Below are 72089 nucleotides of genomic sequence, written 5' to 3'. Positions count from 1 at the left end.
CCCTTTTCCATTTGTACCTCCTCGGATTGACTCGGCACGGTTCACCACAGTTTTCAGGATTTTCCATCAGGTCGTAGTACCTGGTACTTTTTTTAGTACCTGCTCGGCTGGGGTTTCAAGTGACTAAAACAGGTACTAAAATGTGACGTCGGCAGACTGCATGGCATTGATTGGGTGGTTAGTAGTGTCCCTGATTAGTCATGAGTGTCTCAGCTCAAGAACATTATAACCGCCATTTTTAAAACTCAGCAACAAAGGGAATGGCTACAAAAAAACAACAACGCCGTGACCCCCCGAGTGTGACGAAAAGCTACAGACAGAGCAGCAGGTCACTTCAACATCCACCTTTGTTCTAGTGTTTGTGTAGCATATTAATTACGTTGTGGGATGCGCAGACACGTTGCTATGACGACAAGCACACAAACAAGGTAATATTAATGTATACTTTATTGATCCCTGTGGGGAAATTCCTCTCTGCATTTAATCCATTCACTCAGTGAAGCAGTGGGCAGCCATTGGGCGCCCAAGGAGCAGTGTGTAGGGAACCCCCAACCTTCCGATCATGGGGCCACCACTCTACCTACTGCACTATCCCTGCCCCAAGGTTTGCCCTGCCCCAGCAAACAAGGTACTACTGGGTCGTAATGGCAAACCAGTTGGTCTGAGTCGGGTCCTGTCGACCCAAGTAGGTACTAATAGAAAAAGGGCTACTGTGGCATGTAGGGGCTATACTTTGATCAGATTCAGCCAAAAGCTATAAAACTGCAAATAGATTGTGATGCAACGAATACTACAAAAAGAACCCAAGAGATTCTCCAGGCAACTAAGAGGAACCTGAGTATTTTTCAAAGACCAAGGCTGTCTCAGCTCAAATAGAGAATGCTTTAGTTAGTGAAGACAAAACTGAAGACAGAGACACACACAAACAAACAGCAACTGAAGGTGGCAGCATGGCAGCAGTAAAGTCCTCCAGAGCATCTCAAAGGCGGAAACGCACCATGCCTGCTCTTCTAGTTTCTCAGCAAAATGAACAAGTCAAAGCAATTTGTTTTTCACTTCGATTTACGGAGTGTCTTCGGGTGTCTTCGAATTCAGCCATCTCCAGCTGATTAGTTTTATTTCCATCAAACCACATGGAAGCTTTTCATTCCTAATACATTACCCAGTCCATATCAGTAAAGAGATCCAACATATTTTTACCCATAGAGATCGGATGTTTTTTCAAAGTGTTCCTGTTAGTTTTTTCAACAGTGTATTTCTGATTACTTTTGTGCTTCTGAATATCGAGTCTGTGTAAAAAAAAATGGCTGCAATTCTTAAACAGTTAATGCATTACTTTTGTTAAATCCTTTGAATTTAAGCTCAAGGTTTGGACTTACCACATCTTCATCGTTAGATTTGAAATCCATTATGGTGGTGTAGAGAAGCAAAGCTTAAAAATTTGTCACTGTGTAACTATATATATATAAACAATATATACTGTATTAAGATGGTCCTAAAATGGTGATGGTCTGGAGTGGAGATGACAACGGTAAAGTAGTCTGATCAACCCTTTCTCAGGCCGCGTTCTAGATCATTTAATTTGATATTAAATCATATGTATTTGTAAAGTGGAGTCGGCGAAAGGGGTTCAAAGAGCGCCGAGTCTGCAATGCTACGGCTATTAGTGTAATCCGAACAGCTCGGGTTATTTGGCAACGACCAAAACATCCAACCTGGTGTCGACAGCACCTCTGTCGCTGTGCAACATCTGGTCTACTTCACGTTACACTAGTGAAAATATGGGACTTGGCAGTAAACCAGACACAAGGGTGACTTCTCAGTGCACATACCTGTCGGACTCACCACACTATATTACATGAAGGAGGACATCTGAAAAGCAGCACGGCAGCAAACTAACTCTTTAGCCTGCTGAGTGCATGCGCAAAGCTCGCTAACGTTAGCTTAGCTAAGAACAGCGTTCAGTGTGTCTGGGTAAACGTCTAACCTATAAAACCGTGGCCTGACCATGGCTTCCTGGTGGTTTTATCTCATTGTAGTGCAGGTATATCCTTGAGTTGTCCAGCCGCTAACAAGGATTCCCAGTACAAACACCAGTCCCCTAACTACGGGTATGACTTGTACCCACAGCTAGCTGCTGTGGCTATTAGAGCTACTCAAAATCCTGCAGACAACCGGGCTTCAGCCCCTAGGCCTTAGCATAAAATCTGTCTGTGACGCTCACCTGTATTCATTGTCCACACACAGTGATCCGTCCATGGCGGAGAAGCACAACAAGCTTCAGTATTTACAGTGAGAAAGTGAACTTCGTTTCGTCGGTGCTCAGGTAGCCATCTTGGTTCTGCCGGGGCCTGGAGTCAACCAAATCCGTCACACAGGGGGAGGGTTTACAATCTGAAGGCCCGCGTTATTAATCCAAGAGTTGTTTTCGTAGACTGAAGACCAAATAAAGAGAACCGTTTTCCTGTCAATTCGGGAAATATCGAATGAGTGGACACACTTTTATTTTGAATAACTGAAGCTACAAAGGTTACATCGATTTGTTTTTGTTTCTGGTGTGTAGCACAGTGAAGTCCCTGATGTGACCCGCGAGCAGAAGCAAAACACTAACATAACGAGTTTGTTACAAGAATATTGTCGTTTTACTTACTTACACTAAAACACCTCAGTAACGATTAACTATCTGATAATATACATGCTGAACCCTTTGTTTTGCTGTAATCATCATCACATTATCTAATTTGTTCACCCACAGTTTGATTGAGATTCGATTCAGAATACTTTATGGATCCCCATAGATAGGGTGACCATATTTTGATTTCCAAAAAAGAGGACACTTGGCCCAGTCATGAAGAATTTTAATAATACTGTTTGTTTAAAGAAAATTTTAACATATTTAAAAGATCTGTGCGGTTAATGAATGGTGAAATAAAAAATGTCATATAGGCTTTTGCAAGTCAATAAGTGCAAAAAACAAAACAAAAACAAACTTCCTGATAATTTAGGACATCCTGAGGGCGAGAAAGCATCACTATGTTTTTAGCTTCTTTCGATGAAACTCTCAAGATGGCTGCTAGGGTGCAGACACACAGCTTGGCAGGTCCTGTGCGTTTGCCAAAAAACCCACCTAAAAACCCCTGGATCTTGACATCAACTTGTCTTTTTGTTTTTATACATTTTTATCTTCTGTGGAGTTTGACATGTCCAAGAAAGCTGGATAATTATACCACTTTCCCAGCCAAATGTAGTCAACATCTTTTGTTCACAAGATTCTTGGATTTTGGTCATGCTAGACCACCCCCAGGTAAACATGAACAATCAAATATACCACAACTATCGCTGGAGATTCTGAAACTTGTTCTGATGCTACTTTTGGCTGGTGATATAGAACTAAATCCTGGACCTAATTCAAACATCAGTGATTTGGACTGGCTACAACTAATTAGCCTAGTTAGCCTAGGCCTGCCTGGGCCTCCATCTCAGCTGCCTCGGCCTCCATCTCAGCTGCCTGGGCCTCCATTTCAGCTTCCTGGGCATCCACCTCAGCTGCCTGGGCCTCCATTTCTGCTTCCTGGGCCTCCACCTCGGCTGCCTGGGCCTCCAACTCGGCTGCCTGGGCCTCCATTTCGGCTGCCTGGGCATACACCTCAGCTGCCTGGGCCTCCATTTCAGCTTCCTGGGCATCCACCTCAGCTGCCTGGGCCTCCACCTCGGCTGCCTGGGCCTCCACCTCGGCTGCCTGGGCCTCCACCTCGGCTGCCTGGGCCTCCATTTCGGCTGCCTGGGCCTCCATTTCGGCTGCCTGGGCCTCCATTTCGGCTTCCTGGGCATCCACCTCAGCTGCCTGGGCCTCCATTTCAGCTTCCTGGGCATCCACCTCGGCTGCCTGGGCCTCCATTTCTGCTTCCTGGGCCTCCACCTCGGCTGCCTGGGCCTCCATCTCAGCTGCCTGGGCCTCCACCTCGGCTGCCTGGGCCTCCACCTCGGCTGCCTGGGCTTCCACCTCAGCTGCTCGGACCTCCACCTAGGCTGCCTGGGTCTCCACCTCGGCTGCCTGGGCCCCCAACGCGGCTGCCTGGGCCCCCACCTGCTGTACCCAAACTACAGTCTCCGGTAAAGGGTTTCTCATCATTAAATGCTCATAGCATTGTCAACAAAAGGACAAGAAATCCTGCTATTAAAATTTACAGAGGAACAAAGATCTGCAAGACATTTAATCAGGCTAAAGTAATCTGGGACACTAAAAATAAACCAAAGGGGCTTCTATGTGGACACATTAACATTCGCAGTATGTTACCAAAGCATGAGCAACTGGAACATATTCTAAGCAATTCCAATATTTCTATTTTGGGTATCTCTGAATCTTGGCTCACAAGTTCTTCTCCTGAGTCTGCGGTTGTCTTTCCAGAGTACACAGTATTCAGAAGGGATAGAATTGGAACAAGAGGAGGAGGAATACTTGTGTATGTAAAAAAACACCTGGATTGCTCTTTACTTTGTTCACCAATAGATGTCGAAATAGAACATATTTCTGTTAAAATCACTCTTTCCCCAGAAATGTCATTTACGTTGATCTGTTTATATCGCCTTCCTTCAGCAAAGAATATTTTTTATGAACAACTACAGATATTACTTAAATATCATGCTATAAATAATAAGTCTAATGAAATAATTGTAATGGGAGATTTTAATGTCAACTGGGACTGTGAAAAGGACAAAAAAAAACACTCAAGGACATAATGGAGACTTTGAACTTTACTCAACACATTGAACAACCCACAAGAATAACAAGACACTCTAGAACTAAAATAGATCTGGTTTTCAGTAATAATATTTAATAAGTAATATTAAATCTTATAATTTTATCACTGGTATTTCAGACCACAATTTTATATTATTTTCTAGAAAACTTGTAAAATCACGGGTTAAGAATGACTTTCAAAGTTCATCTAATAGGAGATCCTTTTATGAATTCATACCAAGAAGTCAGCGACAAAATGTAGCAGAAGCATTAGCATCAGTTAACTGGGAGCCTTTATTGTGTAGTGATGATCCACAATTCTGCAGCAGTCACTTCACTGACATTGTCAAGGATGTTATATCAACATACTCCATTAGAGGTTGACAAAAAATAAAGACAACATCTAATTTGCCCTGGTTAAACAAAGAGTGCAAGAATTTAATGAAAACAAGAGATCAGTTACTAAAGCAGTTCCTGAAAACAGGTCTAACTCTAGATAGACAGAGATTTACTTCAATGCGGAACAAAGTAACAAGAAGTTTGAGACAGGCCAAAGCAAAAATTTTTATAAATATAATTGAAAGAGCCAAAGGTAATGGTAAAATTATCTGGCAACACTTAAATAAATTACTTGGCCGTCATTCAAACAAAAGTAAAAACACAATTGAACTTTATGTAAATAACTCTATTGTTAGAGAGCCTCTATCTATTGCCAGTAACTTAACAGATGAAATAAAGAAAGTGTTTAAGGAGATCAGTCAGAGCTTTGACTCAGTCGTATGCTCTGATAATGTGAATGATGCTGGTCAAAATTTGTTCACCATCACTCATATTTCAGACACTGAAGTTGCTAAACTAATTACAGGTTTAAAACAATCAAAAGCACTTGATGTATATGGTATTAACACAAATTTCCTAAAGGAACATATGGATTTGCTTGTACGTCCAACAACTCATGTCATTCGAACACTCCATTGTTCCAACAGATTGGAAAATTGCTGCAGTTACACCAATTTTCAAAGCAGGTGTGAAGACTGACATGGCTAATTATCGCCCCATAAGCATACTCCCGGTCGTATCTAAAATAGCTGAGAAGTGGGTGGTTAAACTCCTCACTGCTCACCTAGAAAACACCCAACCCTCATTACATCCATTGCAGTTTGGCTTTCGGCCACATCACTCCACAGATACTGCCCTGTGTATGTTAGTGGAGAACTTGAAGAGCTTGCTGGACAAGAGTCCCTGTGTTGGAGCTGTATTTTTAGATCTGAAGAAGGCTTTCGACTCTGTAAACCATCAGATATTGTTGTCCAGATTGACTCTGTTTAATATCTCCAGTCAGGCTCTTCAGTGGTTTGCCTCATATCTCTCACACAGGAAACAGTGTGTGGTGTTGGATGGGGTTAAATCTCCATATCTAGACTGTGATACAGGGGTTCCTCAAGGATCTGTTCTTGGGCCCTTATTGTTCTCTCTTTTTATCAATAACTTACCTGAAGTCTGTCCAAATATATTTGCTCAAATGTATGCGGATGATGCAATTATATATACGCAAGCAAATAGTGTCCAGCAGGTGGCAAAAGATCTTACAGCTGCTTTAGCATTAACTTATAGCTGGCTGGAGGACTCATGCCTAATGTTGAACACCTCAGAAACTGTCTGCATGTATTTTTCAAAACGCCCCTTAAACTTGAAGCAGTCAAACATATTCCTGGATGGAGTAGAGCTTGAATTAGCTCCAGAATTTAAATATCTTGGGGTCATTCTAGACCCAACATTATCCTTCAACAGTCACGTAAATAAAGTGTCCCAGGTACTTAAATTTAATAATCAAAATTTTAATCATATACGTAATAATTTAAATATGAATGTTGCAAAAACTTATTTTTACTCAATGATCATCTCTCATATGGACTATTGTTTGACGTCCTGGTCACTTGCTTGTCCAACAACACTTAAAACTATTGAAAACATTTATAAAAGAAGTTTAAAACTACTTGACAAAAAACCGACTTCCCACCACCACTGTCATGTGTTAAAAAAACATAAATTACTGAACTTCAATAACTTAGTGAAACTTAAAAGAGTGAGTTTAATATATAAAGTCTTACACTCCCTTGCTCCACCACCACTAAAGCAGTTCATTAGGCATAAAGAAAGCTCAGACAGGACCACTCGAGCTACAATCCGAGGAGACTTGTTTATACCCCACAGACGGACAGCATTTGGGCAGAACGTCCTCTCTGTTAAAGGTGGCCATCTGTGGAACAGTCTTCCTCAACCCATTAGAGAATGCTCGACATTCAATTTGTTTAAGGCAAAGGTTAAAAACTGGTTATGGACAAATCAAGTGTGTGATCATATATGAGTTGTATAGTTTTAATGTTTTATTTGGGAACAGAATGGTGTGCATGTGTAAGTTTGGTGATGGAGTTTTTATTATGAATGAATGATGAATTTTTATGAATTATTGTGTCTATTTTTTTATGTTTAAGGACAACAGATGGAAATTAGCCTTTGGCTATAATCTGGCATGTTTACATTCATGTAATTTTTTTTTTACATTTATGTTCATTAACATGCACTGTCCTAAATAAATAAATAAAAATAATGAATTCCAGTCATCCAGCCTGGAAGTAATAAATTCATGAACTAGTTTTTCAGCGTCACTCTGAGACAGGATATTTCTAATTTTAGAGATGTTGCACAAATGGAAGAACGCAGTCTTACATATTTGTTTAATATTTGCATTGAAGGACATGTCCTGGTCAAAAATGACTCCAAGGTTCCTCACAGCGTTACTGGAGGCCAAGGTAATGCCATCCAGAGTAAGAATCTGGTTAGATACTATATTTCTAAGATTTTCAGGGCCGAGTACAATAACCTCAGTTTTATCTGAATTAAGAAGCAGAAAGTTAGCAGCAATCCAGGTCTTTATGTCTTTAAGACATTCCTGCAGTTTAACTCATTGGTGTGTGTTATCTGGCTTCATGGACAGATAGAGCTGGGTGTCATCAGCATAGCAGTGAAAATGTATGCTATGTCTTCTAATGATGCTGCCTAAGGGAAGCATGTATAATGTAAACAGAATTGGTCCTAGCACTGAACCCTGTGGAACTCCATAATTAACCTCAGTGTGTGAAGAGGACTCTCCATTTACATGCACAAACTGGAGTCTATTAGATAGATATGATTCAAACCATTGCAGCGCAGTACCTGTAATATCTACAGCATGCTCTTGTCACGGTCTGGGTCATTTTGACCCAGCATTTTCTGTTTCTCATATTTTGGTGTTTTTCTGTATTATGATTTATGCTCTGATTCATTAGTTGTGCTGTTTTTGATTATTATTATTCCTTCATTCTGTCTCTCAAGTCTATCTTTGTAAATTGTTTCTTGTTTCCTATTTACTTTGAAAGTCCATGTCATATGTTAGTGTATTCAGTTTTACTTCCCCTGTCTCGTTAGCCCTAATTTCTCCCAGCTGTGTCTCCCTCCTTTTTCCCATTCCCTGATTACTCCCCTGTGTTTTTAAGCCCTGTGTTTTCCTTTGCTCTCTGTTGTGTTGTACTTTCTACATGCTGTGTGTTTGTCATGTTCTAGTGTTTCTGTTCCAAGTTTTGTTCTGAGGTGGCTGTAGTTCAGGAGGTAGAGCAGGTCGCCTAGTGATGGGCAGATGAAGTTTCATGAAGCACTGAAGCTTTTCATCCAGTTGGTTCACCCCAGCACAAAGCGTCTTGAAGCTTCATTTGCTTTAATAGGACATCTACTGGACATAAAATATTAGTTGGCATGGATTTGAAGAGTGTGGCATTTTGCACACAGCCTGTAAATGTCAACAACAGAAGGAGTGTGTAAAACATGTATATTGTAGTCAGTGTTGGGGAGTAACGGAATACATGTACCGCCGTTACGTATTTAAAATACAAAATATGAGTAACTGTATTCCGTTACAGTTACCGTTTAAAAAGGTGGTATTCAGAATACAGTTACTTTGTTGAAATAAATGGATTACACTGCAGTACTTTCCTGTTTCATATTGTCGCGGGTCAGGACTGTTTGGGTTTTGTTTGACAGCTACGTTCTGTTGTTCCAGGCGGCAGCGTTACAGTTGCCATGGTTACAGGGCGACGCTCTCTCTCTCTCTCTGCGACTGTGTGTTTCCTGGGTGAGAGAGCGCCTTTTCGTTGTTGTTGTTGTTGTTGTGCTAAGCTAACAGGCAGAATGCTACAAGCATAGCTCTAAAGAATGTAGCATCATGGGCAGTGTAGTCCGTGTTGCAGGGAGAATGGACTGCCATACACGTTATGGGTCTGTGAGCGCGAGGAGGGAGAAAAAGGGGAGTGGAAAGGTGCGAGTTGTCATCGAGGAAAAACGGGAGCTGGAAGCATGTAAATATAATAATAACCACTGCAGCCAAGAAGAGAGCCTGACGAGCCCAGTTGTAAGTAAGCTATTAAGACTCGACTGTACACCGTGTTCGTGTTTTCCTCCGAAAACAACAAGTTCCGTTGGAGCAGCCTTTCAACGCCTCTCTCTGTGTCTTGCAAGAAAAGTTGACCCACACAACAAAGTAAAGCTATTTTTCGGCTATTAGCCGACAGGGACCCCGCCGTATTAGCCAGAGGTCCCTTTACTACAGTTCGGAGTCGCGGACCTTCAGTAATAGTAATAAATCACACAGCAATAGTACATTCACGTTGTTGTAAAAAGCATGATAATATATTAAGTAATCCAAAGTATTCAGAATACGTTACTGTCATTGAGTAACGTAACGGAATACGTTACAGAATACATTTTGGGGCATGTATTCTGTATTCTGTAATGGAATACATTTTAAAAGTAACCTTCCCAACACTGCTCACCACATATCCAAACCGACATCATGACCAGCAGCTTTACAGCTGTGGCTCCAGCAAACATCAGCTGATACTAGAAATTAATATTAAATAAATTCTAACAACAGCTGATCAAGCTTAAACGTGCTGCTGTTGTTTAGCGCGACATCTGCTGGTTTCCTCTTTCTGGCGCAAAGTGGGCGATAAACAAACAAGAGAGAATGATCATGAAACTGATCATTAATCAGTTTCATGATTGAAGTAGAAACAGGAGAGACAGGAGAGAAGAGGCAGCTGACAGCGTAATGACAGAATAACTCCAGCTTTGTGTCTTTTTTCATTCTAGCTGAAGTCCGGGACAAACTGTGTTCCTTTTCAGCTCAATACGAAACGCGTGATATTTTCTCTGAATACGAGACGATTCTTTTTTTTATGGGATGGTTGGAAACTCTACTAACTAACCTTATGATTAAAATAAAGTTCACTATCAGTAACATCATAGCACCCACCCAGCTGTATAGAAACTCCGTCATGCTAGCTAGCACGCAGTACGAGTTATTGTAACTGACAGTAAAAAGTCAGCACAACGAAAATAAGCTCCACCTAAACTTGGTTTATATCTGACCCAGATAGACTGCAGGTCATAACTTCTTACCTGAAGTTCAGTTCACCTGACACTCGGACCGGTGCTGCCTCGGGTCTCTCCTCCTTCTGCCTCCCCTCTCCCTGATCCACCTGCTGGCCTCCACCACTTGATAATGTTACTGAATCTGTGGAAGCTCCGCTATAGCCACCATCAAACAACTGAGTTATTTTTACACACCGGCCAGCATCTGGTCAATCCACCACCTCTCATTGTTTATACTGTTACAAAAAAAAAATCATCGGCCCACCGAGCAAATGCCCGGTATGCCCGATGGCCAGTCCAGCTATGGTCGTGCCATCAGTTAACCCTTCGCGTGCCATCAGTTAACCCTTCGCGTGCCATCTGTGGCCTAGGGTTGCCGACCCCTGGCCTAAAGGAAAGAAAAACATTTTTGTTTAAAAGTACGACATGGCTGTGAAGCAGTGTGTAGTGTAGCTACACACTGAGGCTTTGAGCCTCAGTCCTGCCTGTTCACATTTTATTCTGTAAAAACTACATTTTCACTGCTGTTATGACCTTTTTAGTGGGGAGAACATTTAAAACATTTAATGATTTAACAAATCTTTTGAATCCTTTGTCCTCCACAATGCTAAATGGCTGGGAGTCCTCAATCACCATGCTAACCAGGTCTTCATCTATTTGAGATTGTTTTCCTGAGGAAAGACAACAAAAACAAAGCACAAATATAAATATCACACACGTAACTTATTACAGCTGTATAATATTGTTATATCATTTAGTAACATTACGGCATGCTGTATTATCATATCATGGCATTTGATGGCTCACCTGGTCTTGCTCCACAATCGGTGTTCCCCTTATTCTCGTTCAAAGCTCTGTAGTGCCTAAGCATGGATGAGGTGTTGTTGGTATATCCCAGCTCCCTGGCACATAGCAAACACTTCACCTTGTACAAAAGTAAAGCTGCTTAACATAAATTGTATTGCACCATCAGTATTATGAAAATACATCTTCTGTAGAAATTTACATACCCTGTTGGGAGGAATAAGATCAAAATGTTCCCACACAGGGAGGACATCCTCCTCTTCTTAGCTGGCTCCATTCTCTCCTGACTTTCTCTCCTCACTCTCATAAACCTCCAAACTGTCTCCAAACTCTCACTAACCGCAACTCTCCATCAAAGACCCACATTTTGAATGAAGTCTGAGGGGTTTATATCGCTGTCATAGCTCGCGGCAAAGTTCGAACCACTTCCTGAACCAGTCACGTGGTACTGGTGGGCAGCGAGGCTTCAGACGTCATCATTTTCAGCTCCTACCATAAATGAAGCAAGCCTCGTTGCGTATCGCGGAAACACCCCCTCCATTACTCGACACAAGCTTTGAAGCCTCGATACAGAACGTCACATCACTAAGGTCACCTACTGATCAGAAGGTTGGTGATTCGATCCCTGGCTCCTCTAGTCTGCATGTCAAGTATTCTTGGGCAAGATACTAACCCCAAGTTGCTCTCTGAGACATCCATCGGAGTGTAAATGTGTTTAGACAGCACTAAGTTTAGAGAAAGTGACTGGGTGAATGTGGCATGTTGTATAGGGCGCTTTGAGTACTCCGTGAGAGTAGAAGCACTATATAACAATCCATTTTGCTTTTGTGAGAGTTAATTTTTAAGGAGATTTTTCCAGCAATAAAGCTGCGTTTTGAGTTCCAGTCCCGTCTTTGAGAGTCTTGCATTTTGGGTCCTTTTTACTGCCTGTCACACAGCCTATTACCTATGACAGAATGATGCGACCACTACATGGACCCAGCAGCACTCTTCCCGTCTGATGATCTTTGGGAGGATATAATTGATTCTGTGAATAAGTTATGTGACCCGGCCCATCGAATCCATCACTGAGGAGGAAGCGACGGACGCGCCACCAGCGCATCACCCCACAGCCAGACTTCAGGATGTCAAAGCAGCCAACTGTGGTGAGTGAAAAGGAAACTTTTTCTCTTTCTTTGGACCTTGGGATTGTTTATTCTGGGGCTATGTTTTTTGAGTCAGCTGCCCAGCCTGAAGCTCAGTCAGCTACTCCTCCAACAACTCCATTTTCATCACAACCACCACTCCAGCCCTCAGTTCAGCCAGCTGTCCAGTCGCCCTTAGCAGCCCGGTCTCCTGTCCAGTTGCCAGAGGTGGGTCGAGTATCCAAAAATTGTACTCAAGTGAGAGTAGCGTTACTTTAAAATATTATTACTCAAGTAAAAGTGAAAAGTACTCATCAAAAAAGTTACTCAAGTAAGAGTAAAAAAGTACTTGGCGAAGACTACTCAAGTAGCGAGTAACTGTTTGAAATGTCTGATTTATTTTATAAATAAATGCTATCAGACAAACAAAAATAAATAAATATACAAACTTTAGTATTTTCAACAGGAATATATGTAAAAACATCAACAAAATAGAGCACAACAATTCTAATTTCCAGATTTCAGTTTTTCACAACAAAGCTTTTTTCACCAATACCTACAGTAAATAATATAAATATATAAACAGTGCAAACAATTTCCAGTGACAATATATGCTGTAAACTTTAAATTCATTTTTGCTCCAAATGGCACAGCAGCCTCAGAGAAACATCAGCATGAGGCATCTTCAACATATGTTCACACAAGGCAGCTCAGTTTACCATAAGTTGTATGGGTGTGCATCTATTTCTGCATATTTAGCAAAAATGTGCCATTTCTTGACTCAGTGAGGTGATGGTTAAGCTTCTGCAGCCGTTTGCTCTCAAGGTTCTTTCTGTGAAGCTGTGACTATTTAGCAGTGAACAGGAGTCCTGCATGACTGAGAAGTCCTTCACAAGCTCCAGATGCAGGAAGAGCTGTATTGGTTTTGATCGACAGCTTCTTGATGTGAGGAAAGCCATGCAATGGATCCACACCTCCAGTGAATGGACATGAAAGGTACCTCTCCAGCTCCCCTGCTTCTGGCTTTCCTGACCCCATGCATCCATCATCTTAGTCGGTTAGGCTTCTGTTTGTGCTGGCCTCGTCCAGCTCTGAGTCTAGGTGATGTCTGATGAAGTTGAGACCTGTGGAAAGATGTATGGTTTTCAAAAGAATTAGGTCTGGTCATTATAGTGCTGTATACACTGCCAAGCTGCAGATGCTTGTTTGGAGCTAGCCTTCAAAAGCTGGCCATACACTGTGCGATTTTTGGCCCATTTTGAGCCGATTTTTCAGTCGCGCAACCGTTTTGGGGATCGGCCCGAGTTTTGCCTTAATCGTGTGTCGTGCATCGTTTAGTATACATGGGGTAACGAAAAGCAGTTAACACCTCACGACCAGCTCACAATCATCAATCGTTTGGTCGCATGATAATCAAATCTGTTGGAAATCCTGTCGCCCCTCAAGGCAGCCTCTCACACTGCGCACGCACGAACACAGAAATGAAAGAGAAAAGGTGGAGCAGCACGGCAGTGCAGCGTGTGATCTGGACACAAGAGATGGAGGCACAACTTGTAGAACTTTGGAAAGCTCATCCGAGTACGTAAGCGTAGAGCTGCCACTAGGGATGGGTATCGTTTAGGTTTTATCTGATACCGGTGCCAAATCGGTACTTTTGAAACGGTGCCGGTGCTCAAACGGTGCTCAAACCGGTGCTTAAAGAATGGAGAACACAAAATTGGTCCAAAAACCTCTCATGTTCAGCTGTTTTTTTTGTAAAAAGATAACAATGTTAGCCTTTTCTGCAGCTATGGGGCATATATGGTATCACTCTTGGCTGGAAGCAGTGCTTAATCAATGGAAAAAACACAAACTTTGTCCAAAAACCTCTCATGTTCAGCTGGTTTTTGTAAAAAGATAACAGTGTTAGCCTTTTCTGCAGCTATGGGGCATATATGGTATCACTCTTGGCTGGAAGCAGTGCTTAAACAATGGAAAAAACACAAACTTTGTCCAAAAACCTCTCATGTTTAGCTGTTTCCCTCTTTTTCTTTGGTCATTTTAGCCTTTTTGGCCAGGGTGAAGGGAGCATCTGCCATCAAACAAGAAGACAGCCGCATGTAGCTATGATGATGTTTGCTAGTTCACCTTACATGCATTAATGTGATAACGTGGTTAGCCTGCTCAACGTGAATTACACACGAACAACATTAAGCTACTCACGCAGAGAAGAACGGCTGCTGCTGCATCATCATCCTCATCATTTCTGCTACACTGGCAGGGCTAGGGGCCAGGACTCTCCTCTTTGGGTTTTTGGGGATGTTGCTAAATCCGGGTCGATAACAGGCACCACACCCGCAGTAGATGTGCTCGGTGTGAGGTCTCGCAGCAAGCTATCAAATACGGCGCATTTCTCGGCTTTTAAAAAAAAACGCTATGCGTCGCCAGGTGTTTCATCGGATTTGAGGTGTTACCTCCTTTGACAGTATCACAGTATCAGCTTAAAGCACTTGTTGCTGCTGAGTTTGCATATTTTGCTGTGAAGTACAGCCAGACTTTTGACCGCTTCGCCTTGGGCATTTTTAATCTGTAGCTCTGCTCTAAAAGAACGTACGTACCTGGACCCGCCTACTATCCTCGGAAACGTAAAATGATTGGCTAGAAGTGTATCACAGCTCAGGAAAAAAAAGCACCGAAATAAAGCACAGAAATGTGCGCTGCTTTTCGGTCTGGTTACTACCGTTTATGTCAGAACCGGTGCCATCATGGCACCGGACACCGGTACCCATCCCTAGCTGCCACCCAGGCAAGAAAAATAGAGCTATATCACGTTAGAACGTGAAAAGTTTATTGTTATAACAATATACTTTTAATGTTTGTACAATATACTGTTCACGCTTGAACAATATAATATCACGTTCGTACAATATAATATTTATATTGTACGAACGTGATAATTATGTATATTGTAATAACGTGATAGTATATTGTACAAACATTACATTTTCACGTTATAACGTGATATAGCTCTATTTTTCTTTTGCCTGGGTGGCAGCTCTACGCTTACGTATCTGAGGCTTTTCAGTGTGGCCTCACAAAATTATCACGACTACAACAACCATGAAAAGAGCTGGATGGACATTGCTGCTCAATTACAGCTGCCTAATGTTTTTCAGTAGTAATTTAGCAAAGTTGATGGTGTTGTGTGTGTGTGTGTGTGTGTCTTTGTAAGTGAAAGACAGAGAGAGGGAGAGCAAGGGACAGATTTTGTATAATAAGCTTCATGTTATGAACGCATAGTTTGAGCACTCAGGTCGCATCAGAGCATCAGACTTGCAGCTTGAGCTCGACACAGCTGCTGCAACATAAGACTGACATCCAGCTAACCACAGCTAAAAAGATATTTAGAGAAAACTTACCGTTTCCTCAGGTTACACGAGTTGAGTTATTTCACGCTGAAAAGTTGGTTTGTTTTGGCTCTCACTGAAGACACCGACGCTGAAGACATAGCTGTTCTTTTGTGCTGCTTTTTAGCGAAACATTCTTTGTATGTGAGGAAAATGCTGTTCATCCTCTTCAGCTCTAGCGTAGACTCTGCCATGTTTTCATGTTTCTTCTTTCCGTGTGTCTGCTACTTTGAAATGCTTGGGCCACTCTGCCCGCCACAGTTTCAAACTGGTCATGTGACTGCATGGCCACATCTCATTGGTAAAAATGTTACCGGAAACTCCACTGGCGGCATGTTATCTAATGTGTTAGACTAATTTTATTTTATTTTTTTAAAGTAACGAGTCGAATTTTGGAAATGTAGCGGAGTAAAAGTACCGTTTCTTCTTCACAAATGTACTCAAGTAAAAGTAAAAAGTATCATGCAAAGAAGGTACATTAAAAGTACATTTTTTTCAAAAACTTACTCAAATAAATGTAACGGAGTAAATGTAACTCGTTACTACCCACCTCTGCATCTGACACATATCACCTCTGTTAAACAAATGTCAGAGCAATTAAGAAATGTAAGTTTGTTAAATAAGATAGAAGTTAGTGACATTTGCAAATGTTTTATTTAAAAGAATGAATCTTTTAGGTCCCTGACCTAATTTCTCAGTTGGAGCTCTAATCAATCCATCCATCCATCCGCCCATCCATTTTCTTCCGCTTATCCGGGGCCGGGTCGCGGGGGCAGCAGCCCAAGCAGAGAAGCCCAGACCTCCCTCTCTCAAGCCACCTCCTCCAGCTTATCCGGGGGAACACCAAGGCGTTCCCAGGCCAGCCGAGAGATATAATCTCTCCAGTGTGTCCTGGGTCTGCCCCGGGGCCTCCTCTCAGTGGGACATGCCCCGAAAACCTCGCCCAGGAGGCGCCCAGGGGGCATCCTTGTCAGATGCCTGAACCCCCTCAGCTGGCTCCTTTCGATGTGCAGGAGCAGCGGCTCTACTCTGAGCCCCTCCCGAATGGCCGAACTTCTCACCCTATCTCTAAGGGAGAGGCCAGCCACCCTTCGGAGGAAGCCCATTTCCGCCACTTGTATTCGCGATCTCGTTCTTTCGGTCACTACCCACAGCTCGTGACCATAGGTGAGGGTAGGGGCGTAGATCGACCGGTAAATTGAGAGCTTCGCTTTTACACTCAGCTCTCTCTTCACCACAACAGACCGGTACAGCATCCGCATCACTGCGGCCACTGCACCAATCCGTCTGTCGATCTCCCACTCCCTTCTCCCATCACTCGTGAACAAGACCCCGAGATACTTAAACTCCTCCACTTGGGGCAAGGTCTTCTCCCTGACCCGGAGTGGGCACTCCACCCTTTTCCGGCTGAGGACTATAGCCTCAGATTTGGAGGTGCTGATTCTCATTCCCACCTCTTCACACTCGGCTGCGAACCTTTACAAGGCAAGCTGGAGGCCATCACCTGATGAAGCCAACAGGACCACATCATCTGTAAAAAGCAGAGATGAGATCCTGAGACCCCCCACAGGATCCACCGAGGGGCTCTACCACCAAGTAGTTGTTTAACTGCCTGTTACAGGAAAAATGATTCTATGTTTCTTTACCTTCTTTTAAATGTACAAAGATGCCCTTTGTCTATGGTTAGATTAGTTTAGAATTATCCTTTTAGACTTTCCCAGCAAAGACATATTGTTTTGGGACATATTGTTTTAGATTGTTTTATCTCTCACAGCTTTCTCCCAGCTCTCTGCTGACGAGACTAGCGCCACATATGGAGTTGTTTATTTTATCTGTTTATTATTTTATTATCCTGTTCTCACTGTCTCTCCTATAAAAAGTGCCAAGCCTCTGTTCATGGTGTGAGTTGTTTTAACAGCTTACCCGTGTACACGTTAAAGCATCAAAAGTAATCTTGTCTCATTGTGTCTTTATTTCTCCTGGGTCTTTTACAGAGTTTTCCCCCAACATTTCTTGGTCCTTCGGAGCCGGAGCGCCTCCATCGTGTCCCATCTCCGTGACCAGTCCACGTTGTTCGCCTGTCGACAGCTCACACACCAGGTGTGTGATAAAAGACCAAGAGTGTTAAATTCGGGTCTTGGCCAACGTCTTAGAAAGTGACCCACGGTGGTGGGGCCCGATCGAGGTGGACCAGACCCGGCGACACTGACCAGGTAGATACAGACACACTGACACAATCTTGCGTAAAAACGTATTTTAAATTCAGGGAATTTAAAATAGCGGAAGTAGCTCGTCGACTGGTAGCGTAGCTCGTCGACTGGTAGCTTTGGAAGCTCGTCGACTGGTAGCTTTGGAGCTCTGGGTAGCTCCCCCAGCTGGGTCTAGACTGGGTCTAGGGAGTAAGTAGCTCTGGGAGCTCCCCTTATCATAAGGGTTCCGGTCGCGCACGCGTCGAAGCTGAGAATGTGAATGTGAATGTGTGTGTGTATTGTTTTAATTAACGGAGCAAGCTGAATTTTCACGGTCCAATAAGAGACTGAGCTGCTCCTACTGTGTTTTTCTTTTACTGCTGTTCACTGACGTGCTGGTGATTTGAGAGAACGGTCGAGTTCCGTCTCGTAAAGTTCACACCGCTTTCGGAACTAGTCCGAAAGTCGAAGGGCATGTGAGCAACCACTCTCGTCTCTAATACCAGCGAAGGTGATAGCAGCTGTATCGTGTATATATTACTTAAACAAAAAATAAGTAAATACATAAATAAGATGGGTAATCAAGCAAGTGAAATTAAAACTCACTCCTGCTGACGAGCAGTGGTGAGAAAAGAAAAGTCCAGGCGCCGGACAAAACAGTCTGTAAATTGAGAAAATTAAGAAAACAAAATATAAACAGTCAGAAGAATAGAACTCAACTGCCAGTTTTAGTAAAACCAGAAGACGAGACACTGTGCAGTGCCCACAATCCTTTTAGAAAGCCATGACCCATTCCTGCAGCCGCATCTGCAGCACCACCCATATCAGGAAGAACATAATAATCCCTTATTAAGTGAAAACTAGAGATCACAGTAGTTTGAAGTAGTTTAAAAGGGTTGAAAACAGACCCCACTGAGTAGATATAAATATAAAAAGTACGAAATAAAGCTAAACAAAGGGAAAATTACAGTAGAAATTATCTTTAGAGTATTTGAAATTAATAATAGCAAGGATAACAACCTGTAAAGTGATATTAACAATGAAACACAGTTGGCATGATGACCATGCCCACAATGTATAAAATGAATATAAAGCAAATAATTCACACGAAAATATTTTAATAACATAAATAAGGTATATTAAGGCTGTGTCACTGTTCAGCCAAGGACAGTGTGTGAAAAGGTAACTGTCTCCACCTTGGGAAAAGGATGATACTGCAGGTCATCTGAAGCCCTTGATGGATACAAAATAAAATATAAATAATATAATAGAACTGCCTGGTCCGCCATGCAACAGAGAGAACAAATGTGACCGCAGATTGGATGAATTCTAAATTATCTGTTTGCTGAATAAGATGATCCTAACTAACAAATTGGCTCAGTAGTAGTATAGTGGTACACACTAATAAAATATTATAATATGCTATTGCTGTTATATAAGACAAAGAGGATAATATTAACAATGACATAATATTAATATGAAGAGGCACCTTAATCGGTTATGATGTGAGGTGGATAATTGTTAAGCAGTAGTCTGCATCAAGTTTAAGGTTTGCTGAAACTCAGTGTAATGACATGTGAGATGAAGACAATACAGAGAATAACTAAACTAATGAAGTGCATAGAGGCACTTGACCAGCTTCAAACCTATCATTCTAGAATGACACACTGCTGAGATATAGAGCACACCTATAATAACAACCAATAAGCAAAACCCTGTAGACAACAGCTAAAACTACAGGATTGAGAAGCTGAATTAAATATGTAGACACTGCTAAGCTGATGAGCATGTTACACATTTTCTTTTCTTTTTATTTATTTGTTTCTTTTAGAGCAGAAGCTGCATGCTATTAAAAGCCAACATATGCAGACTTCTGCCTTGTTCGGGTGGCAGCATTTTTTTTCTTTTTTCTTTTGTGTCCTGACACGTGTATGTTTTTTGTTTTTGTTTGGTTATTTTGTTGGTTTTGGAAACGAATTTAAACGAACTTGTGACAATAATTGAGAATCACAGTGACACATAGTGATTAGGCATATGATTGAAAAATGCCCAGGTTTAGAGCTGTGAGCTATGAGCAATGCAAAGTTTAAATATATATATATATATATATATATATATATATATATATATGTGTATATATATATATATATATATATATATATGTATATATATATACACACATATATATATACACATGTGTGTGTATATATATACACACACATATACACATATACATATATATATATATATATGTATATGTATAAATAGGAAACAACCCTAACTTCAAAGTTTGAAATGTGTGAGATGCATGAATTGTTTGAAAAACTAGAAATTATCTAAAAATGCCTTAAGTGAAAATGTAGTGTTGCATCTATTCTCCCAAACCAAAAAAAAAAAAAAAAAAAAAGAAGCATTCTGTAACTTAAAAATAAGGCTGACGTGTTGACAATAGACTAAGAGACTCATTTGCAGAACAGAGAGGCAAGCAACGTCACAGACACCAAGGCTGCAAACAGCCACGCAGAAACAGCAGATAAAATAGAGACAACGCCTGCTAGAACTGTGGAGAGGAAGGTCACTTCACACGAGATTGTAGGAGTAGGCCACAGAGAAATAATGCAAAACAGTTTTGAGGCAGCCACTTACGAACTTACAGTTTTCAAAGGACAAATTAGTTGTACAGTCAGCTGCAGGCCACACAACTGTACAACAATTAACTGCTGAGTGCATGCTAAATGACACCCCACCAGAGCTAAAAGCACTACACGATGTGGCCCATCAACACACACCCGCCACATCCACTTTCCAGAAACCAACCGAGTATCACAACATTCTGAGATTTAAACAAACTCCAGGCCCAGATCCACCTTATGATCAGCAAGTGTGGAAGCTAGGAGAACAGCATTTGACCTTACAGCACAGGCCGAAATTGTGTAGGTTACGCAGTAACCACAGATAGTAGGATAATAGAAGCAAAACCACTTTCTTCTTCATATTCTGCACAGAGCGCTGAGCTGATAGCTGTGATTCGCGCATGTGAAATACACAAAGACAAACTAATAAATATACATACAGACAGCCAGTATGTTTTCTCTGCTGTGCATCATTTTGCAAAAAATTTGGCAAAACAGAGGAATGATTACATCAACCGGAAAACCAGTTCAGCATGCCAACCTCTTACAACGCCTACTGACTCATTACTACAGGCAACAACTTTGCTGACAGAGCAGCAAAACAGGCGGCACAAACGACAAACATCACATTGATGGCAGTAAACACACATCAGATTCCACTGGATGTGTTGCAAAATGAACAAAAAGCAGCAAGCACAGCCGAACAGACAAAATGGCTAAAACACGGTGCAGTTCTGACAAACGACTTAATGATGTGTTATGGCAAGCCAGTGTTGCCAAAATCCCTCCACAAAACGGCCGCATTTGTCAACGGGGGGACTGACCAGTATTGTCAACTCTCATTTCTACACTGTAAATTCTACACTGTAAATTTTGAAACCTCAGCAAAACAATTTGTCAGAACGTGCATGACGTGTCAAAAATATAATGCTCAGGGAAATCTAAGACCAAAAAGAGGCCGTTTTCCCACACCACCTTATCTTTTTCACACAATCCATATGGACTTTATTGAGCTAAATGAATGCCAAGGGTAAAAATACACCCTAGTGGTTATAGATGTCTTCTCAAAGTGGCCAGAAATCTACCCAGTGAAAAAGGCAGATGCAATTTCAGTAGCAAAATGGATGTCTAAGCTGTTAGAAAACAAAGAGATGATTGTAAATAACGAAGAACGTAATGATGTCTATCAAGTGTCTTGCAGATTACAGCCCGGTGACTGGGTTCTGATCAAAGTGCTCCAAAGGAAAAACTGGAGCTTGCAAAATAGTGGAACGACCATCTTGGATCCATCAGAGCCACTGCAGGAGAGTAAGTGAAGCCATCTAAACTCAGCCGACACAGGCTCGCCCGATCGTTGTGATCTCGCCCGGTGGAGGGAACAGCCTTTCTGGCTGGGGGGTCTACTCACAACAGGAGGGTGTGTCCTGTTGTCATGAGGTGGTGGCTCCTAATAGCTGCAGCGGCCCTGACCCTGGCCGGGCTCCTCATCTTTGCTTCCGTGAGGGACAACAAGTCACGCTATATGAAGAAAAGGCAGACACTGTATGACAAAGACGTCTGGCCTGTGGCCGTACAGCATACCTGAAGATCGCAGTTGGTGCCTGTTGGGCCTGGCAACACATCCAGGCTACGGTACTCTTTGGTCCAAGGCCAACTACAGCATCCCAGCAAAAGCAACCTGGAGGTCATCATCACCCACAAATGTGAACTGTTCCGGACAGACCTACCTACTGACCTGGCCCCAAGTCTCAGACCCACTGCCTGATGTAATTCTACTGAACAAACTGAACGCAGCACAACTGCCAGTATGTGTGATGAACAATGGATCGCGGGCAGTGGGGGAGCTGCCTACTCACCTATGTAAATACATATACACTTTCTGCCCACCGAGGAATGAGAGGAAGTGTATGGCCTGTTCAATCAACGCAACCTGTGCCAGAAGCACGACGCTGATGAGCCTCAACTGTCGCTCCAACTACAGCTACCGGATGCCACTACAAACAAAGACTCAGTACCAGACAGGATGTGCACGGACAGCACCCAGCAGTAGAGGAACCAGAGTTTTGGCTGACTGGTACTTCCTATGTGGCAATAAGGCTTATCTGTCGCTCCCTGAAGATTGGGGGGGTTTGTGCGCCCTGGTGCAATTATCAGATCACGTCTTCTTCATGCAAAGTATTGAACACCACCCCAGCAGCCGACGGAGACGTGAGGTGGACATCGCCTCACCCAATTCTTTTGGAATCACAGTGGACACTGGAGTGCCGGGAGAGTTTCGCATCTGGGGAGGAGGAGTGAAGTTCTTGCAGAGCTTGATCCCCGGCATTGGAGTAGCTGAGGTGCGGGACCATGTGGAGATCAACCGATATGCTCTGCTACGACACATCAACTTGACTAAGACCCTGGGAACGGCCTTAGCAGGAGAACAGCAGGCCATCAGAACGATGGTGCTGCAGAACAGACTGACTCTAGATCTGCTGACAGCATCACAAGGAGGAGTTTGCAAGCTGATCGGGGAGACATGTTGCACGTTTATCCCTGAAGGATACGAAGCTGGAGGAGACATTTATGAAGCTTTGCAGAATTTGACCGTTCTGCAGAAATATGTCACTGACCACACATCTGGAGCAGCCACACCACAAGGCTGGCTGGACTGGCTATTTGGCGGCTCGTGGTTGGCTGCTGCAGCAAAGCCGTTTGTCTTTCTAGGTTTCATCATGATAGCACTGCTCATACTAGTGTTGTGTGTGTTGCCATGTCTAAGAGTAATGATTTCAAAGATGATAACAACTACAATGATGACTTATGTTGCCGTGCCTCAAGAAGAACAGCATCCCGTTGCAATTCTGTTAGAGGAGAACTTGTAATAGCTGCTAATAAATGACGTGGTGATTAAAAATGACTTGTCAAGTGATCATGCACTGATTAACACATTAGTAGTTTATACAGGTACAACATAAGGTTTTCTTATTCTTTTATTTTATTTTATTTTTTGTAGTTTTAGTTTTTATTATTTTCCTTCATTATTACTTGTATGCTTTCTTTTACTGTATCTTCCTTAATTCTTTTATTCTTTTATTTGTTTTATTCTTTTACCACATGATTTACATTTTTGCTATGCTCACAATTTGAAAATTAAAAAATTGCTAAAGATACTTAATAAATAACCTTTACAGACAATTGTTGTATACATTTAAAATAAGTTAAAACAGGAGGGAATATGTTACAGGAAAAATGATTCTATGTTTCTTTACCTTCTTTTAAATGTACAAAGATGCCCTTTGTCTATGGTTAGATTAGTTTAGAATTATCCTTTTAGACTTTCCCAGCAAAGACATATTGTTTTGGGACATATTGTTTTAGATTGTTTTATCTCTCACAGCTTTCTCCCAGCTCTCTGCTGACGAGACTAGCGCCACATATGGAGTTGTTTATTTTATCTGTTTATTATTTTCTTATCCTGTTCTCACTGTCTCTCCTATAAAAAGTGCCAAGCCTCTGTTCATGGTGTGAGTTGTTTTAACAGCTTACCCGTGTACACGTTAAAGCATCAAAAGTAATTTTGTCTCATTGTGTCTTTATTTCTCCTGGGTCTTTTACAGAGTTTTCCCCCAACACTGCCTCAGTGACCTCGCCCTCAGAGATTGGCGGGTCATCCCCTTCGTCCCCAGACTCTGCTTCCACCACGGAAGACGTGCCAGTGAGTTTGAGGAGATCTATTTTCTATTCTATTTCTATTTATTTATTTATTGTCATTGTCAAGAACAATGAAATTGCGTTTGGGGCTTCCATACAACCCAAAAAAAGAAGAAAATAATAAATACCCCTTAAAACCCAAGTGTACATATTTAACCCAGTGTGACTCCAATGCAATAGACAATCCTTAGCAATAACATGAGAACCTGACAAGTAATGTTGGTAGAAATTCAGACAAAGACCTGAGAAACATGACAAAGTACAACAGTGCAACCCATTCAATATTATTGTACTGTGAGATATGATATCAGATATGATAGTTATCTATTTAAGAAAGAGGGGGGGGGGGCAGGAGGGGGAAGAGAATAAAGATATGATGCACCAATGCAGACCAGTTCATTGCTATTAAGAAGTTGAATATGGTTATTGTCCGTGAGAGGGGGGCAGAGAGTTCAGGAGCCTCACAGCCTGTGGATACAGGCTGTTGACCAGTCTGGATGTTCTGGCCTGTATAGACCTGTACCTTCTCCCTGAGGGCAGCAGATGGAAAAGGTGGCGCGCAGGGTGATGTTGGTCCCGCAGGATACTGTGCACCCTCCTCAGACAGCGAGTGGGGAAGATATTACTGATCTCTGGCAGACTTGTTCCAATAATTCTGCCAGCTTCTTTCACCACCCGCTGGAGTGCTTGCTGATCGGCCTTGGTGCAGCTGGGGAACCACACTAGAAATCCATACGTCAGAACGCTGCTGATGGCACAGTTGTAGAAGTTCAACATCAGAGATCTGGGAATGTGTGCGCTCCGCAGTCTCCTCAGGTAGTAGAGGCGCTGTTGGGCCTTCCGTGCAACTGAGGTGATATGGTTGCCCCAGGACAGGTCCTCGGTCACAGTTACCCCCAAGAATTTAAACCTGCTCACCCTCTCCACCGCCTCACTGCCAATGAAGAGAGGCAGATGGTTGTTATGACCCTTCTTCCGGAAGTCTACAATGATCTCCTTGGTCTTTTTGGTGTTTAAGACCAAGTTATTGTCGTGGCACCATGACTCTAGTTGTTGCACCTCTGTCCTATAGTTTGTCTCATCGTTGTTGGATATAAGTCCGAGCACTGTAGTGTCATCGGCAAACTTAACAATGAGATTGGACGCGCAGGAGGAAATACAGTCATGGGTGTAGAGAGTGTATAGCAGAGGGCTCAGAACACACCCCTGAGGGGCACCGGTGTTGACCACAAGGGTGGAAGAGGTGTTCTTACCCACTCTGACACTCTGTCTACGGTTAGTGAGGAAGTCCACAATCCAGTTGCACAGAGAGGAGTTAAGTCCCAGTTGGTGGAGTTTGGGACGGAGTTTGTATGGCCGGATGGTATTAAAAGCCGAGCTGTAGTCTACAAAGAGGAGCCGTGCATAGGTGTTCCTGTGTTCCAAGTGCTTCAGTAATGTGTGCAGCACTGTGGCGATCGCATCCTCGGTTGACCGGTTCTCCCTGTATGCAAACTGGTGCGAGTCCAGGGATGGTGGAAAAGCAGCTCAAGATCCTCGAAGTATTCCTGCTACCGCCTGACAATTTTCTCAGTTGAAGCCAGCAGCACTCCACCCTCACTACACACAGTGCAGGTAGAACACCGCTTTCCCCTCCTGAGTCGCCCGATGGTTTGCCAGAATCTCTGGCCTGTTGGTACCTATCAGCTGCCTCTGGAGTCCCACAGGCTAACCAAGCCCGGTAGGACTCCTTCTTCAGCTTCATGGCTACACGACAGGCACCAACTATCTTGCGGCCGCAGCTCAGTGGAGCGGCTTCGGCAATCGAGGTGCTGAACATGGACCATGGACCAGTCTCCCTTGGAATGCTGTTGAAGCTCTGCCGGAGGTGTGAGTTGAAGATCTCGCGGACCGGGGCCTCTGCCAGACGTTCCCAGCACGGCCTCACTGTACGTTTGGGCGCGCCAGGTCTGTCCAGCATCCTCCCTCACCACCAGGTGGTGATCAGTTGACAGCTCAGCCCCTCTCTTTACCCGAGTGTCCAAAACATATGGCCTCAGGTCTGGTGACACAATTACAAAATCAATCATTGACCTGTGGCCTAGAGTGTCCTGGTGCCACGTGCACTTATGGACATTCTTATGTTCAAACATGGTGTTTGTTATGGCCAAACTGTGATTTGCACAGAAGTCCAATAACAAAACACCGCTCGGGTTCAGATTAGGGAGGCCGTTCCTCCCAATTACGCCCTTCCAGGTCTCACTGTCGTTGCCAACATGAGTACTGAAGTCTCCCAGTAGGACAACAGAGTCCCCAGGGGGAGCACCCTCCAGTGCCCCATGCAGGGACTCCAGGAAGGCTGGGTAAGCTGAACTGCCACTTGGCGCATAAGCACAGATGGGAACAAACCCTCCCGTCCACTGGGAGAAACCCCAACATACCTGCAGCAAGCCAAGGGGATACCAAGATACCCACCCGAGCCCGACGCCTCTCACCAGGGGCAACTCCAGACTGAGACAGAGTCCAGCCCCTCTCCAGGAGACTGGTTCTAGAGCCCAGGCCATGCGTTGAGGTGAGCCTGACTATATCTAGCCGGTACCTCTCAACCTCACGCACTAGCTCAGGCTCCTTCCCCACCAGAGATGTGATATTCCATGTCCCAATTGCCAGTCTTGGTAGCCCGGAATCGGTCCGCCAGGACCTCCTCTCCTGGCCGCTGCCCGACATTGCACCTGACCCCTACCATGCCTCCTGCGAGCCGTGACCCTGCAGCAAGATCAGCCCATGTCCCTTTTTCGGGCTGTGCCTGGCCGGGCCCCATGGACTAATGCTCGGCCACCAGACGCTCGCGCTCGGGCACCCTCCCTGGGCCTGACTCCAGGGCGGGCCCCCCGGTAACCCTACCCCGGGCAGGGTGAACTGTTCCCTTGATGGTCTTTTCATAGGGTTCTTCTGAATCGCTCTTTGTCTGGTCCCTCACCCAGGACCAATTTGCCATGGGAGACCCTACCAGGGGGCAAAAGCCCCCATACAACATAGCCCCTGGTATCCCTGGGACACACAAACCCCTCCACCACGATAAGGTAACGATTCACGGAGGGGAGCTCTAATTAAGTTATAACTGTTCTAAGACTGTAACTTTGAAACTATATTAATTATTTGGGACATGGGAAAAGAACTATATTGGACATCATCCGGTTATATATATACTGTATATAGTTCATAGAAAAAAAACAAACCATGCAGGGTCCATCTGGCGACTTCCAAACCCTACAGGCCCTGCTTCTAATATCTTGATTGGTAAACAAAATGGACAAAATGGATTGCTTCATTAGCTTTGCAGCTGGAACAGCTTCAACTCTTCTGGGAAGGGTTTCCACAAGGGTTAGGACTGTGTTTATAGGAATTTTAGACCATTCTTTCAAAGTGCATTTGTGAGGTCTTTACAGTCCCGTGGCAGCTTTACTTGGATGCAGCTGCTCGGTTGTGGAAACCCATTCCGTGAACCTCTCCATGCATTGTTATTGGGCTAATCTGAAGGCCACATGAAATTTGGAGGTTTCTAGCCACTGACTCTGCAGAAAGTTGGCAACCTTGGTGCACCGTGTGCCTCACAGTCTGCTGAACTCGCTCTGTGATTTTACGTAGCCTACCACTTTGTAGCATGGTTGATGTTATTCCTAATCGTTATCACTTTGCTATAATACTACCACTAACAGTTGACTGCGCAATATTTAGTAGCAAGATATCTGTGTTCTCAGTCATTCAGGTCATCGTAGTCTAAGGAGCTTGGAAAGAAAAGTGTCTGGACTTCTTTAAGTTGCTTGAAGATGTTTCACCTCTCATCAGAGAAGAGAAATGATGAACTAAAGAAGCTTCTCGGAAATTTCACGACTGAACTTATTCCACAGGTGGCATTCACTGAGCTCCTGAGAGTGAGCCATTCTCTCACAAATAAAGCAGTCTGCATACCTAGGTGTTTGATTTTACACACCTGTGGTCATGGAAGCAATTGGAACACTTGAATTTGATGATTTGGATTTCTGTGGGAATTTTGGCAATACAGTGGTCCCTCACTACATCGCGGTTCACCTTTCGTGGCCTCGCTGTTTCGCAGAATTTTTTTGTGCAATTTTTTTTTTTTTTTTAAAACAACGCTTTGTGTTCTGGGTCCTGATTGACTGACAATGGTCTACAGCCAATCTCGTGCTGTGTCTCCTGTACAGTACAGAATGCATTCAGCTTGTCAAATTTACACAAATCTTCACTAGCAGTGTGACTCTGAAGTGCTGTACTGTATGTTTGTAAGTTTTCTCCCCAACAAGAGAGAAAAGTGAAAATGTTCATTTCTGTCTGAGAAAAGTGTATAAAGTGTGTAGTGAGGGGTTTTACAGCCCTAAAACATCTATAATAATAATTTTAGATAAATAAAGTTGGCTACTTTGCTGATTTCACCTATCGCGGGTTATTTTTAGAACGTAACGTAAACGAGGGACTGCTGTATAGTATATATGACAGTGGGTATTGTCAGGAAAAGGATTGAACAATCTGAGTCTTACTAATTTATCAGTTGATAACTGCTAACTCTTGTGGCCATGGGTGAGATATTGCACAGAAACACGTTGGTTTGGTCATTTTAGCCTAAGTTGGATAAAACAAATAAATCCCTACTCAAACCCACAAATCAGTCAAAGCAATTTAGTGTTTTCAATGATCTTTATTAAAGTAAACTCTACACTTTTACTATTGCTTTTATTTTTTTGTCTTTGCACTCTCAATTAGAACCTTTTGCAATCAGAACATATACAACTTTTCAATCGAACTACACTTTTGAGAAATACAAAAATATCACAGTACATTTTCTACTACGTCACCTTCACCTGTGAGGTCCAGAACCAATGAGCCAGTTTCAGAACCACAGCAGCTGCCTGGACTGTGTCAACATGTCTTGAAGTAACAGCACCATGGGCTATGAGCTAACCACATCGAAGAAGAGGGCCACTCAAACACACTGTGTCATATGTGTCTGGTAACTGTCTTGAAGAGTGTTGGGGCTTAAGTGGACCAGAAAACTGAAAACAAAGAAGATGGCACTTTCCAGAGGAAAGCCAAAGCCATGTCTGATTAAGAGAACGTGATGCCAAAGTAATAGTCTCAGAACATTTGGGTTTTAGATGATTAGCTACACTGTACATGTGTGACAGTGTATACAAAGCATGAGCAGCATATAATTCAGGACCTCGGACAACCTAAAACGCTAAGCTGATATGGTGACTGGTACTGATTACACTATAATAGATGTCAGTGTAATCTGCAGAGAAAACAAATGTGGTTGAAAGGTGAGACAGCGATGTCTGGTCCACTGTGTACATTTGCTGAACCAAATTCCTAGCCTTCAAAAACAGGCACATGAATAATAAAGCAGACATTTCAGTTTTGTGTGGCTTATTTGGGTTTTTCTGAGTGCGGCCAGAAAGTTTTTCTTTTACACTTCAATCATCCAAACAGTGGTTTTAGTTCTGTTTGGTGCATCAGAACAAGGCAAATGCACTCCATATCACTGGACAAACAAAAGGCTTATAAAGGAGTGTTTACACGGTATGTTTGGCTTTTACAATATGGAAAACTTTGGACGAAAAAGGATGTGGATCAGTCAAATGGACAATGCTGCTTCCAATAGGTCTGCCATCTCCATCCACACTGCTGTATTCTGTGCATTTAAACTAGTCAGTGCTTTAGATGCGGTGAAGAAGGGCTGGATGCGTGATTTTAATATTTATGGTCATGCTATTCTAAATTCTTTTTATTACGTTTTAGTCAGGAGTCTGTTTAGTAGCTGTGTTTAGACAGCATTGTAAATTAGATTAAGCAAATCTAGTTTGCCTTAAAGCATTTTTATATTTATATAAAAGATCTATTAAACGTTCTGACAGCTGCTGGAAATCTGGGGATTCTATATTGGAAAATTATTTTAAAACAAACAAACAACTTAGCCCAAATGGGACTGATAAGGTGTTTTGACTGTTGGACAGTGTAGCTCGAGAAGGCCTTGCAGACATTGTTTGCCTAAGCAGTGGTGAGGTGGCCTCTGGTTTTGGTCTGGAGCTGTTCATGTCACTTCTCAGGCAGGCTAAAATGTACAAATGTATCCCACACAACAGAAAAAGCACCTTCAGCATTCCCTCACTCTCGTCCCATTCCTATTTGCTTACGTGTCATAGCCTATTACAAAGTATCAAAAAAAGATTAAACAAAATACTGAAAAATCCTCACCAATAGGGACAATAAAATGCTTCATATTAAACTTTTTTTTTTCTTCTTCTCACAAATCATTGTTTTGTCCCACACTGTAATGATTCATATCCATGGTGACAAGACTCTGGTGAGTGAAGCATCTAACACTACACAGGAATGTTGCAGCATAAAAATAACTCACGCAGTGGTTTCCTTTAAAACAAAACTAAAAACAGAATACAAAACAGTGAAAATGAAGTGAGGATGAGGGGGAGAGATCCCTGTCAGTCTTAAGTTGAGGAGAAATGAAGAAAGGAAGGAGTACACCGGAATTCCACATTTACATAACGATAAACAATGATAAAAGATCAGCCAGGAAGAGCAGGTAAGTGACCAGGCTTCTTCACAACGCTCTGGTGGACAAACACAAAAAACGAAAGTAAGTCTGTGAATTGGGGAATGGGAGTCGATTGCACTGCCTATGTGCGCTTCACTGAGTCCTCGGAGCAGGGAGCAATGGCCCTAACAAAATCACACGTAAGTGTGGTCAGCTCAGTGCAGTGGCAGTAGCTATGCTGGAGGCTGGATGGGACTTCTTGGCCCAGGCTGACGCTGAGCAGATTTTGTCTCCCCGAGTGTGCTGCTCACGGAGAGAAGGTTGCCATCTCCAGGGATATACGCTGCCATAGTTCCTTGGTCTGTTTGCCCCTTTTCAGGTTCTGCAGCACATCATTAAACTGCATCATACCCACAGGAGTCAGACAGAAAGCACCTCTTGCGCTGCGGATCATGTTGACAAAGTCATCGTAGTCAGCAGGTGTCAGGTGGATGAGCCGGTGGTGAATATGCTGCAGAGAGAAAAGGAGGTGACACTGGACAATGTAGCCTGAACCTTCCTATTTAAGTGGAGCTACTCACACATAACACATGCTGGACTATAATTGCGTGGATGCCCTCAAAGGGCATCCACACTATTGAGTTCCTGTTTCTCTTTATTCTTTATTATTCTGGTTGCTTCCGTACGTTTTTTGCCGCTTAACTACTCTCTCAGTGTTCATGCTATTTGCACTGTTCAAACTTTGAAAAATTCTGCTCTTTCTGCTAATCATTGCTATGACTTTTGGTGCTCATAACTTCTATACTTTTTGAGATATTGAATTTTTTATGCAATATTTTTTGCCCATTTCTGCCATATTATCAATGGCGTCACTGATTTTCCTTGCTGGACTGAGCTGTGTTTTAGCTCAGTGAGATGAGCAGCCGTTCTCAGACTGGGAGGCCCGGGTTCAAATCCCGCTTATGGCAACATTTCTTTCAGTTACCAATTCAACTTATTTAACTCTTTTCAACACAAATTTCAGCTTTTTCACCCCTTTTCAGCAAAATTTTCAGTTTTTCTGCTGTTTTCAGAAAAAACTGAAAAAACTGAAAATTTTCAGAATTTTCACTTCTTTTCAGCACAAATCTCAGCTTTTTTCAAAACTCTTTTCAGCAGAAATTCTGCTGATTCACCTCTTTTCTGCAAAATTTTCAGCCTTTTCACCTCTTATCAGCACAAGTCTCAGCAGCTTCTGCTCATTTCAGCAAAATTGTCAGTCTCTCCACCTATTCTTTGCGAGAATGAGTTTGGCTCAGTGAGATGAGTGGCTGCCTTGAGACCAGGAGGGCCAGGTTCAAATCCTACTCAGGGCAACGTTTTTTTTTACCACTTTTCAGCAAAAAATTCTCAGTCTTTACCCCTTTCAGTAGAATTTTTTGCTTTTCACCTGTTTTCATCAAAAATTTCTGCTTCTTCACCTGTTTTCAGCAGAATTTTCAGTTTCTTCACCGCCATACAACTTTTCAACTTTTTCAGCAGACATCTTCAGCGTTAAGGCATCCAATTTTTCTAGTTTACGACAGTGTTTCTATAAAGCTAGGCCACTGTAAAATTCAACCAACTTACAGATGTGCTTAAATGATTTACAACCTAAGTCCAAAAAAACAAAAATGTAAATTTAAAAAAGAATGATTTTCTAATCTTATAAACCCAAATATTATTGACAATCGAACAAAAAGAACATCTCAAATGTTTAAGCTGAGACATGTTACTGACCTGTTGCCATTCAACCTCAATTAGTTTCAAAATGTTCATATAGCTGTTTCTTTTCAGCTTTCTTTTCAGCTAGTTGCCCAGTTCATTTTAAATTTGATGACATGAAGATTTTCTCAGTTTAAACATTTGATACGTTTTTGATGCTCTACTGTTAATAAATTATGGCTTTATGAGACTAACAAGTCATTGCGTTCTGTTTGAACTGGTATTTCACACAGCATCACAAACTTTTGGAACTGGAGCTGTAAATCTACATAATTGCTCGGTGCAGCCGCCACAACATCTGACAATTAGCTGCTGGGAGGATATGTCAGTCACTATGAAGTGGCCGGAAAAAAAATACAGAAAATATGTAAAAAGAAAATTAACATCGAGTCAGGGTATTATCAGATTCAGGTTATCACAACAGATTCCCAATCGGTCATGTAATAGAAAATTTCTTTTTTTCTCATTTAAAGTGCTGCAGTGCTTATGCTCAGTTGTGGCAGCGTAATGGAAACTTCCACTCAACAGTCTAGAACTAGCTCAACCCATGTCAACCTCAACAGCTGAAGAAAACAACTCTCTTTTGCAGGCGCTGATAATACCAAGGGCATGAAACAGTGTACTCGTTGTAGTGGAGTGTTTGTTAGGTTTCATAGCGAGCCGCGTGAGGTGGTATGATCAGTTTGTTACTTCCTCCCTTTTTGTGAACGCATAAAGGAGTGGGAGCTCCACTTCCGTCTCAGAGACTGCATGACAGCATCTTGTTGGATGTACTCTCTCTTGTGTGCGTGATAATAAACAGCGTTGATTATAGTAACTGTGTCTGCAGACTTGTTCGTTAAAATTTCCACGACAGTCACTTGGGCCTGCGAACACATGTAGACAAATATTGGCCGAACCTGGCTTTTTGCAACAGCTCTATCGTGCTTTCCCTTGTCTGATACTTTTTACTCTCCTTACTGAAAAACTTTGTTTTACTTTATTTGACTGAATTACATTTTTGGCTGTAAAAGATTTTAATTACCTATAAATATGAGATACTTGTGGGAATCAGTCCTGCAGCCCAACCTGCATTACTCTTTGTCATCAACCCCATTATGAATACAGTGGTCCCTCGCTATATCGCGAGCTTGTCAAATTTACACAAATCTTCGCTAGCAGTGTGAGTCTGAAGTGCTGTACTGTATGTTTGTAAGTTTTCTCCCCAACAAACGCAACAATGTCGATGAAACATTTTGCACCGTCAGTGGCAGCTGGGGGTGTCTGGTTTGATCCTATAATACTGGACTTATTTTTCTACGAAGGTTTGAGCTTTGAGAGTTTAAACAAGAGAGAAAAGTGTGAAAATGTTCATGCCTGTGTAAGAAAAGTGTATAAAGTGTGTAGTGACGGGTTTTACAGCCTTAAAACATCTGTTATAAATTGTAAAAAATAAAGTTGGCTACTTCGCGGATTTCACTTATCGTGGGTTATTTTTAGAACGTAACGCCCGCGATAAATGAGGGACCGCTGTATTGCGGTGAATATGATGTACCTGCAGATAGGCTTGCTGGCAGCGCTGGACAAGTTGTTGGAAAGCAGGTGTTCGAAGATGGGCATGGATGTGGGCAGGGTTCAGCCTTTGCAAGGCCTCCATGATTAACTCCTGCAGGACAAATGGACTGAGGACGCCTTTTGCTGCTCCAACACAGAACTGGTACACATAGTTGACTCCTGGCAGGATGGAAAGAGTGAGAGAAAAGTCTGCCTTGAGCCATCTAGACAGGAAGGAGTAACAGTGATTAAGATGGAGGTAGGAGTCAACTGATCCAGGGATTGCTGCCTGAGTTGACTCCTACCTCTGTCTCAATCAGATTTGCATTAAACTTCAGCCAACACACAGATCATCTATAAAATTTCAAATAATAAATCAACTGTGGAAGAAATAAAAAAAAACGAGACAGATTACAATTTAACTGAAAATGACCATGGAGCGGTTAATCCCGTTATCTCTTGAAATGCTCTTAAAGCAGTCTAAAGAGGAAAGCTTATAGCTAAGCCAGCATCAATTAAAATAGCTAAAAAGGAAACATACACAAAAGAAGAGGACTAACTGTCTGAAACTGAATGACATGTGACGCTTCATTATTTCCTTTTTAAAAGGACCCTTCATTATTTAATTTGATCCTTTTGCTACGTCAGGAAGAGGAAGCTGTGGACTGGAGTGAAGCCTGTTTATTTGTCTTCATGGTTACAGCATCAGTGCCAGAGATACCGGCAGGATGAACAAACTAATCCGCAGAGCTGAAAGCATCATTGGTCAGTGAGGGACAGGAGGTCACTGAGCTAACTGCTCTCCATCATGGAGAACCCATCACACCAAAATACACTCCACATGTCGAGGCAGCAGCGCTCCTTCTCCCTCAGTCCGATTCACACTTCCTGCCATAAAGAACGCTTCAGGAAATTCCTGCCACTCTCTATAAAACTGTACACTAACTGTTTTTCTGTGGCAGAAGAGTCCACACATAGTTATCGGTTTTACCCTTTCTTCTTTTTCATATAGTTTAGTAATACAGTTTGCACTACTCTCTTGCACAGTGTCAGTCATACTTCATGTTACTTTTGTCTTTTCCCCCCATTATTGCATATGTAACATTTTTGCACTCTCTTAAGGCCCCCATTATGCACCTGTGGCACTTTTATTCAAGTTGGTTGTTTATTAAATGTAAACTGTACTCTTTCTATTCTTTATTTCCTTATCCCTTATGGGATCATCATTCCCATCCATCCGCCACAGAGAGTTCAGGCTATGTTGAAAAATAAAGATGGTCATAATTTTACAATCTCTGTTCTCATATACTTCATTTCCATTTATTTTTCCAAATGTTTCAATACATTGTTGCCATTTGCCATTTCCCAGCAAAATGCAAAGAAATAATGGATGGCTTAAGACCTAGAACATTACTATATAATTGAAGGCTTTACTTTTTTGTATTTTTTTTGTTTTTCAAAATTGGCTTCTGTAGCAACTATTTCTTTTATTATCTTACTTCCCCGATTTCAAATAGAATGCAAATATGTGTCCAGGTCAGTGCAGCCAGAGATGTCCCTTTATTTGGTAAAGTCTCACCTAGCCTGGCAGCAAGTCCCAGCAACCATTTGACGTCCTCAGTATAAGGAGGGCTCCTGGAGAAGTTGTTGGGATGGTCATTGTGAGCCCTTCTGCCCAACATCTCTAATGCCAACATGCCTTTACCGAAGACAAGGAATACATATTGGTTAATAATGCAGACTACTTAGACCAGGGCTGCCCAATCCCAGTCCTCGAGAGCTACTATCCTGCAGCTTTTAGATGCATCCTTGTTCCCACACACCCGAATCAAATGAATGGCTTGTTATCAGGCCTTTGCCAAACATGATGGCATGCTGAAGAGGTAAACAAACCATTTGATTCAGCTGTGTTGGAGTAGGGATGCATCTAAAAGCTGCAGGATAGTAGCTCTCGAGGACTGGGATTGGGCAGCCCTGACTTAGACTAACATATAATCAGAGAACATAAACTACTCACCAACTCTATAAGCAGAATGCAAGTAGTGCAGGCCTTGTTGGCTAATGGGCTGGCTGTGCTGCTCATCTTCTGCTGGGAAAGGACTGCTGACCAAGGAGCCAGGCTGAGAGGATAGAGAGGGCAGAGATGCTCCCTGGATGGCCTGGATGGTGGGGCCAGGGTGAACACCACCAACTACAACATTACAACAGACACAGTACATTGGTTAGCAATGACAACATACAATTGTTGTGAAAAGTTTACATTCACTAATAAAGGGCATGAATGTACCTTCAGTGGCTTTAAAAACCCCCAAAGGTTTACGTTTATTTTAGGTTTTCTCCAATTCACATATGGTCAAAAATATACATTTATGCTCAAATACATACATATAGTCAAGTTGTTTAATACGTGGTGCTGAAGGTTCTGCGATTGCAGTTCACTACAACGGGTACTTTCTACCATAAAAAGGATCAGTCTGAACAGTCCAAAGAACTCAGTTAAACTAAGAAGGAGAATAAGGATTTAAACAAGGAAAGTCCTTTGGAGCTATTTCTAAACAACTGCAGATTCTAAGATAATCAGTTCAAACACGTTATTCAGTTGCTTCACCAAGGTCTAGAAGAAGACATTGCCATGGACCAAGACAGGGGGAACCAAGAAAGAGGCCCTCTGACTGAATTTGTAACTGTCCACACGGACAAGCTAAAAAAAGAGCGGTTCAAAGAAATGATTAAAAGTCCCAAATTAACCTTGACATTCATGCTTCTGATGAGTGTATGTAAACTTCTGACCACAACTGTATGCAAACTCGTCCATGTAACAATGTAACAATTACCAGCAAAAAAAAGTTTTAATTCAGAAGAATTAGCAACTGCTGATCTTAAACACAAAGTAGTCCCGACCTGCTACAGTGGTGCTAAGTGGCAGACCAGCCTCAGTGTGGTAGGGGTGGACAGCAATTTGAGTCATGGACGGTACAGGAACACCAGGGAAGGCGACAGCCGTGGCTGCCATTGATGGCTGGGGGCCAGTGGCCACTGAGAATGGATACTGGGCACCAATGAATGCTGGGTGCATTCCCTGAAGCAGTTAAGCAAACATGCAAGTTTATTTGCATATTATTATGAACAGTCTAGAGAGAAATTTTCACAAAATGTAGTCACTGTGCTGTACAAGACAATAAAAACTAGGAATTAATGAGATGCACATTTGAAAAAAAACAATACTACTACTAATAGTTGTGAAAACATTTGTGATACGCACACACACTTATTCATAAACAGCACTGGATATAAGAATCGTCTCTTTGTCTGACATTAGGATCCTGAGGAGCTGTACAAGCTTTTCCAGTTGCTATAAAAGCCGTCAGTATCTATAATTATGAAACTGTTAGGCAAGTTTGAAGATCTCGCATGTAAAGTAATGTGCAAAAGTATTGAAGTAGCCCTCATCTCTTTACCAAGGAGCCAAACAACTTAACAAAGTAAGCAATAAAAGAAAAAACTAATAACGCGTAATCCAAAAAGTTACTGGCTATGAGATCATTCGCGCTGTGCTTCTTTTTTCTTTGTGTGTGTGTGCACGCGCGTTTGTTTGTCATTGTCATGTAATTTAATTTGCCTTACATTAAATATATAGGGGTCAAAACAAACCATATTTGATATTTCTGGAACAGTACCAGGAAACACTCCTGAAAAAAGTATGTATGTGTATGTCTGTCTATCTGCTATATTTCTTCAGTGTGTCAATTTGTTCTCATCCTGGTTTTTGTTTTTCAGTTCAACTGTACCCATATGGAAAAGAAATAGTAAAAACTTATATGTGATTTACTCATGAAAGTGGCCACTTTCTCATTACTTTCATACATTGTTTTAGTAAGTATCCAAAACATACAAGTTTCATTATATAATTTTTCAAGGGATCTTATATCTGTTTTCACTCTTATATGCTTTTCATACAAGTTTCACACAAGACAGATACAAACTTTATAAGATTTATATATATCTTTTCCATATGGGTAGCAATGTCTTTCAGCTTGCCATTATTTTGCGTTTTCTTACTTTATGGGGTGTTCCCTTTGAATTTAACCGCTTGCAATAAAATATTTTTAGAGAAGAATATAAAAGACTTTAAAGACAATGAAAAACATAGTTGAGTCAAAACTATCTAAAATGATCCAAAATGTACTTGTGGTCTGACCTGTGGATATGCAGCCCCAGACACAGGGAAGACGGTGGGCCGGGGGACATGCTGCAGAGGGTGCCCTAGGTATTGGGGTGTGCAGACGGTGGGGAGATGGGCCTGGATAGTGGTGTATGGGTGGAGGCCCGGGGTGTGGGGGTGAGCCATAGCCTGGCCAGGCATAGCGTGGGATTGGTAAATGGTGGACCCTACAGAGATAACTGGTACGACAGCGGCTGCAGTGACGGAAGCTGTGACTGTTGCTACCCCTGGAGACTCCATGTTGACTCCACTGTCAAGAACACCACAGCTAGACTCTGGGGGCCTCCTGCCCGAACCGCCGTTTGCCCCACATCGGCCGGATGTTTCCCGTTGTTGGCTTGATCCTCCACCTACTGACTGCTCATACAACCAGTACCACTGGTGAGCCACCTCAAACAGAACCTCGGGGTAGACACCTCCACCCTTAGCTGCTTCCTCTACTGCCATGCAGGCCTTCTCCAGCATGACATTATCCTAGAGGAAAACAGGACAGAGAGGAAGTGAGATGAGGAAGCAAAACGTTTAATGAATGAAATTTAAATTTACTCTTGGAAACATGGGCTATGTAATATTGCTGCTTTGGTTTAAGGTTATGGCAGACTGCCATAAGCCACTTTCACAGTAATGTTCCTCATAACTCAGATATTCCCACACACCAGATATTTTATGTGCAGGATTTGACAGTACATCACAAGACACATAAACCATGAAGTAACATTTTTTGTTGAATTTCAGGTTATATTTGATAGTTACTTTGATAATTAGAGAAACCACAACATAAATCCAAAAGATGTAATATCACTGACTGCTAAGGAAACAACATTGAAACTGACTTGAATTGCACCTCTACAAACAAATTTGGGACATTGCAAAATGTAAACAAAAACAGAAGGCAATGATTTTTGAAATCATAAAAAAAAACAATATTTTACTCACATTAAAAAGCAGAAAACATTGTTTAAAATGAGAAAATGTACCATGTTGCAAAAATATGAACTTCTTTTGAATTTGGTGGCTGTATGCAACAAAAAACTTGAAACAGGGCCATTTTTTCCTCATAGTATTATTATCCTACATTACATTGTTAAATCATAGTACCATATCGATGACTGCTGTCATGCTTTACTGCTGTATAAATAAAACTCAATTGGATCCCCTCTTTTTTTAAACAACTCTGTAAATATCTGGGAACTGATGAGAGCAGATGCTGGATTTTCTGAGAGGAACGTTGTACCATTCTTTAAGCAGTGGATCCAGGGGTTGCATGTGCCACCATAAAATAATCTCTTGCCACCCCCCTAGTGCCAACTAGTTTTGTACATTGTTAATGCTAACAAGCTAGCATTAACATTTTGAGCCTAGCTACAATTAATATTGAATATAAATTCCAGTACTGAATATATTGCATAGTGTTAAACAATCCTGCCACATCATTTGTTCACTTTGATATTTGATAACTTTCATTTCTATCAAACAATACGACATCCTTTTGTTCAATAGACACGATCCAGTTCATATCATATTGCTGATAAAGTGCTTTGAGTGCTCTGAGAGAATAGAAAAGTGCTGCATAAGAATCTGTCCATTTAGCATCCACCACATCACTCCACCATGATAAAATGACCGCAAACAAGAAGTATGGCAAAGGAAAGGAATAGTTAATGACCCCATAGGGTAAAACATACTCTTTCACTGGTGGAGGGAATGACATGGCATGGGCACGTATGCCTGTCTGTTGAACTGGCTTACTTGTGTTTAATGATGATATGAGTACTGATAGAAGGATCAGGATAAATTCTGAAGGGTACAGGGATATATGCTTCTTATTTCTACACTGTTTTCTCTAACCAACATTCACACACATTCATACTCCGATGGATGCTTCAGAGAGCAACTTGGCAATGCACAACGATATTTGGCAATGCAGACTGAGGGAACCACCAACTTCATCAGCCAATGATGTGCTCCACCTCCTCAGCTACAGCCACCCCAGGGAAAAAAAAAAAAAATCAGCGTTGCTGATTTCTGTGAGTGTACTCAGTGTTTTTGCTGCTATCCTCCTGTCACTTTTGCAGAGATGAACTCTTAAACATTGGACAGTCATGTCTATATTTTTTTCCCCTGGTTTTCATTGACGATGACTCATCAAACTATGTCAGCATGCCTCACTCCCATCTATACACCTGGTGAACATCCGATCACTGGCAAATAAAATGAGTGAACTTGTAAAAAACTCCTCTGCCTCTGCTCTTCGGATGCCAGACTTCAGGGGGTTTTTCCCAGTGGACTAAAGCGTGGAGCTCTCAGGAAAAACAAGAGGTGGTGGAATCGGCTTCTAAATCAGTAAAGGCTAGTGTGCTGTCACACTCTGAGGAAAGTGACGTAGCCCTCACCTGGAGTCTTTCTTTATGAACTACAAACCTTTTTATTTACAGAGGGAATTCTCTTCATTCATTGTGGTCGGTGTTTACATCCCACCACAAGCCTGTGTGTCAGAGGCTCAAAATCAGCTTGTTGACCAGATAGCCAACAAGGAGAGAAAAAACATCTTGCCTGAGCATTATTTCTAGGGATTTTTACAGTGCAAACCTCACCCATGAACTTCCAAAATGCAGACAACAGATTAAGTGTTCCACCAGGGATGCTAAACTACTAGACCACCCTCTGTGCTGTTCCCTGTGCAGCTCATGGACTCTCTGATCACTGTCTGCTTCACCTTATAGCTACTTACAGAAAGAACGTCTAAGTCTGAGATTAAAACCACGAAGAAATGGACTAAGGAGTCAAAGGAGGAATTACATGTAAAGAATGTAAAAAATAATGAAAAACCATTAAATGGTCTAAAGATGGCTGTCTAGAAATGGTTGCAATTTCTAATCACTTAATGCAATGCAATTAATGAAAATCAAATTAAAGTTAAAAAACAATTCTATAATTGTCTAAACTAGTTATGGATCTCTAGTCATGTTAATCAGTATAATCTGTCCCTTTTAAATAAAATAAACAAGTTCTAACAGTTAGAATTAGTAACAGTCTAACTTATAATCTTGCCAGTCTGTTTACTAGACATGCCTTAAACCTTTAGTGGAAAGTTACTGTGCAAACCCCCTCCCATAGTACCTGCTCTTTACACTGCACCAAAGCTCTTTGGATTTCATTAGGATTGAGGGCATGAGCATGAGGCAAGCAGCTCAAGGCCAGCTCTGCTGCTGCCCGAACCATGTTGGGGTCCCTTGCTCGCGATGCTCGGTCCGCAAGGGATGCCACCTCTGGAGGGGTCAGGTGACCATCCCAACATTCCACCAAAATGTTGAGGGCAGCACTGCCGATTTCCATGGCTTGGCCTGAAAACAAAAAAAGGACACAGGAGGAAAAGTAAGTGACTAACGTGGGCCATTAAACGTGGGCCATTATCTTTTTCCTTCAGCCACACTTCTGCTCACCCGTGATCCAGGACACGTGGGAGGAATAGGTCCTGGACAACCAGTTAGGTGAAACGAAATTGTGGAGGCCAAGAGCATACAGGCCAATCTCAAAGGCACATAGGTGCAGGTTTCTATGTGGACCTTGGTGCCCCCCACTGGCTGAGGGCTGAGTGAAAATGGAGGTGGAGGAGTTTCCTCCAGCTTTGATCAACACAGTCTTAGCCAGTTCAAAGTAAAAGTGAGCTGCTGCTTCTGAGGGCTGATTGGGGACATGGGGGGCATGACACTCAGGACGTCGTCCTTTGTACCTAAACAAAGAATTTATGAAAAATTAATTAATATTAATTAAAATAGATACACAAACTGTGGATTTCCCGCTATGTAACCAAAGCTCTTTACTTCTTTAATTTAATTTTGTAGTAGTATTAAATAGTATTAAATCTATAGGGCAGTATGAGTTTTTTGATCCCGTTAGGTCCATCAATGTGTACATTAAACAAATATGTAAGACTGCTGTTTTGCATTTGCGCAATAGCACTCAAGAACTAGTTTATCCCTCCCTGAAAAGCTTACAGTTGATCCAAAATTCTGTAGTGAGAGTACTGATAGGGATTAGAAACAGAGAGCATAATTATGGCTTCATTGGCTCCCTGTTCAATCCAGAATCAAATTTAAAATGCTTCTCCTCGTATACAAGGTCTTGAATAATATGAGACCCATATTATCTTAAAGACCTCATACTATCGCATAACCTCAAAAGAGCGTTTACTTTTTAGATTAGACTTAAAACTTTCCTTTTTGCTAAAGCATATAGTTAGGGCTGGATCAGGTGAGCCTTAGTCCTTTAGTTATGCTGCAATAGGCCTAGGCTGCTGGGGGCTTCCCATGATGCACTGGGCATTTCTTGTGTTTAATCATTAGTTATTATTAATCTCTGACTCTCTTCCACATGTTGTCCAGTCTTCCTCCCCTTATTTCTAACTAGCAGGCAGCTGAACATCCATTTCTCTGTATTATCTGTCTACCTTAGAATATAAAGTGCCTTGAGTCAACTTTTGCTGTGATTTGGCACTATATAAATAAAACTGGATTGAATTTAATAATAATTTGATCCAAAAAATGTCAAATTTGGGTTTCTTGACAGTAGGGCTGCCACGATTAGTCGACTAGTCACGATTACGTCGACTATCAAAATCGTCGACGACTGATTTAATAGTCGACTCGTCGTTTGAAGCTTTGTAAGATCCTGAAAGACGCAGGAATAAGTAGCAGGATTTAAGATTGTAATAACGGACTGGAACAGAAGATGGCAGCACTGCATGTACAAGGATGCCAGCTGCCGTTAAACCCCGAAGAAGAAGAAGAAGCTGTGTCCCAGAATTCATAGCGCGGCCCAGCTCAGTTTCCAACAATGGCGACAGCTAGTTAGTTTTAATATTACTCTTATTATTCTTTCTGGGTCACAAAATAAACGTTTAACATATTTTCAGGCGAGAATGTAGCTGTGTAAACCTCAAATATCTGCTCAGTTTATCAAGACACCGCATATTTTCAAAAGCGCTCCGATGTTTTCGGAGACGTCTGTTACCCACTAGCTCGATAGCTAGCCGGGGGCTAGGCTCGCTAGAGCCGTGAGAACACCGGACTCCCGGCAAATCGTTTTCAAACCCACCGCCGTCTTTCACTACTCAGGTTAAACATGATATATGAGTCACTTAGACAACTTCAAAATGTTATTGTTTGGCTTTTTTTTAGTATTTTATTTGTTCCTGAGTAAATCGGTTTGGCTGAGATTAAAGTTATAGTTTTTACACAGCTGAATAAACGTCAAGCAGACAGCTGATTATCAGAAGTGTGAGATGCTTGAGAATTTACTCCGGTGTCCTGTTATAAACTACGAATCCTTGAGGCCAAGTCCATAACATGTAACTGTTTCAATTAGATTGATTGTCATTTTAACTGACTTTTTTATTTTTATTTGAATTTTATTTTTTATTTTGTTTGTATTCTTTCACTTATTGTTGCGTGTGTGTTGTTGCTGCCTGTGTTTGAGTAATTTCTGTAACTGTGAGACATCTGCTGCTGCATATCTTGGCCAGGTCTCCCTTGAAAAAGAGGTTTTTAATCTCAATGGGATCTTCCTGGTTAAATAAAGGTTAATAAATAATAAATAAGGAGTTTATTCACCGAAACAATCTGCAGATTTCATTAAAATTTAATAAACTATCATCTTGTCTCTATTTTTAGTTAGCACATACCTTAAACACTTAAAGCTGTAAGCTAATGATAGTTATATAAGAGCTGGTGCAATAAGCTGTACGCTGTACGTCCAATGGATGATGATCTGATTAGTCGACTAATCGCAAAAATAATCGGTGACTAGTCGACTATCAAAATAATCGTTTGTGGCAGCCCTACTTGACAGCCACCATAACTCACTAAGACCAGTTCTAGGTTTCAGTGAACAGTACATAGACCAACTGGAGGGCTAAATGCATCCCTCAGGTCTTGTGTCAGGTCCTTTCTGGACCTTTCTTTTTCTTATTTCTTATGGATTATCCTTCTGTAGATATTTTTTAGGCCTCCCACATCTTCTTTTGTGCACCAACTTTCCTCAATTAAAAAAACATAAACAAACAAACAAACAAAACAAACCAAACAAAAAAAACCCCACCCCCACTGCCAGCATGACTACACATGCAGAGTTTTTGCCTGATAGCTTGTTGGGAATCATTTTATTGGTGCTTTTCAGAGATTCAACTAAAGAAATGCAAAGCTTTAGTTATCTTTTGCATACATCTCATACTCAGTATGCACCCAATATAAACATGTGTAAGTTTACCTGCTTGTGTCCGTGCTCTTGGCTCTGGCCCCACCTCCTGCTCTGCGAGAGCCACTGGAGGAGGAGGAGCCTAAAGAATCAGATGATGAACTACTGATGCTGTCGCTGTCCTGACCCCGCCCCCAAGATGCTGCTGCCCAGCCGCTCCGCATTGGCCGCCGGCTGAGAGTAGGAGAACTGTCTGAGGTGGTCTCTGGAGCACTGCTATCAATACTCGCCATACCTGTCGAAAAAAAATCAACATCCAGTCCTGTTTGATGTGTATGTATACACATATGAATATATACATCCATATATATATACACACATATATACATATACATATATATTAGGGGTGCAACGATACTCGTATCGATATTGAACCGTTCGATACAGTGCTTTCGGTTCGGTAAGCATATGTATGAACAATACAAAATTTGTAATTTATTTATCAACTTTTCTTCTGACGATGCTGTCTGTGTTGAGCGCTCAGTGGATCTGCGCTCGACTACTCCGCCTAGGCTGCACTGTCGAGTGCAGATCCACTGAGCGCAGCGCAAGCTAGCAAGACAGAAGCTAAGCTCGTTGCAACATGGCAACTGCCTCAACGCTACCCAAACCTCCCCCACCCTCATTCAGATCTGGCGTTTGGAACTATCTTGGTTTTCATGTGACGTATGACCCTGATGGTAAGCGCGTCATGGACTAAAGTAAAACAGTATGTCGGATGTGCCACGCAATGCTCAATTACATTGGTGGGAACTAGTGCGTTAGCGCAGTTAGCTCGTTAACGTGTTGACGCCGTCCAGCTCCACGCACGGGGCGATCCACGGTAGCTCGTTAATGGAGATTTGCCACGTTATGGTGTTAATGTCATTTTAATGAGATTAAACGCTGACAGCACTAGTGGGAACACAACGAGTATGACTGCACATTTATGCCGACATCATCCTAGTGCAAAGACAAGTGGAAGCAGACAAAAACAACAAGCACGCATGCTACAAACTTTAGCCGAGTCATTTAGACAGCCGTTAGCACATGATTCTCCTTATGGGGACCTGATATGTTTAATATGCTGCTGAGAGTATAGCCCAGAAGAAGCGTATAGTATAGGTTTTATTTTGGAAAGAGCCATTTCTCTGTAATAAACTCTCTATTCCAAAGATGAGGGATTCCTCAATCAGATTAATTTTTTTAAATTATTTTGTCGTTTCAGCAACATTAAATTTAAAAACTGTACTTTTGAGTTAAAATATATATTTATAATTTTAATAAATGACAAATTAAAAAGGCATGAACTTTTTTTTTTATATCGAAAAAATATCGAACCGTGACACCAACGTATCGAGCCGAACCGTGAATTTTGTCTATCGTTGCACCCCTAACATATATACACATACACACACATATATAAATAATATAAGAGTGTGGAGTATTTCAGTAAGGTTTAAGGCCTGAAAAAAGTACCATTTATACATATTAAATAGGCCAATAATCAAAAGTACCCATCTCATAAAGCAACATTTTTTCTGAACAAATGAAAGCAGTATTCGGCGTAAAAAAGTATAGATAATAATAGCAGTCTTAATAATAGTAACACTGTACCAGTGTGTTTTTTCTTCTGCCGTACAGGTGAGCCCCAGCAGCGTTGGCTATATCCACAGCGTGCCCCCAGTGCCAACCGACTGGGCACTGTGGCCTCCTTAAATGAAGCGATGTCATTCTGCTGGTCACTTGAAGATGAAGGCCCATCTGAAAAAGCGAGGACAGATCATGAGATCTCTTTACAGACACATGCACGCGCACACGGCCGGGGAACAGTTGAACATTTTGATGTGGTAGAAGCAGAAAAAGGTTTTTAGCAAGTTTAGGACAGCAAACAGCCACAGATCTCCATTCCCCACCACACACTCTCATTCACTCTGACACATGGTCCTGAGTAACACTCATCCTTCAGGAAACTCAAACCTGACTGTGTACAACATCCAAATGCCACTACTGAACTCCACTGAAGTCTTTTGTACTACACTCAAGCCACCTTGTAACTACACAGCCTCATTTTTACTGTGTGCACTTTATTATACAGTGTGCTTTTTATTCCTTTTGTTATTTAATAATAAAGACTCCATAATAAAGACTTTAACTGATCAAGCACACACATCCATACATATGCAATAATACTAAGTGCAATAATCCTTTCTGTCATCGTTGTATTTTTTACTCAGTTGTATATAGTATTTGTATTTGTATTCTATTTTTATCTTATTGTATATTTATTTTATTTTATTCTACTGTATATAGTATTTTATTCTATTCTGTACAGTTGTGTACTGTATTTATTCTTATTGTATTCTAATTTTTGCCTCATAACTTTTGCACTGTCCACTTCCTGCTGTGACAAAACAAATTTCCCACGTGTGGGACTAATAAAGGTTATCTTATCTTATCTTATTTAGATTTCAGTCTTTCTGTTCCGTTATTCATATTTAGACTTTGTTATGTATACCATGGTTTATGTTGTTTATATTACTGTTTTGTTATCCATATTTCTTGGGTAGCAGTCGGGTGGAGCACCCACAGATTTGTTGTATATGTACAATGACAAAGGGCTATTCTATTCCATTCTATTCTAAGTTTGCCAAGGACCAAATTATGATGCTAAGATGACTGGGTTAGAACATCTCCAAAACTGCAGCTCTTGTGGGGTGTTCCTGGTCTGCAGTGGTCAGAACCTATCAGAAGTGGTCCAAGGAAGGAACAGTGGTGGACTAGCAACCAGCGACCTAACTGCTGAAAGAGTTTGCTGGTTCTGACCGTACACAGACAAGTAAGTATGTACTGGTCTGTGGCTATGTGTGTGTGTGTGTGTGTGTGTGTGTGTGTGTGTGTGTGTGTGTGTGTGTGTGTGTGTGTGTGTGTGTGTGTGTGTGAGAAATGCATGCAGCACTTGTTTACAGCTTTTATACTTTATTTTTAATATAGTTATATAGTGAACATGCGGAAAAACCTAAAACTATACGATGACATTTATTTGAAATGTGTTTGGAATTCAGTAATAAAAAGTCCAAGTGGATGTTTGTGCCTGGAGAATGACAAGAACACACAGGTGGAAACCAAGAGACGTGGTAATGGGGTTCTTACCATGCTCCCTGGTCTCAGCGGCACTCTCCCCTGCTGTGTTATTTGGCACTGGGTTCAGATCAGCCTGAGGAGCCACCCCCTCTCCGCCAATTGTCAGAGCAGAGGAAGAGCTTGAGGATGAAGCCACCAAAGTAGATGCTGAGGAAGATGACGTAGCATGTTTGGAGACCACTCCTGTGGCCCCACCCACCCCACTGTGGCTGGAGGATGTATGTTTGGATGGACTACGCTGACTGCCAGCTGCTGGCTTGCTTGAGTAGAAGGAGCTTAGAGTTTGGGGCTTGTGGGTCTGACTCTCTCTGTCCAATAGCTTATCCAATATCTGAGCATGGAGGGTGGACAGGAAAGAAAGAACACATTGACACAGAGAGTAAGAAAACACTTACACTTTGCATACACCCTACAACAGAAATCCACATGAGCAACATGAAATACCAAAGTGTGGAAATCAGAAAAATCTTAGATGGGTGCGTTCAATCAATGTGCTTGGTTAAAGCACATCTTTACATACTTCTATCTAGTTGTGTGAACATATTATCTGGTGATAGTCACAATTTACTCCAAGGAAAATCCTTACCTACCTTATACAAGTAGAACCTTGTAATGGCCTGGACTGATTCTTATTTAGCACTTTTCTACTTTTCCGGAGTACTACAAGCGCTCTATACAACATGCCAGATTCACCCATTCACACAAGCACTGTCTGCCATTTAAGTGCTACCATTAGCAACTTGGGGTTAATATCTTGCTCCGGATATTTGGCATGCAGACTAAGGGGAGCCAGGGATTGAACCACCACCATTTAGATCAGTGACCTGGTCTAGCTCCTGAGCCAATGTTATTGTACCCAAAAAAGATGTACATCTAACATTCTTATTAATTGCCTAATATCATTATCAGAGAAAGAAAGAAGAGATGAAAATTCTTTTGATGAGTGTCGAAGGGTATCAGACACCTGAGAATGGAAATATCCTGTTAAACTTGTTAGCAAAGTAATCAAACGTCAGACTCAATGTAAGAACACAACTGTCTGACCATCTATAGCTCTCCTCCATGGGTCAAAGGAGCTTGCAAAGAAAAGCGTCTGGACTTCTTTAAGTTACTTGAAGACGTTTCACCTCTCATCCGAGAAGCTTCTTCAGTTCTAAGGTCAAATGGTGGACAGTCCCAGATATAGGGCTTTGGAGTTGACGTCACGCCGCAATGCATTGTGGGAGCGCGGCGCCATTTTCGGGGTCTACGATCCAAACAAACTCACTGTTGGAACGGCAACGACAACAAGAAACATGCTTAAAAGCAGCTCAAAAGAAAACGGACGGTATAGAGACCGATTGCGTCCAGAGGCGAAGCAGCGGTATTTGAAAAAAAATAGAGTGCATCGCAAATCTGGACCCATATGAAATACGGCAGTGGAGTAAAGACCCAGACGACTTACTGCCACTGTCCTACCCCGATATCTTCACCTATCTTGTTTGTGGAGTAAGCGCTTACACTGCGAACCAGTTTCGTAATTACAAGTCACTGGAGGCGCATATCCAATTTACAAATGGCTGGGTGCAAGATTTGGCTATTTTCAAGCCGCCAAACTCTGAGTACGTCATCATTCATACCAAGGTAAGTCAGCTGGAGTGCATCCAGTGAAATAGCCATTTTCCACCCCCACCATAATTAATGTTATACATTTATCATTAAACTGCTAAAATATCGTTATCATATTATGTGCCCATAATTGTAAAGTAGATGCAAATTAACACATTGATAATCGGGCAAATTATTAACGCCAATTTGTGTCCTCCCTGTCTCCTCCTGCGAATCTTTACATAGCACATATGTCTGCAAAGTCACTCCATTCGATGCTTGATCGCAATTTCTATAACTTCCGAGACCACCAACGATAATATTATTCAGCTATAAAGTGTGATGTGAACATATTTAGAACTTACTGGAATGAAAATGTCTTGAGCACACCAGCTGATATCTGGAGACGTAACAGAACTTGGTAACAGAACTTGATATCAGCTCGTCTCACGGCTGCTATCCAGGCTAGACGCCTTCGTTTGGTAATATCCGATACATGAGCTCCTTCATGTTGCTTCCAGGTTGGGAAAGCATAAAAAGACAATCCAAACTTATTCCCGTGCCGGTCGTAAGATCGAACATTGCAGCCGAGCACACAGCAAGTACGAACCATGGCTATGCTTTCGCTCCTTACTTAGACCCCCAAAATGGCGGATCGGGCCAAAATCCTTTCCACGCCCACCCCCGTGACATCACGCTCCAAAGCCCTATAAACCTAGTGGGAGTTTCCCCCCACAGAGGGACAAAGGACCCCCTGATGATCCTCTAATCGCCTGACACAAGGTGTGAAACTGGGTGTGGGTCCCAATCAGCCAGAGTTTCGGGTGAGTTCATTGTGAAACCTGGCCCCACCTTATCATGTGATTTCCTGAGGTCAGATGGCCCAGGATGTGAGTGGGCGTTAAGGCGTCTGGGGAGGGATCTCAAAACTGGATTATAGATGGCAGACAGTTGGTGTCGTAAACCACCGCCTCTGTTCAAAGATGGTCGCTCACAGTGGACATAGATGCTTCTTTCACTCCTCTTTCAAACCATCTGTCCTCTCTGTCCTCGCTGCACTGTACAGCATACACCACATTGTTAAGAATGTGGTGTATGCTGTACAGTGCAGTGAGGAATGCTCAGACCTCTACATCAGAGAGACCAAACAGCCACTTCACAAGCGCATGGCACAACACAGAAGAGCCACCTCCACAGGACAAGACTCAGCTGTCCATCTGCATCTTAAGGATAAAGGTCACTCTTTCGAGGATGCCAATGTTCACATTTTGGACAGAGAGGACAGATGTTAACCAACCAGATGCATGTTAACCTGTGTCAGTGTTTACCGGACTCAGATAAGCAAAGTGAAGCTTTCCTTCACTGTGCAAGAAAGAGACATGAATGTGTTTCAGAGAGCAGCTCCTGTGTGAAAGGCCTGTATTACGTGCTTAAAAGCACTCACTTTTTTACACAATTTAAGCAATTAGTATTTTGCCTAAGGAAACTTGGACGTTCAGACAGAAGGAGCTGGGGATCTAACCACTCACCTTTTAATTAGTATAGTCTTTTCCAGTTACATCCAGTTACTGGTCAATGAATTACTTTGCACTATTTTCTTTCTTTGTTTAAAAAAATGTATTAAATGAATAAACTGGCCTGTTACAGTCAAATTCTGTGACTGTAACAGGTGTAGAATTGATATGCGGTTGGACGGGACATCTTCTGTACATGTTCTGAAATACTATAATGTAGCTGTTACCTTCTTGAGCTTGCTCTGGTCGTCCTTATAGGTGATCATGAGAGCCAGGGCCAGGTCACCCTTCACTCGTCTAGTTCCTTCACATAGCAGAGGATGCTCTGCCTCGCTGACTGTGGTTTTCATACCTGCAGTCACAGAGGGTGGACACAAAACAAAGGTTACAATTGAACATTTGTGAGAAACAGTGAGCAGGAAAACAAGTAGTGAGGATGGAGAAGAAGATACTGATAAACACTGAGAGGAACGAAACCAATCAATTGGTGAATAAATTTACCAAGTGCAGCAACAGCAGCCTCAAAACCCAGCTCCTCATCTCCAGGCATCTCATTGTTGCGGTTGCGGCTTGGTGGACGGGAACCCGTTGGAGACACAACTGCACAAAACAGTATGGAGAAAAGTGAAAGGGACATAAATTCAGTCAATCTACCTTAAAATTCCTCAGTCTGTTCCAAAAAAGACAATATGAGCTTCTTCATTCATTCAACACAAAGCTTCAACCTTCAGTACACTACAAATAAAGCTGGTTGCCAAGAGATGTTCACTTTCATATTACATAGTTAAAGGCAATTTATCAGAATACTTAGAATTCTTTAGTCTTGTATTATTTATTTTTATTTTATTGTATTTGAATCAAGTTAAAAATCCTGTTTAAGCGATTAACAATTTCCCATCATTTCTGTGTCCATCGCAACTGTCAAATAAAAGCAAAAAAAGCTGAATACATATAATAAAACTAAAACCTTAGTATAAGGATTTGATTGAGACTTTTAAGAAAATATCTGATCTTCTTTGGGCAAGCAGCCATGAGACAATGGCATGGTTGTGTTTACATCCTAAACACATATGACAAGAAAACTAGAATTGCTTTGACTATTTCAAGTGAAACACATGAAAACCACCATTAAAATTAAGATTACCGGTGCATACCTGGGGTACACAGTACATCGAAGATGAAGCTGGCCAACATGAGAGGTAGCACAGGTCTGTAATCACAAAAGTTTCCATCCCGGAGCTGCTCTGCTCGCTCTCTGATGGCGGACATCTCTATCAGACCCAGAGGGATCTTCTTCAACAGAGCAACCACCTCTGACTCCTGGTAGGCCAGCTTCACCTGATTAGTCCAGACACATGCAATATGCATATGATACATTTACATAAATATATATCCCTTTCGTTTTAAAAGCTAAACTTTGTAAGTTAATTTGGTCCCAATGTTGATGAGAATTTTTCCCCAAAACAAGCTCTGAGTACAAGATCCATAGAGGCTGGGGTCTATCACACCAGGCAAGACCCCAGGTGCAGGCTGTGTAAAGATGCCCCTGAGACAATCCAGCACATAACAGCAGGGTGCAAGATGCTAGCGGGCAAGGCATACATGGAACGCCATAACCAAGTGGCCGGCATAGTGTACAGGAACATCTGTGCCGAGTATAACCTGGAAGTCCCGAGGTCAAAATGGGAGATGCCCCCAAGAGTGGTGGAGAATGACCGAGCTAAGATCCTGTGGGACTTCCAGATACAGACGGACAAAATGGTGGTGGCTAACCAACCGGACATAGTGGTGGTAGACAAACAGAAGAAGACGGCTGTAGTGATCGATGTAGCGGTTCTGAATGACAGCAATATCAGGAAGAAGGAACACGAGAAGCTGGAGAAATACCAAGGGCTCAGAGAAGAGCTCGAGAGGATGTGGAGGGTGAAGGTAACGGTGGTCCCCATGGTAATCGGAGCACTAGGTGCGGTGACTCCCAAGCTAGGCGAGTGGCTCCAGCAGATCCCAGGAACAACATCGGAGATCTCTGTCCAGAAGAGCGCAGTCCTGGGAACAGCTAAGATACTGCGCAGGACCCTCAAGCTCCCAGGCCTCTGGTAGAGGACCCGAGCTTGAAGGATTAACCGCCCACAGGGGCGAGCTGGGAATTCTAGTGGTGCTGGTTTCAATCATTATGCAAATGTGCTGTTTATAAGGCTGGAAACCTGCAGTCAGCTGAGACTGAAGAAGTCACTTGGATGAGTGACGAAACGTTTCTCCCACTGAAAAGCTACGTCCAGATGAACACAATCAACTTTTGGGCACTTTGATTCAGTACTTTACATAACCATGATTTCTCTCTCTTTACCCACAGTTAAGCATACTGTATATGACTAAAATCACATTAACAGTACAATGTCTTATATTATAATTATTGACAAATAAAATAATATTTTCGAAGTTGTGGCGAGCGCAGTACATTTTGCTGTGGTCTGCTGGGGGCGTGGCACTGGAGCTGGTGACACCAACTGACTGAATAATGTCAAGAAGGTTGACAATGTCAAGTAGCTGCAGACTGCACGTTTGAAGCTGTGGTAGAAAGGATGTCCCTGAACACTGTCATTTGCCACCTATAATCCTGACTACCCTCTGCTGCCAGAGGAGCACCCTCTCTAACAGACTGATTTAACTCCACGAACAAGGTGGCCAGACAGAGCAGGTCTGTCAGACCATATATTACCCTATATGTTACAATCTCTGGCAGTTATCAACCAGATATCATTTTATTATGACTATGAGTATTATTGCATCCTGATGTAAAAAAAAATAAAAAAATAAAAAATAAAAAAATCCCAAATTTGGGAAAAATGCAATATTTTGCATTGAACACTTGTAAACCAAATTCTACAACCTGCCAATTCATTCAACTTTTAAGATGTTTTGTAGGTTAAGTGCAAGATAAATAAAAGAATAAGGCTAAGGTAAATGAACTGCTGCATATAGGACTGTTGTACTCTACTGGAACACTTTCATTAAGTTTTAAGTTTAAATTTTTGTTCAACGAAAATGTGCTTTCCATCCAACACTGACACATATTCACACTTTGATGAACACATTGGGAGCAACTTGTGTGTGTTGTGAGTAAGTAAGAGAGAGAGAGAGAGAAGAGAGAGAGAATAACACCTCTAGAGCTTTGGTAGATGCTGGTGGTCTCTGGAGTTCCAGTGAGAACATGCCAGTGTTGAAGGCCAGATTATGGAGTTCCAGTCGCTCACTGAGAACTGTCAGGAGGAAGGCAGCTTTTGACAGTGTCTTAGTGGCTACCTGTGTCTGGCGGGTGGTTGACACCTTGCTCTTCTTTCCCTAAATCCAACAAACAGGTAATGACAGTAATTTTAGGATGATGATTGATGAGATTGGAAGGCAGACAGTGTATCAGAGGATGAGATGAGCTATCTAACATAGGAGAATGTGTTTCAGGGTAATGGGCACCGGGACTGTGTCTACCTTAGTCTGTGGCTGCTCCACTTTCAAATCTGGAGGGTTGGCCAAAAGGTCTCTAGCCAGCTCCACAGCCAGCCTGCATGCCTCGTTACTGTACCCATGTGCATGGAGGGCTTCAGCACATGCAAACAGCACCTGTACAGAAGAGTAGATTGATGACCTTTAGAGGAGCTTACACTGAAATCCTGGAGAATATATTAACCGTAACCATAGCTACTACCAGCTGTTTTTAGTGTATGTTAAGGAAGCTCACAGTAATGAAGAAACACCCACATAATTTCCACTATGAACAATTCCAGTTATTTGGAAATTTCAAACACATATTTTATTCACAAAAGATCATGTTTAACATGAGACATTTTACCATTTAATGAAAAATAGCAGTTAATTTTTATGAGATGAGATGATGATGAGATAGCCTTTATTTGTCAGTTGCAGGTCTTTTGCCCACAACCGAGATGACAGACCTTGCCGACCGTACATACAATACACAAACATCACATTGGGGAGACAGGTCAGGCTAGGTAGCGAGGAAAAAACATCGAAATGTGTAACACAAAAGGATAATACAGGAATTCACAGATATCAACACACCATAACACAATAAACACAGACAGCAACATGGGAAAGAGTTCCAGTGTGTACATCTGATCTGGGACCGCTGCAATCTTTCGACTGCGTCTCCAACTGACCCGATGTCCACATCAGTGGGGAGGTAAGCGTTGGAGGTGGCGTTGGATCCGGGGTAGGGAGGGTGATGCGTCGGTGAGTGCTTATCAGTATCAGTATATATGTGTGTGTGTGTGTCCATAGTTCAGCTGAGACAGTGTCCTTCGCCCTGCCAGGCTAAGTAAACAGTCTTCCAGCCAACCCAGGTGGCCTTGCATGGAATGGGAAGGAACAGACTAAACACAGTCGTTATCAGGGTGTTTTGTTCAGCTCTGACCTTGCAGCTGGCGCCGAGAGGGTATCCGCATAAAGTGATGGTATTTTTACTTTAGTGCGAACAGCTCATATGAATTTCAAAGCAGTTCTACAGTCCAACACTGGTCTCTCAATCTCCCGTTGGAGAGCCACGAGCTTCGCCATACTTGCGTTCTGTGATGTTGCCATTTCTTGTGCTCAAGGAGCCAATTTCTGAGAACTCACGGCAGTGTGCCTCCCCGAGATGTCATCCAATTTGCGCCCAGAGATGTTATTCCGAGCGAGCCCTTCCAAGATGTATCCAGTCTGCAGTCAGAGATCTTATTCTGAGTATTCACAGCAGCCGTAGCCTCTCCAAGATCTTATCTGTGCTGCACTCAACGAGCCCATTTTGAGAAACTCACGCCTCTCCCATCGTTCCAATCCCAACGGGCAGCCTTGTGGGGGTTTGAACAGCCGGTTCCGCTTTCTTAATTCTTCGATAAGTCAGGGCCAAGCCAGCTCCGATTAGCCAGAACCCTGTTATCATGGTTCCGAATAGGTAGATATCTTCAGCACTCAGGCTCACCCGAGCTCAGACTTCTCGTTGAGAAAGGGGTGTCAATTGCATTTAGGGACCAGTTGATCCAATCCATAATTCCTCTTTTAGGTTTTAGAGAACAGACTGTGAGAGAGTGTTCCAGGGAAAATACAAAAAAAAACACGAGACTAGACAAGGACATAAGCAGGGAAGATAAGGGAGAGGAGAAAAAGTGCGTCCGCCTCCTCCGAGAGCCAAAGAAGTTATGTATTTATGTTTAAATTTTTTTGATGGCAACAACACATCACAAAAACTTGGGGCAGCCAACATGGCTAGAAGGCTAGAGGAACATTTTGCAACTAACTAGGTTAACTGGCAACGAGAGGATAACATGATCAGATATAAGAAAAAGCATCTTAGAGAACCAGATCGTGGGGCAACCGTGGCTCAAGAGTTGGCAGTTCGTCTTGTAATCGGAACGTTGCTGGTTCGAGCCCCGGCTCGGACAGTCTCGGTCGTTGTGTCCTTGGGCAATCCATTATTATTATTATTATTATTAGAATGTCTCCAAAGCAAAGACAGGCAGAGGGTCACTAATCTGCAAAGATACTGGTGCATCCAGTGGTAACCCTCAACCTCCTAGCAGACATACCTATGGTATCAATTTCAAAATCCTAGATAACACCCTAAGTTATTGCATTCACAAGATTTTCAGGAAACATGACCTTTGACCTTGACATCAATGAGATTCAATTGCGTGCTAGATTTTTAGTAGATACACCTATGATATCAACATAAAATTCTTACTTGATATTATGATATCAATGTTGCCTGATGTACTATTACCTCAGCATCCACAATATATAATATCATCAAAAGAATTGATCAATCTAGCAAAATCATGGTGTAAGGGACAAGGGTGATTTGAAAAATTGTTTTAAATTCATTCTGGAAAACATGGATGTTCCAGGCTTAAAAGGAGGGCGAGCACCCATCTTGTTATTAGTGGTCGCTTCAGTTCAGCTAGAACTCTGATGGTATGGGGGTGCATAAGTGCCTAATGTCTAACAAAGGCGTTAAAAGTACAACTGTTTTTGTGTTAGTTAAGTGGTGTATGTTTATCTTGGTAACTTCGGGGGATACACAAACTTTTTTACAACTGTTTGCGTATGCCAATATACATAATATCTTAGCAGACATTATCAATTTCTTCCAAATGCAAACTTATCGATGACGTCCAAGTGTTTAATCTTTAAATCCTTTGTGACTGAACAATGTAACCACAACACACTGGGCCCTCCTTTTTAAAATGGCACCTGATCCAGGTGATTGATATATGCATTTTTTTTTCTTCTTTTTTTTTCTGCTCATTCTGTTGGTTTTTGTCTTTTGCCCTTCTCCCCCGTCCCTCTTCTCAGCTGTTTCTCTTTCCCTCTTTCTTTCTCCCCTTCTTTCCCCCAGTCAAGTCTGTCCCGTATTCAGCAAGTGAAAATAAAATGAACAATAAAAGGTGAATCAAATGGACCATTACGGCAAGGCTGGGATGGTCAATTTGGTAAAGTAAATCCGTTGGGCATCTTTCTTTGCCTTTAGACAACAATTCTGATGGCAAAAGAGCCAAACGGGACAGGCAAAAAAAAAAAAAAAAAAAAAAAAGGCAAAGGATCAGCAGATGAAACGTTTATTAACCTCTGATGTTCAACAAACCTACATGAGTGCAGAAAAAAAATCATATTCTTTTCTCTAATTGTAAGATGCTTTCATTAAAAAAGTTAACTTTTTACAGTATGTCAGTTTATCTTAAAAACTATTTTTGACTTTATTGGACAGTGTTTGGACAGGCTAGCTTACTTATAGTCATGAATTTCTAACCTCTGAAGTTTAGATATTTCGTTAATTTAAGAAAGTCTACAAAGTATAACTTTTACTGTACTGGTAGACAATGATGTAATTTTGCGCATCCTTGTATCTAATGTTTATTTCATGCTCTTACTTTCCAAGTGAACTGCTTTTCTTTTGTTGTTGGGTTTCTATGGTTAAAACTGGGTCTTTGCACTTACCTCCATGCGTCCCTCCTGCTCCAGTGGTTTGATCCCTGCAAAGATGTCTGGCTCCTCCTCCTGATGGTTGTCAGCTAGCTGTCTGTCTACACCCTCTTCTGAAGCAGCACTCAGATAGTATGCCTGGTAGTCATCTTCACCCACAGCTTCTCCTTCAGCAGCTGCACGTACAGCTTCAGCTCCTTCAGGAGCTGCTCCACCTACCACTACTGCTCCACTTCCTGCTACTGCTGCAGCAGACACCAACTCTTTGCAGCCTAGCACTGGCTTAGGAGATGTTTGAGGGGTGCCTGATCTCACTGTAACTGCTGAAACTAAAGGCTGGTTACTACCAGCTGAATCTACATCTTCATCTATGTTAAGTGCTGGCTCCACCTCGGCTTCCTTTTCTGCTGTGCTGGGCATGCCCACAACTATCACTCCATTCTCTTTCAAAGGGAAACAAGGTGGAGCAGGCTCTGCAGCAGCAATTGCTGCAGAGTCACGGCTGCTATGCTTTGTTTCAAAAATCTTGCTCCCTCCACTGTTGCACTTCCGTGAATCTCGGAGCAGTGGACTTGGAGAGGGCAACATCTCTGGTGGTGGTGGGAGAAACTCGAAAGTGTTACTAGCCTCAGCCCCCAAAGCCAGATTGCAGCCGTCATCCAGACTGAGCTCAGCCAAGTCTGGCTCCAAGGAGCTATCTTCACTACTAGTTCTGCGTTTGGCACTTGTATGCTTACTACTTCCTAATCCTCCACCACCGCCAGGTCCTCCTCCAGTTGCCCCCTTCCCACCTCCCTGAGTCAGTTTCAACTTTCCTCCAGAGGAGGAACCCGGGCCTTTGTACATGCACTTTCCTCCTCCATCTTCCAGGGATAGTGAGACACTCCCTCCCAGTCGAACAAGCATCCCTCCACCTCCACTCACTGACAGTCCCTTCCTCTTGGTCAGAATGGTCTCCTTAGGTCGCACTGCTACCTCCTGTTGTGTGGAGTTACTACTTGCCCTGCCTTTATACTCTCCTGCCGGTCCGCCTTCAGCTCTGGCCCCTGATTCAGAAGAGTCAACACCACCTCCTGCAGGCGACTTGATTCCTCTCTGGTGCAGCATTGCTCTGGACCAGCAGAACGTGGCACTCTTCTTATCTGCACTGCAGTAGGTAATGCCATCCAATGGGTAGGCCACCTCCCAGTTGAAATAGCAGGACTCCACAGCAGGTTTAAAGCCTTGAAACAGTTTATCCAGGGACTTGCGATGCTGTCCCCGCTTCACTATCTCTATAACTTTCAGGTGCCACTGCCTCAGCTGACCGGCCAGTTCCAAACGCCTAGAAGAGAATGTCCATAGTCTTTATATTTAACATGAATTGCTACTTCATATTCACTGGCACCCTAAATATGTAGTTACACACAATTAGTGATAAATGTGCTAGCAGAGGCTATTTTTTATAATAGAATTTATACTTCATGACTAAAATTCTGTGACAGGTGAACCAATCCATGACCAGTATGTAGCACGGTGTCTGTGGTCTGACCTGCAGGGGCTCATAGTGGGGTCGAGCACTGCCAGCCTCCAAAGAACCACCATCTCATCACACATGCTTGCACAGGCATGAGCGGCTACTTCTGACTGTCCGTTGCTCCGGCCAGTATGACCACTAGCACTGCTGTGTGACGCTGATGTGCGAACGCTATACCACCAGCTAATGATCTGAATAGACACAGACAAGTGTGTGTGTGAGAATCAGTGTAATATGTACATAATGATTTCATACCAAATGTATGAAATATACATCCCTGTTTCCAAAGAATGTTGGGTGCTGTGAAAATTCATATCCTGTCCTTTATTCATAGGATATATGCAGCGTATCAGATGATGAACTCAGGAACAGCACCTTTTTTTGTTAAAGTGCCAATTATGAATTTAAGTCATATGCATTGTAGATAAACCAGGATACAGGCTACCCATGCTGCATCAGCTCCTCCTTTAACAACCCCGTGTACGCATTTAGGCACAGAGGAGATCAGCTGCTATGGTTTTGAGTGATTTTTTCCATCATTGCCAAATACAGATTTTAGAGGCATTGGGCCTCTTTTGTGTTATTTTTTGTTTCATAATGTGCCAAATGTTTGGCTGGACACAGGACAGCCTAGTGCTCCAACTCTTACTACAGAGTCATACTGTTATACATGAAGAGAATGTGGTTTTTCCTAATTTCTAAAGCAAGGAAAGGCATCTTTGAACTGCCTTCTCTGGAGCAGTATGTTGCCATCAAGCTATAACCTAATGAAAACATGATATTTACAATTCAGTTGGGTTTTTTGTAGTCTTGTCCTACTTTGAGGGCTTTTTTTTTAAAATAGGAAAACTGCAAAGGCTTCACAGACATTTCTTTCCCCTTTAACAGTACATTAAAAGTAAGGGTCCCATGTCTAAATCTTTTCTTCTTTGTACTGGGTTACTCTCATCTTTTGGAAGTCATCTCAGAGTAATGACCAACATACCTGTTCGTAGGTGAGGCACTGTTCAGTGAGAATCTCCAGCAGCGGGGCAGCATTGCTGTCTCGCCTCTTAAACATCTCCCTGACAATGGACAGAAGGTTCCAGATGCCTTCTGGCTCTCTACCCCTCAGAGGTCGCAACAGACATGCCCATTCAGCAGCTGCTGGTGGCTCGGTGGATGACAGGTACATGGAGTTCACATCACTGAGGATAACACAAATAGTACTGGTTTAGGCAAAGTAACGCTGAGGTACATTTACTAAAAAACAAACTATATCCAGTAAAAGATTTACTGTAGCACTTTCTCGTCAACACTACGTCATATACATAAGATGAAGGGTAATCATGTGTGACAAGTCACGCCTACCTGAAAACAACAGGTGAAGGCCCACAGAACTTGTGTAGAGTCTTTTTGATATTGTCACTGAGGGTTGACTCATCCAAATACCAGGTGCTCTGGTCCGATGCTGAAGGGCCTGCTGTTGGATCTACAAAAATAAATTGTGCAGAAATAATTTAACCTTAAGAAAAAACATCTACTCTACACAATAAACTACAGAAGGCTTTGCTTTTCCATTAACAATTAAAAGGCATCAGAGTCCCCCATTGTTACATCCTGGGAGGCTGTGGGAGTGTGTGGGTGTGGTGTTGTCTTCTCCCTCTCCTCCTCCTTCGTTCTGGCCCCTCCCCTTGTCTCTCTCTGCCCCTGCCTTCTCCTTTAGGTCACACCTGCTGCTCATCTGCTCTCATTACAACCAATTACCCTCAGGGGTGATATAAGCTGGAGAAGAGCAGTGTGGAGGAGGAGGGAGAGGTTTCTGGTGATTTTCCTCTGTGCTGGTCAGAGTGTGCTACTGGCTTAGGTGTGGAACAGCCTGCTGCGTATGACCAGCCTTCTGGTGTGTGGCTCTTTGTGAGTAGTGTTTAACTGAGCAGTGATTGCCCATGAGTGACGGCGGCCTTCATTAGTTTGTGTGGCCTGCCTGGATATTGTTTGCTAGCAGCGTTGCTGTCTCTTTCTGTTGAAGCCTTATTGTTGCTTTCTTTGTTGAAGTGGTCATGACCACTTTGGGTTGACCTCCCTGATTTCTCATTAAAGCAGCGGTGCTGTCTCCTTTTGTTGTTGCCATTTATATGATTATTGAGGTGTTTGCCTACAATAAAGATCTATTTTATATTAAATACCTCTGCCTGGCGTTCTTTTCATTCCACCTGGATCTAACTGTTACTGTCCCCCACCCTCATCGCCTAGACTTTTAAGTGGGGACGTAACACCCATGAAAAGAAAATGTGGAACAGTAGTGATTTTATAGAAATGCTTTCATTTCTCCAAGAATAGTCTAAGGAGCTTGGAAAGAAAAGCGTCTGGACTTCTTTAAGTTTCTTGAAAATGTTTCACCTCTCATCTGAGAAGCTTTTTTCACTTCTAAGACCAATTGGTGGAGAGTCACAGATTTTTAAACCATATTGGGAGTGTCCCTAAGAATGTTGTGGACCCCCTATTTTTCCTCTGCCTAATCACATGAGCCAAGGTATGAAAACAGGTGTGGTTCACAATCAGCCAAGGTTTTGGGTGTGAGACCTTGTCCTACCCTATCCTGTGACTTACTGAGACCAAATGACCCGAGATGTGATGGCTACTCTTTCAAACCATCTGTCTTCTCTGTCCAAAAAGTGGACATTAGCATCCTCTAAAGAGCGATGTCCTTTAGATGCAGATGGACAGCAGAGTCTTGTCCTGTCAAGGTGGCTCCTGTGTGGCTGGGTCTGAAGTATTTTGAATGTTGTGTTGAATTCTATTCTATTTTGGGATGTCGTGTTTGGAAAAGTCTTTTCTGAGTTTCTCTGATAAACCTGCTCCATAAGGGATGACAATGTTGTTCCGTTTGTCCTTCTGATCCTCCCTAGTTGGTGTCTGATCTTCTTTTCTGTGCATCTTTACTGATTTAATGAAAGCTCAATTAGGATAACCCCAGAGCTTTCTAAGACAGCTTTTTAAGAGCTTTCTTTACATGTGTATGTTCCTTCTTTTTCCCTTCTGGCTTCTCCCAACCAATTGCTCTTAGAACTGAAGAAGCTTCTCGGATGAGAGGCGAAATGTCTTCAAGAAACTTAAAGACATCACAAAGTTTATGTGATGCAGCCTCAGATTTTTCAAATGCTGTTTGTTTAGCAATCTGATACTGAACCTGGAGCTCCACACACAGTGTTGATGGCAGTGGACTGTGAGGATAGCAACTCATCCAGGAGTCGCTGGGCTGTAGGCAGGATCTGGAGAGAAATAACTGAATGAATGCATTTTCTTTAATCATTTGGTTTATAGAGGTCATAAATAGCTTAAGATACCTGCTGAGGCAGCTCACTGATGAGGTACTGGGCAAACTTTTGAAGCTGGTCTCTCTGCAGTCTGGACAAAGACTCAGAAACTGGAGCCCTAAGACACACTGCTGATGCCTACGCACACACAGACACACACACACACCATATTTATTTAGGTATTTTTAAGGGGGATTGTAAACAGAAAGAAGTAAACAGATCAAATGTAGGAAAATACAGAGGAATGGCATTGCATTAATAGGTCCTTTAGTCAGTAGCCGTCCCAAGAAGCTAAATGCTGGTGTATTTGCATCCTTCCTGAAGGAGAATATTCAGCCATCAGTTCACGCCCTGAAATTCAAACTCATTTGGTTTACACAGTAAGATGAAAATCTTCCTTTGCGGCTGAATTAAAACAACTGCAAAGAAACGTGGGCAAATTCTTTCAAATCAGTAATGTGAAAGACTAATGGTCCGTTATCACAAACACTTATATATTTCCATCAGAAGTTCTTGGGCAGGTAAAATGACAATTAGAAACACAAACCCACAAAAAATGATCATAATCAAAAAACAACAAATTCCCTGGAACGGCAGAATGGATCACTGTTTTCAAGTAAACAGATGACATGCGGAGGAATATTTTTTAAGATGACTGGTCTTTTAAGACGAGAGGTTTTCCAGGATATGTCCATCATCAAAAAGCTAAGTGTATTCATCTTGTTTAATTTTTTCCTACCATCATTTCACAAGAATTCCTTTATATTTTCTTCTTTTTTTAAGGAAAAACAAAGAGAAAGACAGGAAATACAGAGAGACAGAGACAGTGTAGTGTCAGGATTCAAACTACAGATCTGCTGCTTTACGCATGCACATGAATTCAGTATGTGTTCCAACCACAAAGTTAGTGGTTTACCCCTTAAATACCTGAATATTAACAAAAACTTACATTGTGGATCCTGAAGAGACAGAGTGCCACCACATGGGCACACCACTTGGCTCCTGCACCACAGGTACAGCTGCAGGAGGTGATGCGACAGCGATCAAACATGACCGCCACATTGTAGGCTCCTTTAGACTGACTGGACTGAGTGGAGACTACTGTAGCACTGAGATGAAAGCCTTGTAAATGAAAACAGAAAAAACAAAATCAGCAAAGACAACAATGAGTTGGAAATGGAAGCAAGTGCATTTCTTTGATTGGAAATTATATTTTAGTGTCTGACAGAATGGTTTTGGTTTTGATATTGCTTGGTCTTTTATTTAATATAGCTCTTTTGTGCAAAAGGTGGTTTGCAATCTTACAATGATTAAATTCCAGACCAAAATATTCTCTCCCACAAAAAAACAAAACGCAGGCATTGTTTGAGGTTTTTCCATTTTATAATCCATGTCATCACACAACACATTTGTACAAAGCCCTACTAGTAATAAAGGAGAAGGTGCCTCAAACAAATTCAGACCAAGTCATATAGCATTCACACCTATGGGCAATTTAGTGTTTCCAATTAACGTATCCCCACTAACTGCATGTCTTTGGACTGTGGGAGCAAGCCGGAGTACCCAGAGAGAACCCACGCAAACATGGGAGAGCATGCAAACTCCACACAGAAAGACCCCGGCCTGATGCTGCAATTGAACTCAGGACCTTCTTGTTTTGAGGCAACAGTGCTAACCACCGTTAGCCGACCAGCACCTTAACCCATTCTGCATAATACATATCAAAAGTATTTGTCATTAAAAGTTGGATGCGTGTGCACAGCGAATGGCTTTGTAGAGAAACAACTTAAAAGGCCCTATATAGGTGAAAACAACAAAACAAACAAACCAAAATCTCACCATTTAATGTGGTATTTGGAAGATTTGCAGTTAAAAGTTGGAAATTGGGTTTAGATATTACACATACCCAGCATTCTGAAAACAGGATTATACTAATAGCAGACTTGTAGAAATAATGGAGGTAAATGGAGTACCTTTGAATCACATGATTTACTGTAACCTGCACATGGTGTTATTCTAAGCTTGGTGATTGTAGAAGAATATAGTGTGATATACCAAAGTTAGAACACCAGAGAAATGTTTTCCATAAGAGTACTCATTCTTATGTAAAGGATTACTCTACTTACCAATTTGCAAAGGGTCTTTGACAGCTCTGATCCTATAGAGTTGTTCTCCACGCTGGAATTCATCTGGACTCCCATTAGCAAGGCAGGAATATAATCTGCAGCAGTATGAAACCAAAGTCAAAGAGTCAAAGCAGAGTCAAAGTCAGCATAGCCTAGATAGTTAAAAAAAAAAAAATCATCCTGTTACTTTTATTAGCAGTCACATCGCCAATAAACATCAGTCAACCAGACAGCCATGGACGCCTTTCCTTTCATCCAGTCTCGATTTTGTTTATTTCAATACTTTTTTCTGTGCAAAAATAGTTTTGTTTCCTGTTTGGAAACAAACAGGAAACAAAAAACAGGAGATTGAATTTTCTGGATTAATTTTGCAGTTATCTATTTTACTTTACCTAAATGTTAAATGCAATATTTTCAACCCAAGGTTGACCCCTTTTTGGATTTCAAATCCGTTGTAGTGGTGGGCACACTAAGAAAATTTGTTACTGTCCACCAGTAACCAACAACCAGTAATGGAGAGAGAGAGAAGGCTGAATATATCTACACTTATCTGCAAAGGTTTGGGCACGTTGCATCTTTTTTTTTTATATTTCATGTTTGTGTTTTTATGAATAAACAAACAGAAACCCCAACTGTTACATGTGACACAATCTTTGATTTCATCTGGGTTTATCTCATTTTGAACCAAGATGGCGCCGCGGATGGTCGCCCTGGTGCTTCAGTGCGTTACTTTTGTTTTGTTTTTGTGCATTTCTTCTGTGTCTGGGCACTCCTCTGGATATTCGTACACCAGAGAAGAGCTCCTTAACTACAGGACTACAACGCCTGTGGATTTATTTCCAATATTTGTCGCATCTGCGGCAGATTTACTGCTGACTCTGACCAGGAAAGCGAGACGCCGAAAGAGAGGGAAGCGAGCCGGCGCACTCGTGCGTTTGAGGAGACGCGGACTGCGAACTGCTCTTCCTGGGATCTTCCTTTCTAATGTACGCTCACTCGGGAATAAGGTCGACGAACTTGCCCTGATGAGAAGCATGAACAGAGACTTTGCCTCCTCCTGTGTCTTATGTTTTACGGAGTCGTGGCTCAGTGAGAACATCCCAGACTGCGCGCTCAAACTGGAGGGCTTCCATCTGCTGCGCGCGGACCGGCAGGCCGCTCTCTCCGGTAAGTCCAAAGGTGGAGGTCTCTGCTTCTACATCAATAGTGGCTGGTGCACAGATGTGACAGTGATTGCTCAGCACTGCTCTTCCTCTCTGGAATATCTTTTTATCCACTGCAAACCGTTTTATTCTCCGCGGGAGTTTGCTTCATTCATCCTGGCCGCTGTTTACATCCCGCCAGACGCAGATGCGCAGGCAGCTCAGTGCGCACTCGCGGAGCAGATTCTCCACACGGAGCGGACATTCCCGGACTCTCTCATCATTGCTCTTGGGGACTTTAACAAAGCCAATCTGAGCCATGAGCTTCCAAAATACAAGCAGTATATTAAATGCCCGACCAGAGAGGAGAGGACATTGGACCACTGTTACAGCACAATCAGCGGGGCCTATCGCGCGGTGCCGCGCGCTTCACTCGGACTTTCTGACCACGTCATGATCCACCTAATCCCCGCGTACAGACAGAGGCTGAAGCTCTCCAAACCTGTCGTGAGGACTAAAAAACTGTGGAGCAACGAGGCTGTGGAGGAGCTTCGCACGTGTTTGGAGTCTACAGACTGGGACACAATGAAGGCTGCTTCTAACAGCTTGGACGAGTTTACGGACACTGTCACCTCCTATATCCACTTCTGCGAGGACAGCATTGTGCCATCACGCACCAGGGTGAGTTATAACAATGACAAACCCTGGTTTACTCCTAAACTCAAAAAGCTGTGGCTGGAAAAGAGAAAGGCGTTCAGAAGCGGAGACAGGGACTGCTACAGAGAGGCCAAGTACAGGTTCACTAAAGAAGTGGACATTGCTAAACATCAGCACTCTGAGAAGATGCAGCAGCAGATCTCAGAGAATGACTTGGCCTCTGTGTGGAAAGGTTTTAGGAATATCACAAACTACAAGCCTAAAACCCCCCACTCCACTGATGACTTGCTCTTGGCCAACACCCTTAACGACTTCTACTGTCGTTTTGACGAGCCATCAGGCAGCCTTCACACCTCCAACGGCCCCAACAATAGAGACACTTTGGACACTAATTCCCCCACCTCTCCCCCCTCCATAGAGCCATCACCACCTTCAAACCGTTCACCTACAACACCCCCCTCCTCACCCCACACAAAAGAGGATTTCACACCACCTCCTCCCACCACAACTCTTCATATTCATGAAGCAGATGTGAGGAAGCAGTTTAAGAACCTGAATGCTCGGAAAGCTCCCGGCCCAGACGGTGTGTCTCCTGCCACCCTCAGACACTGTGCAAACGAGCTGGCCCCAGTGTTTTCTGGCATTTTCAACTCCTCACTGCAGGCATGTCATGTGCCTGCCTGCTTCAAGTCCTCCACCATAATCCCTGTCCCCAAGAAACCTAGGATCACTGGACTAAATGACTACAGACCCGTGGCTCTGACATCTGTGGTCATGAAGTCCTTTGAGCGCCTAGTTCTCTCCCATCTCAGGACCCTCACGGCCCACCTCCTGGACCCCCTGCAGTTTGCATATAGAGCCAACAGGTCTGTAGATGACGCCATCAACATGGCCCTACACTTCATCCTGCAGCATCTGGACTCCCCAGGAACCTACGCCAGGATCCTGTTTGTGGACTTCAGCTCTGCCTTCAACACCATCCTTCCAGACCATCTCCGAGACAAGCTTTCCCAGATGAATGTGCCTGATCCCATCTGCCGGTGGATCACTGACTTCCTGACGGACAGGAAGCAGCATGTGAGGCTGGGAAAGAATGTCTCGGACTCCCGGACCATCAGCACCGGCTCCCCTCAGGGCTGTGTTCTTTCTCCTCTGCTCTTCTCCCTGTACACCAACTGCTGCACCTCCACCCACCAGTCTGTCAAGCTAATCAAGTTTGCAGATGACACCACCGTTATCGGACTCATCTCGGACGGGGACGAGTCTGCCTACAGGAGGGAGGTTGAACGTCTGGTGTCCTGGTGCAGCCACAACAACCTGGTGCTGAATGCCCAGAAGACAGTGGAGATTATTGTGGACTTCAGGAAGCACACAGCCCCACTCCCCCCCATCATCCTGACTGACACCCCCATCACCTCTGTGGACTCATTCCGCTTCCTGGGTACCACCATCACCCAGGACCTGAAGTGGGAGCCCACCATCACCTCCGTCATCAAGAAAGCCCAGCAGAGGATGTACTTCCTGAGGCAGCTGAAGAAATTCAACCTGCCAACACGGACGATGATGCAGTTCTACACCGCAATCATCGAGTCCATCCTCACCTCCTCCATCACCGTGTGGTACGCTGGAGCCACTATCAGGGACAAACAGAGACTGCAGCGTGTTGTGCGCTCTGCTGAGAAGGTGATTGGCTGCAGACTCCCATCTTTGCAGGACCTGTACACCTCCAGGACATTGCGGCGTGCAGCTCGGATCTCAGCTGACCCTTCTCACCCTGGTCACAGTCTGTTTGACCTGCTCCCCTCAGGCAGGAGGCTCCGGTCCATTCGCACCAGAACCTCTCGCCATAAGAACAGTTTCTTCCCCTCTGCTGTTGGACACATGAACAATAACCATATGACTATCCCCACCACTAACACATGACCCTACGCTGTGTTCACTGTATCATTCCATGTTTGGCACTGATCACCACCTGCACTCATGTATATATCTTTCAACGTAGCACTTTTAATTCTTATCCCTACTTTTATTTTCTCCATGTCTATTTAAGTGTTATTTATGACACCATGTTTGCACTGAAGCACCGCAGCAATTTCCTAATGTTGTAAACCTGCTCAACATTTGGCAATAAACCCCATTCTGATTCTGATTCTGATTAGCAGAATATACTGCTAACTTAATGGTTAGCGATACAATATATAAATAGAAACTATTACTATACTATATTACATGTAAATACATTGATGAATGTTCATTTCTCATTTCATTTCATTTCTTTTTGATGCAGCATGCTTTTTCCCCACAGCCTTGGTCCAACAGTCTCCGTAACAAAGTAATATTTGAAATTTCCCAATTAAGAGGAATTAATGCATTTATGGTTTTTAGCTAAGGCAAATAAAGGGTTTAAAAAACAAATCCTCACCTAATGTCCTCTTCATTCTCAGGGAAGCTCCAGTAGGCAATGCGAAGCTGGAGCTGTTCTGGGACAGGAGGATAGACCTTCTCTACCACTTCAAATGGGATGTGAAAGGCGACCTGTTTTGCTGACAACTCCACCAGTGGAATCACCTGACCATCTGAGGAAAACCATCAAAGAGAAGATGATCAGCACAGTCAGGTGACAAAAAAATCTTTAATGTCTTATAGGGCTGCTCAATTAATCGAATTTTAATCACGATTATGATCTGGGCTTTCAACGATCATTAAAAATGACTGAGCCGATTATTAGCCCCTCCCTCGTGCTTTACTCTCGCGCTGCTCCGTGTGGCAAATTGAGCGCACCTCTCTGCATTTCGAACACGTGTCACAACAATTAAGAGCAGCGGTCCCCAACCTTTTTTGCGCCACGGACCGGTTTATGCCCGACAATATTTTCACGGACCGGCCTTTAAGGTGTCGCGGATAAATACAACAAAATAAAACTAGTACCGGTACCGAAAAAAAGAAAATTTACTCATAACACACGTGAAAAGACCAAGGAAAACCGAGTAAACGATAAAAACAATAACAAAATAACGCTGAAAACCGATAAAAACCCTGAAAACTATACATTTCACACCTGAGCCTCAACTCTCGCGGCCCGGTACCAAACGACTCACGGACCGGTACCGGTCCGAGGCCCGGGGGTTGGGGACCGCTGATTAAGAGGACCCGAGGGAAGCTCGGAAAGCTAAGCAGAAGTTATTTGGAGTGACTGCCGTTGGTTGAAAAGAGAGGTAAAAAAACTTCAGTGGTGTGGAAGCATTATGGGTTCACGGAGTCAGACGTGGATCAAGTAGACACAGTGTGTAAACTTTGCTACGGTGTCGTAGCTGCACCACAGAGCAACACTGCAAAGTTCACTAAACATAGATGTTTACATTTTTCATTTATGTTTATATTGCAAACATTTGCACTGTTATCAGTATTTGCACTATTTTATATTATTTTTTGACAATCTTTAAAGTCATTATTCAATACCTTGTTATTGTTAAATAAATATCGTCAAATAATCGAGATCTCACTTTCAGTGAAAATAATCGTGATTATCATTTTTGCCATAATCAAGCATTAAATTCTTGCCAAAAAAAGTAATAATTTTTTACTAATCACGGTCTTCCCACAGACATATCATTAAGTATAGCTACACTCTCTCTGAACTAACCTCACCATTAACTAATGTTTCAAATTTAAATATGGTCGGTTATCCCTGTTAACTGGCTACATGCCACAGGCTTTTATGGTGGCTGTAATTAAACCATTACTTATTTGATCTAGACGTGTTAACCAATTATAAGCTGATTTCTAACCCTTTTATTTCAAAGGTTTTCCTAATAGTTGTTGTAACACAACTAGACAGTAATTTGCGCCGGAATGACAAACAAAGTTTCAGTCACTATTTAGAGTGGATCACAGCACAACACCAGTGAATGTTACATATGATCTTATGGCCTCTGACAGTAAACTTAAAGCACTTCAGTTGTTCCACATTTTGTCACGTTACAGCCATATTACAAAAAGAAACATTCATTTTTCACCCTAATAGTTTACACATGAATACTCCGTAATGTAAAAGGGAAGCGTTTGCTTGAAAATCTTTACTAATCATCAACAACATGGTCTGGGCCTCCAGTAACAGTGGGAGGAATCGTTCAGTAATTTTTGACCAGGGTGTGTCCTGCAGAGTGTTTTTTCAACAAATATGTAGCACCGCTTTCTTTCACCTAATCAAAATGATAATAATTAGAAACGTCCCATGTCAGTGTGAAGCAAGTTGATATGTTCCCTCATCCCTGCAAGACTGGACTATTGTAATGCATTAGTATCGTACTCTTGGTGCTCTAAAAACTCCCTGAAAAGCCTTCAGCCTTTTTTATATTCCTTAACACTGGCCTTTATACTCTTTGGGGTTTTGGAGTTGAGCACACTATATGCTCTGTAATCTGAATACTTGAATAATCAGCCTTCGTTATATAGCTTAAAGATCTCGTAGGACCAAAGCATCTAAACAAAGTACTTCACTCTCAGACTGCAGGCAGTGAACTGTGGTTCCTACAGTTCCTACAAGTAAACTGGGAGCCAATCCCCCTCCTGTGGAACCATTATACCAGTTTGATTTCAGGAGATAGACACTAACTACTTTCAAAGTTAGACTTCAAACTTTACTGATCCCAGTTCACCCTGGTCCAGTCGTCTGTTATGCTGCGATAGGCTCAAGCTTCGGCGGGACTTCCCATGATGCAATGAGCACTTCTCCACTCCACTCTTTACTTTCCATGTGTTTATACAGCACTGGTGTATGTCACTAAATTTCTCCAGTAGCTTTAGTTGGGTCTTTGACTCTATGCTCTCCTTTCTTTTCTCGTTCCCTGTAACTTGGTATCAAAGTGTGTGAAAATACAGTGCCGATCAAAAGTTTAAGACCACTTGAAAAATGGCAACAAGGAATGTGGTCCTGTTTCAGTTTTCAGTAAATTGCATGCTCAAAAAATGTTTTGTCTCACTCCCATTTTTTCTCGTTGCATGCTGAAGTTCTACTTGGAACCTTGGTAAAATCCAAACATGCAAAATATGATTTTTTTTGCCATTTTTCAAGTGGTCTTGATTGGGACTGTAGTATTGCCAGTGACAGAATGACATATGTTTCTAAAATATTTTGTTCTTGACACACTTTCACTTCATTTCAAGCTGTTTGTAATGAATCATGCAACCTGAGAGAAACCAATAACAAAACATTTCTTAATATTGTAATTCTGAAAAAGTAAAGTGAAAATAACGGCACAAAAGAAGAGATGGACAACACTAAGTGTGGGTAGCATAACCATAATGACAGGATGCTTATTGAGAGCACAGGGGTCTGCCAGTGAAAATAAAAAAGGCTTCAGATTACAGACATCATTTACAAGCTACTACTTTTCCTGGTGTTTACCATATATGGAGGAAAGCACTGTTCATATAATGCCATGCTGGTGTAAAGGCCCCAGGGTTTGTGGTAAAAGGCCATAGGAAAGCCACCAAGAAAAGCTGACCAGCAGTCCTGATCTGTTTTAAGTATATCGGTAAGCTAAGGTATAGTGTGATAAAATACACGTTTCGATGTTTGTTTGCCTTGCTGAGATAAAAACAAATGCAAACATCAAGCACCACTCATTTTTCCCTTACATTTATGGAAATAACTGGCTTCAATTAGCAGGGCCTGTTTACAGGGAGTCATACAGATAATGACTATTTAAATCAATTTCAAATAAACATAAAGCCTGTCAAAGGTCTCAGAATTTATGTTTCACTGCTTTGCAAAGCTGTTCAATTTAACCAGAGCCACATACTGCCATT

General features: G+C 42.4%; 2 protein-coding genes across 2 annotated transcripts in view; both read right to left on the bottom strand.

Annotated features, from left to right (window-relative positions):
* ndst2a (N-deacetylase/N-sulfotransferase (heparan glucosaminyl) 2a) overlaps positions 1-2384 on the bottom strand; it is a 35122-nt gene extending 32738 nt beyond the window's left edge. Inside the window, exon 1 of the mRNA XM_040005077.1 lies at positions 2225-2384. The gene's annotated coding sequence lies outside the window, so the exon portion shown is untranslated. The remainder of the gene's footprint in view (positions 1-2224) is intronic.
* A 26336-nt stretch (positions 2385-28720) lies between these two features.
* Positions 28721-68867, bottom strand: zswim8 (zinc finger, SWIM-type containing 8; the record flags this gene model as incomplete). Its single annotated transcript, XM_040005078.1, has 25 exons — positions 28721-31100; positions 33867-34045; positions 35445-35564; positions 35883-36056; positions 36767-36944; positions 38064-38561; positions 41208-41431; positions 41531-41820; positions 44355-44577; positions 45939-46085; positions 47475-47796; positions 50794-50918; positions 51068-51166; positions 51721-51904; positions 53729-53908; positions 54053-54184; positions 57554-58862; positions 59070-59245; positions 60040-60241; positions 60405-60525; positions 62227-62308; positions 62384-62491; positions 63303-63475; positions 64480-64574; positions 68701-68867. Coding segments are annotated over 25 exons (5712 nt in total), but the record flags the coding sequence as incomplete, so codon positions are not given.
* Positions 68868-72089: the final 3222 nt, after the last annotated feature.

This window comes from Simochromis diagramma, unplaced genomic scaffold (genome assembly GCF_900408965.1).
Source record: "Simochromis diagramma unplaced genomic scaffold, fSimDia1.1 OVJJ01000309.1, whole genome shotgun sequence".
NCBI lineage: Eukaryota > Metazoa > Chordata > Actinopteri > Cichliformes > Cichlidae > Simochromis > Simochromis diagramma.
The sequence above is the reverse complement of the archived record's forward strand: the minus strand, read 5'-3'. Positions and strand labels throughout refer to the sequence as shown.